The sequence below is a fragment of the Sceloporus occidentalis genome, unplaced genomic scaffold (genome assembly GCF_023333645.1).
Source record: "Sceloporus occidentalis isolate IW3139 unplaced genomic scaffold, rSceOcc1.0.p SCAF_2, whole genome shotgun sequence".
Taxonomy (NCBI): domain Eukaryota; kingdom Metazoa; phylum Chordata; class Lepidosauria; order Squamata; family Phrynosomatidae; genus Sceloporus; species Sceloporus occidentalis.
The window spans coordinates 159,398,519-159,465,941 of NW_028316982.1; the positions used below are offsets into that span (position 1 = coordinate 159,398,519).

The 67,423-nt window shown below is 41.1% G+C and overlaps 2 protein-coding genes across 4 annotated transcripts; one reads left to right on the forward strand and one right to left on the reverse strand.

Moving 5' to 3' along the window:
• The first annotated feature begins 11,706 nt into the window (after positions 1–11,706).
• TEX30 (testis expressed 30) lies at positions 11,707–18,477 on the forward strand. Its single transcript, XM_089511251.1, is given in 6 exon segments — positions 11,707–11,760; positions 12,936–13,166; positions 13,798–13,849; positions 15,594–15,796; positions 18,012–18,054; positions 18,057–18,477. Coding segments are annotated over 6 exon segments (663 nt in total). The 5' UTR covers positions 11,707–11,742; the 3' UTR covers positions 18,173–18,477.
• Positions 18,478–20,214: 1,737 nt separating this feature from the next.
• POGLUT2 (protein O-glucosyltransferase 2) lies at positions 20,215–41,647 on the reverse strand. 3 transcript variants are annotated; one of them, XM_089511248.1, is made up of 11 exons: positions 40,861–41,641; positions 40,399–40,760; positions 36,172–36,377; positions 33,376–33,581; positions 33,034–33,111; positions 30,609–30,781; positions 28,886–29,123; positions 28,518–28,727; positions 26,763–26,852; positions 22,755–22,859; positions 20,215–20,380 (listed from the first exon to the last, which is right to left on the reverse strand). In XM_089511248.1, exons 2-11 carry the CDS (start codon positions 40,584–40,586, stop codon positions 20,363–20,365), a joined length of 1,512 nt encoding a protein of 503 aa, XP_089367374.1. In that variant the 5' UTR covers positions 40,587–40,760; positions 40,861–41,641; the 3' UTR covers positions 20,215–20,362. The 3 variants fall into 3 exon arrangements, with proteins under 3 accessions (XP_089367374.1, XP_089367373.1, XP_089367375.1); XM_089511247.1 differs by having other exon boundaries at positions 40,399–41,641; XM_089511249.1 differs by lacking the exons at positions 20,215–20,380; positions 22,755–22,859 and adding an exon at positions 22,891–23,350 and having other exon boundaries at positions 40,399–41,647.
• Between the last annotated feature and the right edge of the window lie 25,776 nt (positions 41,648–67,423).

Genomic DNA, 67,423 nt, shown 5'->3' on the forward strand with positions numbered 1-67,423 from the left:
GTATTAAACTAACAACAGAATTATTAGCCTCACTTAAGATATTACTTTAAAACAAAGGTCTAATCTGCACTGCAGAAACAGCCCTCTACTATGTTTCCACCAAGCGTGCCTGTGAAAGCAGTGGGATAGAGAGAAGTGCTTTTCCTGAAAAGGCTTGAGTAGGCTCTTATGAGAAGAAATGGCCCTACAGATAGCCTGGACCACAGCCACATAGAGCTTTGTAGCTCATAGCCAGCACTTTGAATAGTGTCTGGAATCAGATTGACAACCAGTGGAGCTGTTAAAACAACCACCTACAGTTGACATTCTGGCTGCAGTGTTTTGGATCAGTTGAAGCTCAAAGACAGACCCACATAGAGCATGTCACAGCAATCCAGTCAGGATGTAACTAAGGTGTTTGTCACAGTTGTCAAGTGAGATGTCTTAAGGAATGGATGCAAATGGTGCACTCGCTTTAAAACTATACAAATGCACTCCTGGCCACTGCAGAAATGTAAGCATCCAGGGAGACCTTTTAAAAACAAGGACATTATAACTGTCTCTTTTAGGCATGTAGGAACTATGCTTTTCTGAAGAGAGACATTTCACAATCCCATTATCCACCCAGACAGTCCCCTTCTGGACTCTTTGTTAAGCCAGAAAGGGCAAGTGATACAAATATGGTGGCTCTCACTTCTTCAAGGATTCTGTCCATATCCTTGGAGTTTACAAGTTGAAAATCATCCATTAACACTGGACAAGTAGGAGTCAAGGTTACACCCACTTGATCTGTATTGATAGTCATGTTTGCTAGGGATGAGAGGTGTCTGAATCTGACAATATTTAGAGAAACATACAGGCTCTCCTTTTCTCTATATTCTCTAATGTTTCACAGATGAAAAGCAGGACATGCGTGGCTAAGCAATATCAAAGTGTGGTCAAGATGAGAAAAGTTATGAGTGAATAAGAACATATAAACTAGGACAGCCTGCAGCAGTTTGCTTTTGCCTGAGCCTATAGGGAAGGACAAGATTCCACCTCCTGCCTTCCTCTCCTCTCTGCAGAGTTAATGGAGTAATGCACACTACCTTCGCCCTTTGAATTCAGTTTGCAGCAACTGAAGTAAGTTGAAGACAAACGGTAAAAGTGGGAGGAGGGCTGCATCTACACTATAGAAATAATGCAGTTTGACACTGCTTTAACTGCCATGGCTCAATGTTATGAAATCCTGGGATTTGTAGTTGTAGCATCAGAGTTTTCTGACAGAGAAGGCTAAATATCTCATAAAACTAAAAATCCCAGAATTCCATAGCATTAAACTATGGCATTTGAAGTAGTACCAAAATACATTATTTCTGCACTGCAGGTGTAGTCTAGACAGAAACTGGGACATTTTAGAAGCAGCTGAAGAAGTAGGACAACACAGATTAATCAGGACTATCCTAGGAAAATCGGGACAGTTGGAGAGTATGCAACACTGACGATGGGAAATTGTTTGTAAATTTCCCTCATCTGAAGACAGACTGCTGGCTTGTGGGATACAAATGGGCCATATGACACAAATAGTTTTGCCCTTCAAAAAGATAGGAATAGCTGGAAGGTTCAGGCTGAACAGCCAGATTGCTATTCTCATCAGTGTTTCTGAACAACTGATACCTGGGGCTTCTGCCTCACTGGTAGGGACAGCTCCTGGACCAAAGGGCAAAAGCAACAACAATGCACTAGCTAAGGCAATTCTCCTTCACCTATTGCCTTTATTTGTGTATTTACATTTGCACTGTTTTGTACCTGACCAAGTGTAGCATCAGTCTTTTCATTCAGTCCTTATGTAGGTAGAATGAACAATGACTGCATGATTCTCCAGTCCCCACACTTTTTCTGTATGTATTTGGATTAATTAACTTAATGAAAATTCATAATGGGAGCCTGGGATTCTCTGGAGATTTTATAAGTTATCACAACTAAATATAACTGTGCAAACAGTCCACGCATGTATGATCAAAATAGATGGAGTGTGCATGCTGCTGAACTTCCTTGGAGGCAACTGTACTGAAAAATGATGCAAGAGGCAGGCAGGGAGCTTTGCCAGTATTTCTATTCCATCATTCTAAGGAGGCCTTGTATCTTATAAATTGAGAGCTGTCAGGCTAGCGATGGAGCATATACAGCAATAATAACTGAAGTTATGGGAGATGCAAAATAACTGCTCTTTTTTCATCACCTCACAGCTTTACATGTATATTTGATACCATGCATCCAATCAGAACTTGGGAAAGTCTCTTTCAGAGATAAAACTCTGATGCCTGTGGATTCTGGGAGATGTCATCCCAAACAGCAATTTGCCAAACTCTGATCAAGATAAAGAGTGTTTAACCACATTATTACATTATTTGTATACAAAGCTTAAATTGGTTTGTAAAGTCAAAACCTGTTCTGGATTGTACAATTTGAAAGCATTAATGTACACTGGGGTGGGCAAAATGCAGACCATGGCCCACATGGCAAGTGTGGTTCAGATGTGCTTTAAAGCCCCCAGTCCTCCTCATTTTTTTGGACTATGACTCTGGAAACCAGGGTTGAATTCCCAGCTTGGGCATGTCACATACTCTTAGCCTTAAGGAAAGGGAATGGCAAGCCTTCTCTAAACATATATTGCCAAGAACCTGCCATAATAGAGTCCCCTTAAGGTCTCCATAAGTCAGAAACTACACAAATGCACACAACAAACCAATTTTCTGATATTTTTTCACTAGAGAACTAGCAAAACATGAGTGTAAATGCAGCACTTCACTTCCTGCTCCGCTAAAGCTCCATCCTGTCCAAAATGCCCAAACTTTAGCCAGAATGGCAACCAGAATTGCTGTGATGTCTCTCCTGGCACACAGAAACGTGATATTGTGCCCTACCAAGGGTTGAAGGGAGAAAATTGCACCCCTCTCCTCACAGTTGCCCATTCTTGCTGTTTATTATTTCAAACTGCAGCATTTGCATCTGAAATTGGAGTCTCCACCCCAGCATTATGCCACAATTTTTAAAATCCATTTAAAAAGGTAATTGTGGAGAACACAGACATTTTAGACTGCTGAGAACAGCCACTGGGAGGGAAGCTAGAAAAGATGGGGACTGCTCCCAGGAGTGGGTATAAATAGAGAGGTGGAGCTGTGTGTGGAGAGTGTGTCATTGTACCCTGAGAGGATAGCAGCCAAGGAGTCTGAGGAAGACTGTTGTGAGGTGCAGTTAGAAGGGGTTTAGTTACCCAAATTAGGGATTAGGGGAGTCCAGAGTTAAAGTGTATGTGTTAATATCCTGAGTGGAGATTATTAAGTTATCTAGAGAACAGATGAAATAATTTTTTTAGAAAACTCCCAAAGGGAAAATGCCGTTTTCTTATTTAGGGCACTTCAGCTAGTGGTGAGGTACTTATCAAGCCGTCACATGTTGGTGCCAAGTGGTGGAATTTAAAAGACCCATTGCGCTGGCATCTGAGAAAAGTAGCAACGCAGGGTGGGCCTCATTACAGATTGGTGGCAATGGTGGGATCAGATAAGGAAGGAAACCGTAGGGTCCTGGTCCTGAGTAAGAGTCTTGCCACAGCCACTTCATAGACATAGTAATATTTAACACATTATCTGAAAAGGAAGGGATAGGCTTAACACACATAATTCCAGTTTTGCTATAGAACAATGTATCAAGGTCCCTATATTCAACCCAGTCCATGCAGATTTAGGCTTATAAGAATTGGAAGAACTGGAGGGTCGCACACCCTTTGATCCTGCAGTAGATGTATGCATGGCATTTGATCTCCTTGAGTGCTACAAATACTACAACTGTTCTGAGTTCTTGAACAGGATAGCAAATGCTTCAAAGGACTACCCACCTCCTTCACAATTCTTAGATCAATGTCATTACGCTCTATTGAATGTCAAATGATCTGAACACTTGCTCCTTATTTTGACCTGTCCTTATTTTGTCCTTTCCTGTCTCCTATTATATTTGTAGGTTCTATAAAGTCTGCAATTATATACATATCCAGAAGTAAGCATAATGATGTAAATTAGACTTACTTTGAAGTAGATCTGCATGAGATTGCAGTATAAGTATCTAAACATTTCTTTGTAAAAGTTGAAGTCAAAATAGTTATTAGTTCAGACTTCTTAATAACCAAAATGCTTTATTTTTCTAACAGTTATTATTCTGTTATGACAAGTCTTCATTATTTCCAGCACTGTTTTAGCAGCTCTCTTGAAGTTATCATACCTATCATAGCAGCCAAGTCAATCTCCTGGGGGAGCCTTTCACAAGTTTTGTAGATTTGACTCTCGGTCTTAACAATTCCACTAGTATGAAGTCAGTTGACATTAAGATCTTTGGACACGTTTATTTCCCATCAGGCATTAAATTGTGAGGTAAGCAGATATCTAACTGATGATCACATCCCTAAATAACTGAGCAGTCACCTGACCTATTGCCTTTAAATGTTGACAAAGAAAACTTCCTGAAGTTTCCAGCTGAATGTTGCACATTTAATTATATCTGCCAGAAATTCTTGGTGTGCATGCCCTTTTCTTGATATATAAATATCAAACACAGAAATGGTTACTTCTGTGCCTTCTGGCTGATCCCTCAAGTCCATAAAGTTCCTGAGGCAGGTGATGACATGCTAGCTGTTTTTTGGCAAACCCTCAGACAGCAGTTCTGAGAGATGCTACTTTAATTACTGCTTCCAAAAGTCATGTCAATATTTTCCTCTTGTGCGAGGAATACAATCTCTGAAGAGTGTGTAGGTGTGTGAAAGAGAGAAGCACACTTGAAGTCATACAGATGTCATGTCTAATTTCGGAATTTACTTCCCTCAAGATCACTGTCAAGACTCTTATTTGCTTGAATGGTTCTGGTTTATAAACCAGCTATATGATCTTATATTTGCTTATTTCAAGGTGCATTCACACAAACAAATGTCCATCACTACAGCAATATTGATTCGCTCAGTTTTAACCCCCTTTTCTCCAAACTTAAGACAACAATCCATGACTCTCTTTTCCCCCACTTCATAACAGCCCTGTGAGGTAGCTGAAGCCAACAGAGAATGAATGGCCCATGGTTACCCAATGAGTTTCATGATTCAGGGAGAATTTGCACTTGGTTCTTCCATATCCTAATTCATTCTAGTTGCTAAAGTGGCTCTCTGTTTACTTTGGCAATCTTCAGTAGTGCCCATGCTGCTGGGAATCAGCAACCCTTAAAACCTACTAGGTATATGTGTATGTGCCTTCAAGTCACCTGTCAGTGTATGATGACTGCTTGAAAACATAAGGGTTTTCTTAGGCAAAAAATACTCAGGCAAGGAATACGTAGGGATACTTAGGCAACGAATACTCAGAGGTAGTTTTGCTAGTTGTTCCTCTGGAAAAGATATACCCTACAGCACTTGGTATTTCTTGGTGGCTTTCCATCCAAGTACTAAGCAGAACTGAACATGCTTAGCTTCCAAGATCAAACTGGATCTGCCCTCTGGTGCCTTTATGGTATAGGCACAACACCCTAAATTGTAAGGAATATCTGAACTTTAAGCTAGGTCTTTGGATTTGCCAGTTTGAGGAACAGGTAAAATTCCCCAATAAAAACAGAAGAAAACATCAACATTAGTAAAGAGAGAGAGAGGGAATTATTTTGTCTCGATGACTTCTCTGTAGAGTCAAGTAGTCATAAAATACTCATTTCCAAAAAAAAGGAACTGAGATTAGGAATCAAGACCAGGAATTGTAATAACCTGATACTTGACAGTTTTATGTAAAAGTCCTCTTGCCATGTTGGCCATATAGCAAATCCAGTAACAACAAAAATCCACCAAATCGTTATACCTTTATTGCGACAACCAAAATGCACAACATACATGTTGCAAGCTCTCGAATCTACACTGGCTTCTTCATCAGGCAAGCTGTTAAAAACCATACAGGAGAAGAAGAAAAAGGAAGATGTTAATCATAGGCCTGACTGTTGCTGTCTTTGTTCTCAGTTCAGTTGGTATGGAGAGGTGTTTCTTGTATAAGTTTTATAAACTTGGTTTTTTTTATTCATTGTATTCAGAATATTCAGGAAATCTTCCATTAACCACTTTTTTCCATTTTTATGGTGGAAGCAGAAGGCTTTGGAGCAAAATAACCCAATCCCCCACCCCAATGTTTTCCCCCAGATCTTCACATCTCTAAATATAACTGATTTTCTCAGCAGAGTTATCAGTATTTCTAGTGCCTTTAGAAGTCAAAGGCTTCCACTTTGGAGACCTTATCTGAATTGTTCTGTGGATGGGTCTGAATTGGAGAGGGACAGTCACCGTGTAGAGAATACATTTTTGTTTCAGAAGGTTTAAGGTTCATCTGCTCCTTAGGCAAAAGAACCAAGAAACAAATTCCAACTCAGAAACTGGGGAGGGGGGGGGTTGTTGCAACATTGCAGTCACATACCCTCCAAAATACTTAGTGTTGCAATCACATACCCTCAAACAATTCACAATGAAAACTGTGGCCAAGCAACATAAGAATGTGGACAAGATGGCCAAAGTTATCAATGAGGAAGGATACCCAAGCTTGGAAATGCAGCAATTTTGCCTGAACCTATTGGGAAGGTTCAGCTTTTTTCTCTCCTCTCCTCTTTCCACTGCTGAGTTTATTGAGTGCATTCAGATTGCACTAAATGAAGTAAACTGTGCACAAAGGGAAGAAGTGGGATGCTGGAGGGTTAATCAGGATTGTCCCTGCCAAATCAAATTGAAGGGTATGCAGTCAGAACAGAAAACTCTGGACAAGATGGAGCAATTTTCTCCTATTACATATAATAGAATTACAGATATACAACTATTACAGTACCTCAAACAAACCCTCACCTAGCGTCCAAGGCCACTAAACATGTACATTCAGTAGCCTCATGTACGTATGTACTGCCACAGTTAAGAAGAGTGGGAAACATGTGGCTCTCTAAATGTATTGGATTGTAAATTCCTATCCAGCATAGACAATGGTGAGAAATGCTGGGAGCTGCAGTCCAACCACATCTGGAGGGCCTGCATGACTTCCACATCTGGTTTACATGCTCATCTTCAAACCCCAGCCAATTTGTGAGCACAATCCCCAAATTAGGCTAACCTGTTGTTCTTTCTTTATCTTTACCTCCAATAAGGATGATATACCTAAACATCGTAAATGTTTAAACTACCTGATTTTGAAACGTGCTAAACCTTTAATGAATTTATAATGCATAGACTGACTGGAACAGAAAAAATAAATCTCACATGGATCAGATGATACTTGTAGATGATTTCCTACATGTTAAAATGTTAAAAACAACAACTTTTAATACAATTTAACACACAACAACAATCACATTTATGTTACACTTTCATCTCTCATATACACACAGATACCATGAGTTGCATCTGACTTGATGACTGGAGTTGATACCCTACACAATTCCAGTGCATGGATATTTCAATAACCGGTGCAGTGCTGATTCGGTGGTTGTCCTAAGAGGGCAAGGGAGTGATCTAGGTAATAATTTTGAAGCACATTTGACACAAACATTGCCAGCCCACCCCCTTGCATTATTCAAATATTATTACATACGTAATTTCAACAGTATATTTGATGTGACAGAGTATAACATTATTGTTTTTATAACTCATAACTGCATTATGTTTTAAAACACTTGTATACTTTTTAAAAATTTAGTGGTGTTTTAATGTGATTTATGTAAATTCAATATGATTTTTAATGTGAATTGTGAGTCAACTTTTTATTATCACTTCCTCTTTTTTTAGTTTTATTTATTTTTAGCTGCCTTAGGTCTCATGCTAGGAGAAAGCTGGCATATAAACTGACAAAATGTATGTATATATTTATCAAATTATATATATTTATATACATACATGCACACACACACACATATATCCCCTTAAAAACAGCTGTCAAAAATGGTCCTGATCCCAGCTGCATTACAAGCACTTACATGGATCCTGATTCCTTTTCACTCCAGTCTCTCATAATTTCCCCTGAGGAACAGGGTTTATTTTTAATATTTTTCCCTACTGCAGAAGCCAAATGGCCAATACCAAGCAGATGTTTCTCCTTGATCTACCAGCACCATGGGTTATTTTGCATTACTATACAATGCATCACATAAACTAACAGAGACAGAATCACCAAGACTTTGGAGTTTATCACATGGGAGGAATTTCGAATGAAAAGAAAGTGGGGCCAGAACGCATTCACGTGAATTCGCTAGTTCAGCGAATTTATGTGAATTCAAATTGCGTTCAAACTGACTTCCCATTGCCTGAAAATAGCCTGCCATTGCCTGAAATTGTGTGTGGTAGTCTATCACGCAATAAAGTTAAACCCCATTATTGCGTTCGGATTGCCATTGGATTATACTTCCAATTTCCCTTGTCTGATAAACTCCAATAATGACTGAAGATGGATTAGCAAGGTCCCTGAGTTGTGTTGGCACACTGGACGAAACCAAAATTGACAAAAGTTGTAAATTGATCAAACTCATTAAACTTTTAAAAATCTAATGATGGAAAGCATTACTTTCTAGGTGTCAGTGAACCCTGCAACCGAGGTACTGCTTGTAGCAGCAATGCAGCTGGGTCCAAAGCAGCTAGGTATATCTCCACACATGTATCCTTCTTGTTCAGACAGAAGAGTCAATTCATTTCCCCCAATAATACACTAATAATATACAGTTATGATGACTGAAACCACAAATATAATCATTTCAATCATTTATATCTGTATCTTCTTCTCATCAACTTGTTTTTAGGAAATAATCTTATTTATTCATTCAAAACCCCTATTGTCAATTGCTCAAAAACCTATGTCATAATCTACATTTTTTCTTTCAATGTTGTGTTGTTGTTGTTGTTGTTGTGTGCCTTCTTGGCAAGATTTGTTCAGAGGCAGTTAGCATTTTGGCCTTTGCCTTCCTTGGAGGCTGAGAGAGTATGGCCTACCACCCAGTGGGTTTTTCCATGGCTGAACCCCGATCTCCAGAGTCATAGGGGTTTATCACAGTGGGGCTGATTTAAAGCATCCTTTAAAGTCTCAAAGTGGATTATTTCTGCAGTGTGTTTTGCCCTTAGTGGGCCTTTTCTTTAAAGACTCCTGCTCTACCCTCTTATAGTGCTGCCATTGCACTTCTACTGCTCTGGCTGCCTCCTGTTGCATTGTGGGGCTTGTAGTCCAGTGAGGCCTAAGAGCTCTCTGGCTGAGAATTCTAAATGCCCCCCTCCTTAAACTACAAATCCCAGAATGCAACAGGAGGCAGCCAGGGCAGTTTAAGTGGAATAGCAGCACTGTTATAAGAGTGTAGTGCAGTAGTCTCCCAAGGTATTATTATCCCTCGTCTCCTAATCCAGCAATGACCAAATTTAGGTCCTCTAGGCGTTTGTTTGTTTTTTTGGACTTCAACTCCCAGAAGTCCCAGCCACTTTGGTGAGCAGTCAGGAATTCTGGGAGCTGAAGTCCAAAAACCTGAAGGACCAAAGTTTGTGAGTGTAGGCCCAAAACACACTGAAGAAATAATCCAGTTTGAGACTGCTTTAACTGCCCTGGCTCAGTGCTAGGGAATCCTGGGAACTGTAGTTTCGTGAGATATTTAGCCTTCTCTGTCAGAGAGAGCTCTGGTGCCACAATGAACTACAGTTCCCAAGATTCCCTAGCACTGAGCCAAGGCAGTTAAAGCGGTCTCAAACTGGATCATTTCTGCAGTGTGTTTTGGAAAGGAAGGGATGCTCTCGGTTTTGCAAATGGCCGCCCACCCCCCCAACAGGCTTTGAAGAGGGAGGAGGGCTTGTTTTGCCGGTTTGGGCTTGACTTGAGGACGACTACAACTCCCAGCATGCCCTTCTTCCTGGCGCCTCGAGGGAAAAGGGAGGAAAGACGGCGAGTGAGTTGGTTTTTTGGAGGTCGGTTGCTGCAAAACTGAAGTGGAGCGGCCCCAGTTTCCTCAGGAGACCCTTCTCCTTTCGCTTCTAGTTCTTTTATACACTAATAATATACTCAGGCTGCATCCACACTGGAGGAATAACCCGGTTTGGCAGCGCTTTAACTCTTTGGCTCAAGGCTGTGGAATTCTGGGAGTTTGTTGTGGGGCCCAGAGCGGAGCCCCACATTATATATAGATAGAGAGAGAGAGAGAGAGAAAATAAGTGATGTATAATATATATGTGTGTGTGTGTGTTCCCTTCTCCCCTCATCCTTAAAAGATGCAGCACAGCTTTGAAACATATATTATAATATATATGTGTGTGTATGCATAGATAGATAGATAGATATGTTAAAGTGGTTCCCTTCACCCCTCACCCTTAAAAGAGGCGGCACACCTTTGAAATGTATATATTTTATACTATATTATATTATATTATATGTGTGCAAGTGTATATTTGTATATGTAAATGTTAAAATGGTTCCCTTCTCACCTCACCCTTAAAAGACACACCACACCTTTGAAATGTGTATATTATATTATGTAATAATATGGTATGTGTATATATATGTATGTATGTATGTTAGGGTAGTTCCCTTCTCCCCTCATCCTTAAAGTATGGTTTTGAATATATATATATATATATATAGTAATAATATGTGAGATACACACACACACACACACACACACACATACATTAGGGTGGTTTCCTTCTCCCCTCACCCTTAAAAGACAATGCACAGCTTTGAATATATACACACACACACACACACACACATGCACATATGCACATACATATATATATATATATATATATATGTATGTATAAAATAATATCAAAGCTGTGCTGTGTCTTTTAGGCTGAGGGACCCTAACATCCTCTCAGGGTAAGATGTAGGTTATCTATATATGTGTACACAGAGTCTGGACCCCCCACAAGTTCCAAATCTTGCATATATTCAAACCCCATTAAGGTAAATGGTGGTCACCCCTCAGTGGATTTCAAATCCGCAACTTGGAGTGGCGACTGTGTATGTATATCTTGTTGTTGTTGTTGTTGTTGTTGTTGTTAGTGTTTATATAGCACAGTAAGTTGCAGAGCACTTCACAGAACCATCAAAACAACAAAATCCTTCTGATGGTGTACAGTCTAAAATCACAAAATACAAAATTTAGTCAATAAGCAATTTATCCATTAAAATAACTATACAAAGATAGACAAACAATATACCCTTATCTGAATTCTGAAGATATCAAGATTATCAAAAATAACGCAACTGCAGCCTGAAATGAATATATCTACACAACTGATAATCTGCTGCTCTTTAATGTTACGTTCCCCAAATGTTTGTTATCAGAGAGGATAACTTCCCCGAGAAAATGAGGGCAGATGAACACAGTTGAACTATGAAGCATTTTTATTTAAAGGGGTGATCAGGTGTCCTTAATTGTTCATATGCGACAGCTGATCATTTTGCATTTTTAGTACATAATTTCTTCCAGTAATTTTAATAAAAGTCATTGAGGGTGAGTTTGTTTCGTCAAGGAATAGAGGTTGTTTACAAATGCTGATAAAGAGACAGTACTGATCTGTGATTTCCAGGGATACTGTAGTTTAATAGATAACAAATGCTGACGAATACAGAGGGAATTTTATTCTTCCCTAGTTTGCAAGGTTGTCTTGTTGCTATTTCAGTTATCAACAGCTGAAGTTTTATTTTAATTGTAGTGATTTGTGGTCAAACCTTCTGAGACATAAATTTGGAAGATTATGAAAAGAACATGGGCGACAGTACAGAGGTATGGTATAATCTTATATTGTACTGTGAATACTACAGTTGTATCTCCACTTAACTTGGAATAAGTACAATTGAATTTAATAATGCTAATGGCTCGATGTGACGTTTTCTGAGATTTTCCAGCAAGGCACAGTCATCTGCAACGTATATTTTAAATGTGTTACTTTGAAGCCGTCACGAGAATCTTTGATGGTTTTTATTTTGGAATAGATGTCTGTAGTATTGTACTGTACTGCAAAATGTTTCCTTTTCAACACAAAATGTGTTCCCAAAGTCACCTGCCCATGTTGAATGTCTGTAGGATTCTGTAGGATGGAGCCATGGCAGTTAAAGCAGTGTCGGACTGCATTGTTTCTGCAGAGCAAATGCAGCCACAATTACTAAAATTTGAATCCATCACCTTGACGTGGAAGACTATCCAGATGCACCTGCTTAGTCAACTTGTGACTGAATTTCTGTTCTGCTTAAAAATGTGGGGGGGGGGGGGGAGGCGAAGAAACCTGTTATATACAGCTTATCGACCTTGTATTTTACAAAATGTTAGTCTTGACGATGGGGACAGATGTCAGGTTTTCAGAGCTCCTCAAAACCTGGGTTGATGAATGTTAGGAAAGAGAAAAGTAGATTTTCTGAATATGCATGTTTCTTAACTGCAAGCACAGCTTTCACTTTAGTTTGGAGCACAGTCCCCATTGGCAAAGGGCCATCTGAGCTAATGCTAGGCCATCTGAAGTTACGCTGAATCCAAATCCCTTTTGGCCTAGGGATGTTGAAATTTATTTAGGAAAACCCTTTCCCTGTCTGAAATGTTTGTTGGCATTTTGGTTGTGTCCTTAGGCCTGATGAGATCTGGTTCTGGCCTAACATGGCTCCTTCCCTTCTTCACCCCATTTTTAAAAAACTCTTCTGCCAGCAGATCTTATCTAGCAGAGCAGATTGCTCTTTTGACAGTCAGCTAACAGAACAGCAAATAAGTACTGATAAGGAAAATTTCTCTTGACAGAAGAGTCATGTGCCTAATCCTAAACCCCCTACATCACTACATCTTGATTTAGGATTGTACTGCCTAAATGTAAATTTTTCTTTTCTATCAAAGCACAGGACAATGGTGCTATATTTTGTATATGCGGGCTGGAAATATATCTGATGATGTCAATACCGTATCTTTATTTCTAGATTAATGTGAAAATACCTTTTGGAAGCAAACATCTAGATGCTACTTTTTCTGTTCCTGACAAAATACTACCACATGCTGTGATTCTCACTCATGGAGCATCTGGTGATATGAATTTCTCTCACCTCATATCCTTGGCCAAGTACCTTGTATCTCATGGATTTCTGTGCCTGCGGTTCACATGCAAAAGCCTTAACATCATCCACAGGACTAAAGCATATAAGGCAGTTGTGGTATGAAAAACCTAGTTTACTTTTTAGTTCAAGAAAGATAAAGGAATTTCAGGTTCATTATCGTACCCTAAAATTGCTTAGAGTCTAATGTAGCCCATATGTTCAATTAACATCTAGATGTTTTGTGTCTGTTGAGGTGGATATGAACCCCTCCAAGTAGATCAACCCTTTCATTTTACAACATACAGTGGATCCTTGTTATACGCTGGGGTTTGGTTCCAAGATCCCCCGTGTATAACAAAATCCGTGTATGCTCAAGTCCCATTAAGTATAGTGACATAGCAAAATGGTGTCCCTTATAAAAATGGAACATCAAGGTAAATTTATACTTTTTTGGAACATTTTCAAACCGTGTATGCTTGAATCCGTGTATAAAAAATCCGTGTATAAGAAGGGCCGACTGTAGTTGTATAGGAATCATTTTATTTTCTGTGTAACTGATTCCTCATGTCTACTTGCTTGTTAATGTCTACTAGATAAACTACATTTTGGTGTGCAGATCTTTTAACAAGCCCAGTATTTACCTTATCTTAACAAGATAGGGTTTGCTTGTATTGTTTACAGATAATTCACAGAGTACTGTTTCAATCTGAAAATAAATTGTTTTTACAATTAAAACTTTTTTTTAAAGGAGTATTTAAGATCATCAAGTGACTACAAGCTTTCTGGCATTTTTCTTGGAGGTAAGAAAACCTGATGATGCTGTGTGAATAAATAAGGAAATATTTGACTATTGCCTGTTACACACTGGAAACTGATTCTGTATTTGCACTGCAGAAATAATCCAGGGTGATACCACTTTAATTGCCATGGCTCAGTGCTATAGAATTCTGGGAATTGTAGTTTGATGTGGCACCAGATCTCTCTGACAGAGAAGGCTAAATTGTAGAAACAGAATTCTATAGCTTTGAGCCATGGCATTTAAACTGTTCTCAACCTGGACTATTTCTGCAGTGTGGATGCAGCCCGAGAAACAGTTTCCATTCTGGGAAGAACATTTACATTCCAGAAACTTTGAACAGTGTGTCATTATAAATTGATATGTCCTACTTTATAGGGTTGTTGTGAAGATAAAACTTGGCAGATAGGGAGAGTCATGTATGCTACCTTGAATTCTTGGCAGAGAGCTCTCTCTCTCTCTATACACACACACACACACACACACACACACACAGACACACACACAGACACACACAGTATATTCAAAGTGGGCTGTTTTAAGTCAAAGACTTAGACTACTGTTATTTAGCACTACATATCATTTACTAGTTTACTTTAGAAGACCAAAATAAAATGTTCATTCATACCTTTAATTGCAGAACAGTAAGCTTTATTTCTCTAATCCAGAGTGGGCAACTACCCAATCGGAGGCGGCTGCATCTCTTCGCTGATCCAATTCCTTGGATATGTTTGTGAAGGGCAATTCCACCATGTTATTTCCCTGTTTCATGCCAAAAAATGTTATTGTTGTTTTAAACCAGGGAGTCAAGTTTCTGATTTGGATCTTAGTCAAGGGGCATGGTAACAGAAATGAGATGAAATTGCCCCAGTGCTTTCAAAAAAGTGGGTGGAAGTGTATGTGTGTATGTATGTATGTATGTATGTATATAAAATATAAACTAAAGCTAGGGTGGAGGCCCTTAGGTCCTCAGAAACAGACTGGGGATTGCATTTGACCTACAGGCAGCACTTTCTTCACCTTTTCTCTAATCAGTGTATTTGTTGAGACTGAGAGTTTTCCAAGGTAACAACCCTTTTTGGGGAGGAGGGAGTATGAAAGCTAAAAGTGTTTGGGATCAGCCTTTTTTAAAGCAGAGTAGCAGATAAGCATGTCTCAGTATCACATTTCCCTGAAGTGAAACTGGCTCAGAATAAACAAGACAGTCAGCTTCTAATCAGAAATCCAGAAAAAATTTACTAATGGTTTTTATATTTACATATGCATGCAGTGCCTACATCCTAACTAACTAATGAAAAGATGAGGTAAAAGAAAGAGCTTTAGTCATCATCTTGTGGGTAGAGAAAAAAAAGAGTACCAAAGCATGGTTGAAGAAGAAGAAGAGAGGAAGTGGAAGTAGCATATAGAGATGGATAAAAGGGAGTGTTTATATGACCAACACCTAGGAACTTTCTGAGGTCATATGGTCTAGTTGCTAGTATACATAAAAGGATTTATGGCCATACATTTCAGTAGCTCAGAAGAGCAAAATGGGGAGACTTTAAATGAGACAGCTGAAGGGTTTCACATGCAGGAAACTGTCCTATCTAAACCCTGATTAATAGCAAGAAAGTGGGGTGAGAGAGGAGGCTGGATTTTTCCAACAATATTTACTGTGTCCATTTAGTATGAGCACAAATATAACATGTTTTTTGAGAACAATAGATAAAAGGCCTGTCTTCTTCCTCATGATTCTGAATGGAATATAGGTCGTTCAATGGGTTCCCGGGCTGCTGCCTCTGTAACACGTCAAGCTGACCAAGACAATGATAGCTTCATTGAAGGCCTGATATGTTTGTCTTATCCACTTCATCGACCAAGGCTACAGACAAAACTTCGGGATGAAGATTTATTATTTATTAAGTCCCCTGTGCTCTTTGTATCTGGAACTGCAGATGAAATGTGTGAACAAGTGAGTTGCTAGGTACACTGAAAGTGGGGGTAATAATAGCCTTATTTAAAGATGTAGCAATTACGATTAAACCTGTTTTTTTTTTTTTAAATACAGAGGCCCCATTCATACTGACCTTTTTGCGCTGGAAGGAACTGGGAAGATTCACTTCCCCCCCTCACCCCAAATCCCTCCGGAAGCAAGTGCTCACTACCTCATCAGGGTATTTTAACCCTGAATGACCTCTCGAAGAAATCGGGTTAAAATGAAGGCGCCTGGCTGTCAATCAAATTTAGTTCCACCTTCGTCATAGGTGATGTTTCCTGCAGCCATTGGGCAGTTGGAAGTGTGCTCCCCTCCCCTCCTTTTTTTAAAAAAAATCAGGCGCCAGGATGCACAAATTTTGTCAAACCTCCTGTGTGTGTGTTGTGGGGATTTGGGTCACTGCAGGTTATGGATCTTCCCTTAGCCCCGTTTTCAACCCCAAAATGCAGTCTAATGCCATCTCTGAATCCTGCATCCTCCCTCCTTGCCACCCCAGAATGCCTAATAATAATAATAATAATAAGAAGAAGAAGAAGAAGAAGTTGATTAATTTCTCACCTCAGAATACCATATCTGCATCCTTTGCTTTCCCTCAGCCAGCCCAGTTCCTTACAGACAGTAGCAAAAGCATTCTGTATCAATTTGCCATCAAGTCGATCTCTATCCATGGCGACCCTGTGGTTGAAGTATCTCCAGGACCCCCTGTCCTCGACTACTCTGCTTAGTTCCCGTACAGTCATACCCGTGACCTTAATAGAGTCTATCCATCTAGCAGGAAACCTTCATCTCTTTCTACTTCCTTCCACCTTTTCTAGTATTATTGTATTTTCTTCTCATCATGTGTTTGTCATCTTGGTTTCCAGGGAGATTTCTAGCTTGATCTGCTCTAGGACCCATTTATTTGTCTTTTTGGCTGTCCATGGCATCCTCAGCACTCTTCTCAAGCACCACATCTCAAATGAACTGATTTTCTTCCTATCTTCTTTCTTAACTGTCCAGTTCTCACACCCATATATAGTAACAGGGAATACAATGGTTTTGTGCTTAGTTGTATATCTTGGCATTTTAGAATCTTTTCTAGTTCTTTCATAGCCACCCTCCCCATTCTTACTGTTTTTCTGATTTCCTGATTTCACTTATCTCTAGTATAGGACATATATACCTTAGTTTTAACCTTGCTATATTTTATTGGAATAGGATACATTTTTGTGTGTTTCTTACTTCTGGATATTCTGGCTAAAATTGAGTATATTTATTTATGTTATCTGACCTCTCCATCATGTTACAGGAGGGTAAATGTCTCTCTTTTTTCACCCTATTTTCACCCTTCTAACAATGCTGTGTGTTGTTAGGCTGAGAAGTTATTTTGCTGCTGTTAATAGATATGAAATTTTATTACCTATGTTTTACTTCCCTTTGTTCCCATGGCCTGGTAGGAGAATGGCCTTGATACCCTTCTAGACCTTCTGACAAGAGAAGTAACACCTGAGACAAAATGTAGCCCTCTAACATCCTTACACTTCTTCTCCTGTATGATTTTAACATCTTTACTTGATGATAAGCCCAATGAGGCTTTGAATGTTTTCATGATATATTTTGTGCTTTTACTTGATCCAATAAAGGTGTCATTGTTCTGTAGATTTTGGATTTTGTGTGTTAGGCTGAGAGTGAGAACTCCAGCACCATGTAGCGGAGTGGGTGTTTGAACCTGGGGTTTCTGAGCCCAACTTTGAACCCACCAAGATTTTCTTCTGGCTTAACTACCAGAGTTTATGTCTGACATGAACTATAGAAACATAGGGTCTTGCAGCTTTCTCTTGTGAGCTGTATTGTTGCTATCCTAAAGCTCTACAGATGTTGCTGAATTGAAATCTCAGTAATCTTTACCATTAGCTATGCTGGCTAGGGCAAATGGAGGAAGCAGTCCAAGCACATGTGGAGGACCACATCATTTTTACTCTTGTTCTAGAAGTATTGGCCTACAAACCCCATCAACACTATCCACCACAGACAGTGATAAGGGATTGCTAGAACTGTGACTGAAACCCTCTGGAGTGACAAAGGCTCCTCTTACACTATGCTATTCTCAGAGTTAACTGATTACTTGAATTAAGTAATATTAATTCCTGTTGGAACAGAGTTCTTAAATGGACCAGAAAGATATCTTTATTTTGTCCCTTTATTTTAATAGCGGCTCCTGGAAAATGTTGCAGTCAAAATGAAAGCACCTAAAAAATCCACTGGATTGAAAAGGCAAACCACAGCATGACAGTGAGAGGACGAACTACCGATGATATCCTTTTGGAAATAAACACACAAGTTTTGTCTTGGATCAGAGAAATCATTGGGTAGGAATTTACACTTTTGCTAACTAGTAACCAACATTTTCACTTCATATATGAGTGGTTAGTAACATCTCTTAATAAAATGTTTTCAGCATCACAGAAGTAATGTATCAACCCAAAAAAACCCACACCCTGATCCTGGGCATCTTCTGTAATTCCATTGTAGTAGAAGGTTTTGTTTTAGATGTTTCACTTTTGTTTTCTCCATGTTTTGAAAGAAATAAACTTTGATTTTCAGTAAAGCTTTTCCAATACTGTATTTTATACATTTACATTCTACATAACACCATCTTTTTTAAAAAAAATAAAGAATAAAGTGGAACTTACAAGTCTCATTTTCTTTTGTATGGCATTTCTTATATCACTGCTCCTTATGTGAAAGGACAAAAAAGCAGTGTCATGCCATTAAATTCATTAGGAAATGATTGAATCTCATGTTTAATGAGTGGCTTTATGATAACTTTACTATGTTAAAGGTGTTTAAAATTTATAAAGTGCTGTACAGAGCTCTATAAAATAAACACAATAATAATAATAAAATTAAACAGAGCTCCTGTTGTGAGCCATTGTTATCACTTTCTTATGGTTTCCTATCAATATATGCCCATGCCTCTTCTCTTTCCATCATCATTCACCTTTCAAAAATTAACAAGTATCAATAAAAATAACTTATGGCTGAAATGGAGTGAAAAAGACCTAAAGGGGCATTTCAGTGCTGCACTTAATCATATTGTGTTCCTAATTCACATGCACATAAAATCAAACTGTTTTTGAAAGGCAGTATAACTATGTTAAGTGCAAGTTATATAAACAGTAGAACTATGTATTCTGCTGGCAGCATGGGAGTTTAAATAATTCTTGTCCTAGGTCACCTAGACAGAATGGAGCATATGCACTATTCAGAGTAAGAGAGGCACACAAGGATTTAGTAGTGGGGACAAATAGGATTATAGCCAAAGTGTTTGATATACTGTAATAAATTAGGACCACAGCACACAAAACCTAGTATGATAGGAGGACCAGGGCATGCTACTCTTCATCACTGGAGAGGGAGTTAACATGTGGAAGCATCCAAACAAATACTTCTTCTTGGAAGAACTATACCACATTCTTTTCCAGGAGTGGGAGGACACTTGCTGTGATAGGTAGGGACTAACCAAACTTCTGGCCAGGTGCCTAGCAGGGGGGGACAATCCTACCAGAGCCAGCCAGTCTCATTCCTACATCTCTCTCCTGGGTTGCTTATCTTCTCATCTTCTATTTTATATTCACTGCCTGAAACAAAATCCTCCTTGCCTCTTCTTTCTCTTTTAGTTCCTTTATCTTTTCTTCTTTCCCTGATTCCTGCCACTCTGAGGATGAAAATTGTTCCATGCAGCTGTTATAGACAAGAAAATAATACTGCATTAAGCAAGCTTAGCATAAACCCTGTTAATCAGCTTGCTTGAGAATTGCTGGCACAGTTTAATCATACTGTAGCCAATTATTTTAACATTTGTTTATAAGGCTTCCAGCTGTATATTTTTTTTGTCTTGTTAAAAGCAATACTAGGTTACACACTGCTGTGCTGTTTTCATCTTACTTCACAGATGTAGTAAATTGTATAAAATTGGTTTGATCCAACAAAAGCAATGGGTACAGGTCTTTTGCAGTTTGAATGAAAAGTGCTCTTGAAAGAGATTCCATGACTGGCTTCCCCAAGCAATTGACTTTTAACCATGATCTGTTGTTTTGTTTTCTTTGGAGGAAGTGCACTGCTGTTCAACATTCTGCTCATACTACCTGACACATTTGGCTTTTCCAACACTAGTTGAAAATTTTGGATCTAATTCATGACGAAGAGACGAGCTGCAGAAAGACCACATGCTCAGAATTCTCCAGAAGACATAATGACTAAACTGCAGTGGTGCTGGAAACAGCCATTACAGGAAGACAGATACTGTTCAGTGAATTTTTAGACGTATATATTGAATTTAAGAGTTACTAGAAAAATAACAGTTTGTCTTTAAATAAAAATCCCCACAACTTATGGAAAGAATCTTTATTTATTTAAAAAAACATATAAAACCAGTGCAGTAATACTGCACAGTTGAAGGTACTAAGGCTATTTAAATACCTAGCCTTTTTATTGTCATCTGAAGACAATGAAAAATCAAAGACTAGCAAATGTTTCAAAGAACAATTTTCTTTCTTCCACTTAAAGTTCCTCTTTAACCTGCAAAAAAGAAGAAAACATATTGGTGATTTTCCTACTGAGATAATCCTAACCATTTTTACTTTAACTATGTTATGCTGGGCTATTCTGTTACACATGTATAGATAGATAAAACTGTGATCATTAAGATCTTCATGGTCTGAACCCAGAATGCATCATACCCACTTATTTGGATGGATACAGAAAGGATTCGTTTCCGATTTTATTTTCACTGGAGCAGGTAAGTGCATATTTGAAGCTTGCCTGGAAAAAAAATTGGGACTTCAGGAATGCTTCTGTTGATGCAGGATTACTGCTTTGGAAGTGCCAGTGCCTTCTCTTCTCAATCATTTGATTTTAAATAGATTTATCATTCCTCCATGGCCTTAATCTGCTCTCTTATTGTGTGTGGAAGTGACCTTGCTTCCTCCAGTGCTATGCCAGTAGAATGCAAGCTGATAAGGGTTCAAGCGTGGCCTAGTTAGTGAACTGCATGTTGGATGTCTGACAACAAGCCCACCTGAAGAAGAAGAGGCTTGTCACCAGACAGTAGGTCACCACATGATGAACTGGCCACAGCAACTAATAATATTGTGACAGTGTACAATGTCATCTGCATTTATGGAAAGAGTTCTGAGGTCCTGCATCATACTGGCAGAGCATATGTCTCCTATATCTCATTCCTGGATTAGTGGAGGAGAGAAGGAAGCAAAAATATAGTTTAAAGTTCATGAGCAACATTAGCTGAAATTTAAAAAGCCAAAATAAAATTTCCAGTAGTTGGATGGAACAGAACAAAAAAGCAAGAGCTAGTATTTCATGACTAGCAAAACTAGAATGAATTGTGCAGATTTGAAAGGATTACCGAATCAGACAAAATGTGTTGTTCAGATTTTGGCCCAGTAGTATGGTTTTTACAAGTGGCAGAATCAGATTCTAGACTATCTTTTTATAAAGCATAGACTGCACATAGGCTGCATCTGCACTGCAGAAATACTCCAGTTTGACACCACTTTAACTGCTATGGCTCAGAGCTATGGAATTCTGGGAATTGTAATTTGTTGTGGCACCAGAGCTCTCTCACAGAGAAGGCTGAATTCCATAGCACTGAGCGATGACAAAGTGGTATCAAAGTGGAATATTTCTGCAGTGTGGACAGACCTGGAACCAGGGGATCTGGAAACTGTGGTACAAGCCCTGGTAATCTCATGACTCGACTTCTACAATGTGCTCTACATGGGCCTAGTCTGGAAACTTCAGTTAGTTTAAAATATGGCAGACAGGTTGGTCACTGGAAAAACCAGAAGTGACCACATAACACCTATTTTAAAATCGCTCCACTGGCTATCTCAGTGATGGAGAACCTTTTACAGACCGAGTGCCCAAACTGCAATCCGGACACCACTTATTTATTGCAAAGTGCCACGTCCCTCTGGCTTTCTAGTAAGAAACTGGCAAATTCTATGCTAGGGCGACAACATGTGTGCCCACAGAGAGGGCTCTGAGTGCCACCTCTGGCACACGTGCCATAGGTTCGCCATCACTGGGCTATCTATTAGTTTCCAGGCGCAGTACAAGGTGTTGGTAATAACCTTTAAAGCCCTACGGCTTGGGTCCAATCTATCTGCAGGATCTCCTTCTTCCGTATAATCCTCCCCACATGCTCAGGTCCTTTGGGAAGAATCTAATGCAATCGATAAAGACCAGGTTGACTGCAACCACCCCAGAGGACCTTTTCTTCAACCACTCCTAGATTATGAAACAGCCTGCCGGAGGAGATCCATCATATTACCAGCATTTACAAATGCTGTCAAGACAGATCTCTTCTGGCAGACCTTTCCTGAATAGCAAACTCGGCCACCAAACTGAATTGAATCCACCATCTCACTGAGTACTCTGTAGCCCCAGTTGTCCATCTCTGATTATTTTAATGTATTGTTTTAATGGTTAATGTGTTTAATTGATGTTTTAGGGGAGGGAAGGAATAACTGGGATATTGGGTTGTGTATGCTTTCTTTTTAATAGTAAGCCGCCTCGATTGTCTTTTTGACAGAGAGGCGGAGTAAAAATAAAACTTTTATTTATTATTTATTTAATCCCAATTTCTGTGAACCTGCAACCTATGGCTTTTCCTGCTGACATACCACAATGATTTAGCAGGATTTAACCATTCCCAAACATTGCTACTAGCATTCTACTGCAGCACTCAACATTATGAAAATCTATTTCGATATATGGGAAAACAGCAATGGATTAGTTTGGTATCAGTAACAAAACCTGCATCCTAAATCTTAGACTCTGTATGTGTGGGTTATATAGTTTTCCTACTAGATTAAATGATTGATCAGGACTCTCAACAAACAGTTCCTAAAATGCTAACTTCTACATACGGTACCTTTTTTCTGTGGCAGCTACAGGGAAAGAGGTCATCGTCAGGCTGTTCCACTTTTTCCATACCATCTCTAACTTGGGGGTCACTCACTTGCAATTTGGAATACTCCTAATTAAAAACAAAACAATTTTTTAATCTTATTCTTTCAGGTTTGACCGCCTCACGTGGATAAATCTGTAGCCAACAAATTGACCAGTGCTCCAAGTAACCTCCTGGAGAACACGAGATTCAGTATCACAAGAGCTGTAAGCTGATACAGTCGGCATCTGGTGACTTGCTGAAATACCAGTATCTCCGTGTTAATGCAGAGACATTTTCAGCTGTGTTTTGGGAGGGGCTTTCTAAAGCTAGGTTCTTTGATGTCTGCTGATTGCTGCTTTGAGGAACATATCCTTCTAGGTCAGAATGGATTTGTGGAAATTGGAATGCATCTTTAGCAAAACTTCAACGGGATTTTTGTAGGTCATACCTTTCACACAATGCTTACTTGCAGGCCTTGATTATTAAAAAATCCCATCAGTAGTATGTTCTTAAAGACTACTCCTCAATCAGAGGCAAATTCTTTAGTAATACTTTGCTATCTTGTGCTATAGATCTATCTATAAAACAGGGAACAAAGAAAGAAAAAAGAAAAGAAAAAAGAAGACAGACAGAAATTAGAGTGTAAAGATACTTTTATAGTACAGGGTGATTAAAAAAATCATCCAGTATGAAGGGTCTGGGGAATCAAATGAATTTACTTACTACTTAATTCAGATGCTATCATGCCCATATTTTCAGAAAAAGGTAATAACCATAATTATGATAGATATATAGTCCCCTTGAGTTCCTGCAAGGAAATGGGAGGAAGTGTCCTCTCCAGACAGAATAACATGTTTCTTCCGTGTCAGGGAAATCTCTGCTAGTGAGAACCATGATTCTCAGTGTTAAACAATTAAAATAAAATATATAGAGATATTGACACTTTCCCCTTCACTAAATCTCAAAAATTCAGTTTCTTGAGTTTTTTTTATCATCAGAGCATTTTTTTAAAAAAAAGATAGCCATATCAGTTGTTACTACATAAAAGGAAAAGCTTTGGGAGAAGGGAAGGAATCTGGCAGTACCTATAAGACTAATTTGTTTCAGCATGAGCTTTTGTGGACTGTAATCCTCCAGATGCACAATATTAAATGTTATAGTTAATATTAAATAGTTAATATACGGAAGATCTCCGGGCAAGGAAGCGAGAGCTGCGACGGCTAGAGTACCGTTGGCGGAAACACCTTCGTTTAGACGACAAGACTCTCCTAGCCCAACGGTTAGAGGACTACGGAGAGGCGATACGAGCAGCAAAGAATTCGTTCTATGGTGCTCGTATCGCATCCGCGGAGTCGCGTCCAGCAGAGTTGTTCAGGGTAGTCAGGGAGCTCACTCAGCTCCCTCCTGCCCTGAACCACATCCTTGAACCTTCTAAGGCCTGCTGTGACTTATTCAACGACTTTTTCGTGGATAAAACTTCTCGGATAAGCGAAGGTCTTAACGCCGACATTCAGGCAGAACCTAGTGTAGAGGTGTCCAGGGCCTCTGTGGACTTAGTTAAGCTGGATCGGTTTGAGTTGGTTAGTACCGAGGATGTGGACAAGATCCTTGGAAGTGTTCGGAAGACAACCTGCTCTCTCGATCCCTGTCCCTCGTGGCTAGCAGCCCAGGGGGGACCGGCTGTAACTTCATTGTTACGCCGGATAATTAATACATCTCTGAGGGAAGGGCAATTTCCATCTGTTCTTAAATTGGCCCTAGTAAGACCTTTATTAAAAAAGCCCTCCCTCGACCCCCTGGTGTATAATAATTATCGGCCAGTTTCACTGCTGCCATTTTTGGGGAAGGTGATCGAGAGGGCGGTTGCAATCCAGCTTCAGGGGGTCTTGGATGAAACGGATTATCTGGACCCATTTCAAACTGGCTTTCGGGCAGGTTATGGGGTTGAGACGGCCATGGTCGCCTTGGTCGATGATCTCCGTCTGGGCATCGACAGGGGAAGCGTGTCCCTGTTGGTGCTCTTGGACATCTCAGCGGCTTTCGATACCATAGACCATGGTATCTTTCTGGGACGCCTGGCAGAGGTGGGAATCGGGGGCACTGCGCTCCAGTGGTTCCGGTCCTACCTCTCCGGGAGGTCCCAGATGGTGCAGCTGGGAGACGTGTGCTCCGATGAGAGGGCCCTTAAAACCGGGGTCCCTCAAGGAGCCATTCTGTCTCCCATGCTATTTAACATTTACATGAAACCGCTGGGAGAGATCATCCGGAGACATGGGGCGCGGGGTTATCAGTACGCTGATGACACCCAAATAATCTTCTCTATGTCTCCGACTGTTGCAGTGACTGAGGATGGCGTCTCTCCTCTCGTGGCCTGTCTGGAGTCAGTAATGGGCTGGATGAGGGAAAACCGACTCAAGCTGAATCCAGAGAAAATGGAGGTACTCGTGATAGGTTCCCCTGGTCCAGGAATGGCGGTGGTTCCACCTGTCCTGAACGGGGTCACACTCTCTGTGAAGGACTCCGTGTGCAGTCTGGGGGTGCTTCTTGACTCGTCCCTTCGCCTGACTGCTCAGGTGAATGCGACGGTCAAGAGCACCTGTCATCAGCTTCGGCTTATTCGCCAGCTGCGCCCATACCTGGCCCAGAGGGACCTTGAAACTGTGGTACATGCCCTGGTAACCTCGAGACTGGATTTCTGCAATGGACTCTACATGGGACAGCCCTTATACCAAACCCGGAAGCTTCAAATGGTGCAGAATATGGCTGCTAGGCTGGTCACTGGCACGTCCAGGGCCAGCCATATAACACCGGTTTTAAAAAACCTCCATTGGCTGCCCATTCGCTTCCGGGCGCAATACAAGGTGCTGGTAATGACCTATAAAGTCCTAAATGGCTTGGGCCCAGGATACCTGAAGGACCGCCTCTCCCCGTACATTCCGCCTCGCACCCTCAGAACATCTGGGCAGCAACTCCTTAGGGTCCCCGGGGCAAGGTTATCCTCCACCTCTAGGAGGTCTTTTTCCATCGCCGCCCCGGCCCTTTGGAATACGCTGCCCACAGAGCTCCGCTCAGTTACCTCCCTAGCCCAATTCAAACGGGAGTTGAAGACCTTCCTGTTTTTAATTGCATTCCCCGATTAAGTCCCTATAGGCCCCCCCGCCGCAAAGGCCGCACAGGCAATGGTTGGCTAACCCGGGGGCATTTGTTGTTGTTTTTATTTTTGTTTTGTTTTGCGTTGTAGTGTACTGATGTAATTTTTAATATGGTTTTTATTGGAATCTTTGTATATTTTTAAATGCTGTAAACCGCCCTGATCTTATGGAAGGGCGGTATACAAATAAAACGTTTATTATTATTATTATTATTATTATTATTATTATTATTATTAGCCACAGGTATGCTAGTATTTACAAGGTTGGAGACGGGGCCAGGGGATCAGAGTTTTGTGAGAGTATACATGCCTTCAGATCAACTGCAACTTATGGTGATCCTATCCTAGGGTTTTCTTGGCAAGACTTATTCATCAGAGGTTTGCCATTGTCTTCCTCTTCCTCTTGGCTGAGACAATGACTTACCAAAGGTCACCCAATGAGTTTCCATGGGTGATCAAGGATTCAAACTCTGGTCTCCCAGAGTCCTTATTTAATGCTCAAACAACTATATGCTCACAGGCATATATATGGGAATTTTAATCAACAAATGCAAATAAAAAATCTACCCTGCTGATGATGAAATAGAATAGATATCAATCAATGTAGGAATTTGGAAGTTTCCATTTCAATAGGGGCAAATCAGATCCCATATAACGTAGTAAGGTAATTTTTTTTAGAAAAGTAAAAAGGGAAGAGAGTGGGAGAAAAAACACAACTGTTCAGGGATATATAGAATATGAAATTCTGAAAAGGTTTTCAAAATGCTGTTAACATCAACAGCAACCATCATGAGTTCAGAATGATCCAATTTTATTCAAGTAATCAAGAAAAGACTAACCTGGAAAAGTTTGAAGTAATAACAGAATATATGGTCTCCCATGAGGTTATTTCTTGCAAATTCTTGTCCGGCTTTTGCAATATTCTTTGCCTACCATGGAGAAAATGGGAAGGTGGGAAAGAATTAGTATATCATAATATTTGAACTTTAAATATTTTCAGCCTGTTGTGAAATACTGTACTAAATTTTCATCTCCCCCGTGCTCCTACCTGACCCATATGAAATAATCAATTTTCAATTGTCACATTCTTCCAACTGAATCAAACCAAATGAATCAAATACAGAGAAGGACACTGTAAACGCATGTAGATGGCTGAAATGATGCTTATGGGCATAAATACACCCATACCTTTATTAAATGAATCCAAACAGAGGCTGTGAAACAATACTTTTATTTGGAGCAGCTAACAATTACAAAACAGCAACATGGGTTTTCAGATTCATGAAAGGTTCCTCGGGCTTGGGATTGTGAGTAAAAAAAAATAGAAATGGGATGGTTAGGAAAAAATCATAACAGTATCTTCAGTGGAGCAGATGGGAAAGTCACTTTTACAATTGTAAGGTGGCAATTCAACACTTTTTTGGAAAATTTATGGTGCCCACAGCCAAAAATCACAAGTTGCACAGAGGGACAAATCAGTCATTGCCACAATACCTTTGAACAGAAAAAAGACCAGAATATCTTGAATCTCTGAAACTGATGAACTCATGAATTTCATGTAAAACAAGGAAGATAGGTGGTGCACATAAAGATACAGTCCCCCTGTATCTCTTGTAGGGCAATTCATCACAAAGAAAATATGGTAAGACACAATTCAGTTTGTATGTTTTAATTTATATGTACCAAAGTAAATGTATAAATGTATAAATAAGTATTGTAACATGTTCCAGATAAGGATGCCTTTCAAAAGCGTTCAGAAACTTCATTGGGTTCAAAATGTTGTGGCATATGATGGTTGTGTAGACCGATGTGTTGATGTGTGTGCTGTATTTTTATTCTTACTGTTATTTTTAAAATACCTTTATACTGTTTTAAATTGTAGTGCTTTAATAGGATGACTTAAAAACACTTTTTTCACCATCAGTTTTCTAGTTGTACTTAATTTTAATCTATATTATAAATTTCTATAAATTGGAGAAAGATGGGCTATAAATTAAATACATAACAAGAACAAGATCTCATCCTCATACCCTGATTATCTCAAGGCAGGTCTGGGTAAGATTCCTGGATAAAATCCTGGAGACCCACTGAAGACAATTCCAAGCAAGAGGGCCCAATGCTCTGACAGGTTTCTCTGTTCCTATGACATTTTATGAACGCCATGTATCCTAAATATAACCACTCTCCTACTCAGTGAAGCACATGACAGTTTTTTCCTAAGATCCTCAAGTTGGGTCTTAAGGGACTCTACAGATATCCTGACCTGTAGACGCTCTTTCGACAAGCATGTAGCAGAGCATAGTCTTCCATCTCTTTCTCAAACTGTGGAATATACTTCCTTTGAAATTATAGTATGTCTTCACTTTCAGTGCTTTCAAAACATTATGTTTAAACCCACCTTTTTAATTTGGACTTTTAAACTATCCCAGTGCTATTAATTTTAATTTTAGCTGGTCTTAGTGTTTTAATGTTTTTATTTCTGCTGCACAGCACTTTGAGAGGGTTTTTTTTTTTTTAGAAACATTGTAAATAAATAGTGTAAAACATCTCAGTAGATTTTGTGAAACTGCACTTTCAAACAGTATATCTTTTACCTCTTCATCGTGGTCTTTTGCCCATTTGAGCTTCTCCAAGAGATCGCTCAGGTCATTTTTAAACGGAATGTAATGTTTCCAAGGCTGCAACTCATTATAAAAATGTTCGTAATAAATGGAATCCTGTTTTAACACGATGCTGTTTCCTGCTAGCAGATAAGGCAGTCTGTATGCAGCCACTGTGCCATCAATATTAATCTGGTATTTATACTGAAAGAAATAATAATACATAATTAATAAAATTATGGCCTATACCTCATTGTGGGGTCTCTTTACCCTCATGAGCACACCAAGCCACCATCTGGTTCAGTAGACTTGTAATTGCTTTTACATTTCAGTAGGAACGTAATTGCTTTTATCCATCATACCTTGAAAAAATCAAAAAAGGAGATGTGCTTCACAATGGGGCCATAGAGACTTTCATCATGCTTGAAAAAGAAGAAGTTTGTAAATGCTGCATCAATGATTTCTGGGTATTTTCTGCTCATTTGCACAAGTTCAAGCCTCTCTTTACGACTGTCTCTACCCCTCCATATTGCAGTGCTGTTCTTCTCCTCCCAGGGTGGCCCAGTGTTTGCTTGAACAGACATCATGTCCAGACTGACTCTATTGGAGAAAATGGGACAAATATGTAATAGTTTCTTGTGCTTCAGAGGCAGAAAGGACTTTCAGGAAGAAGAGCAGTGCGGTTCCCATGTTAACAGCCCTCCTCAACAGTCTAGTCCTCTGCTGCATTTGTTTGAAGGAAGATTGGCCACAAATGCTGGGTGATTTATCTCAGTGGGAGGCTTTTTTCTTCTTTAACAAATGGGGCCAGCCCCATTGGTAAAACTGAGCCAAACATTTTTACTATCTGCAAATGGGGGGCGGTGCTATTCCACCTGCAATACATGGCTGGAGTGAGCTCTGATCTTCAATACTGGTTATAGGACTGCATGCTTCATCTCAACTGATGGCAACAAGATAGCTTAGTGGGTTCAAGATATGTGGGATAAACAATTCTATAGTTAGCTCTCCATATCCATGGATTTGTTACCCACAGATTCAACCATTCATGGCTTGAAAATATTTTTAAAAAATAAATAAATTCCAAAAAGCAAACCTTGATTTTGCCATTTTATATAAGGGACACCATTTCGCTATGCCTTTCTATTTAATGGGACTTGAACATCCTTGGATTTTGGTATCTATGGGGAGTCCTGGAGCCAAACCCACTGTACTTTCTAACAGACAGAAGAGCCAAATGGCTGCCATGACTGCCACACCACCTCCATTGTCTCAGATGACCTCTTCACACAACCTATTGTTACTGACTCTTACAGACAAAGGCCTTCCTGACCATCTCCTTCCAGTGCTTTTACCTTTCAGTGAATAGAGGCTGCATCAGGGATGAAACAAAGATTGTTACCTCCTACCACTCAGTGAAGGAGACCCACGGTGACTTCTACAGTTAAGAAATCTCTTCTGAGATATTCTGTTCTATGGTTAAGCCATCTGTCCGTTGCTCTTTCTCACCAAGTCCCTGCCTATACTATATGCTGTAGCAAATCAATAAGATGAAAAGATAAGCAACCAATCCTACAGTATGAGTTCCATTATAGACATAACACTAAACCAATGGTAGCCAGTTTTTGTATGGCTCTGTGCTATAGCCATACAAATATTAAAAGATGTTAGGAGGCATCACAAAAGAAGAAAAGGCAGCTTCTAGAAATGTCATGGACACAGGAAAAAGATCAAGAGAAAGCATCAAGCTGAAGTAGTTTACCAGCAAATGAGCCTGTAATAAGCTTGTACTACAATATATACAGTATGTACAGTGAAGCATTTTGACTGGTTTTCATTTTGGAGAAAGTGACAACTCAGAAATTCAGTGATTTCTAATACATTAATTGAGTTTGCTATCTTGTTCTGCCCAGCCCCAAGCAACACATCATCCAGTCAGTCTTTCCACTTCTTTCTCTCTCTCCTCCTTTCCTGCTTCCCATACAGAGTTGGTGGCTTGTTGTAATAAATGCTGACTAGAAGCAGCATTATTTGAAGACTTATTATATTTTTCATGACTTCACAAAGTGTTATAGGAATTCTTACCGCCCCATTGTTTCTAGCACTGAGTCAGTCAGGTCATATGTTGGCATTACAATGTCTTTTGAATCGTTGGATCCGCACCATGAGAATATGGGATGGATGTCCTGCGAGGATTTCTTTTTCTCCAGAGGCCAATCTCCCAAATTGACAAAAAACTCTACATCTGGCATTTTCACCTACAACATACAAGCACACAAATTGTATTATAGTACTGTATTACCACACTTTTACCACCCCCTAAATTACTTCTTTTTTCATTTATGTGATTGCTAGAGTTAATACATAACCAACAAGGGGAAACATTCCTTAATGAAATGTATTCTGGCTCTTGAAGAATGTCTGGCAGGTACAGCTGGACCATTAATGGCAGCTTGATTCCTGACAGGAGTAGATTAGCAAATTTACATTGTATAAGTGCTCCAAGATATTCATTGCTTTTCTAGTTTTCTAGGTGCAATTTAAGACATCTTTATCTTCAAAACTCCCATGTTTAACAATTAATTAAATGTAGCACATTTGTTTACTATTCACTTAAATGCTCTACATACTTTACACTTGCAACAGCCCTGACAGGTAGTTATTTCCACTTTTTAGCATCCTAAACATTACTTCTCTAAAGCCACGAGAAAACTGGCTACTTGTAGTTCATTTTCTCAACTGTTACATTACCAAAAGATACTGCGACTCTCTGGGAAGCAGTTTGGGCCAGTTTCCAAAAGGCAAAGTTAAACTGATAGAGTGTGACTTTCGTGACTGTACTATATACTTTTTCTTTCTCTTCTTTTACTCTTTTTAAAAATAAAATAGGGGAGGGGGAGATTGAGTTTGTCTTTGTATGTTTATGTTTGTGGAAGTGTATAGTTCTGTGTACATGCTATTACTGAATACTGAATAAAAATCATTTTAATTATACTGTACCTTCTTCTGTCTCGGATATGTACTTGGAGTAGTAACAAGTCTGAAATCTTTTTAAGAGTGCAATGCCCTCTGCTGGTCTGTAATCTCAAGTATAAATTGGAAAACATACTTTTCTCAGCCACTACAGGAGCTTCAGGTTATAAGTATATATAAATTGTTTAGGCATTAAGATATCAAAAGATGGTCTTCCTCTAGATTAGTGGGGAAGCACTTCAAAGCTAAAGACCGTTCAAACTGGGAACCAGGGTCCTCAGAAAAGCTTACCATGCGTTCCTCAACTGGTAGTACAGAAATGGAAGATATATCCCTCAAAGAGAGTTCTGATATTGTTCTGGTCTACAATGTGCATCCAGAAAGCTATGTATTGAGTGTGTGTTCTATAAGCAATGTGCTCAATCCATAAGGAGCAACAATAAGGCCCCAAAGCTCTGCCCAGCATGACCTTAATGTGCACTATAGGACATTTTGGAACACTCAGGAGTTCAGTGGTAGAGATGCAAGAGATCAATGAAACAATTTGCTCAAGGCAGATGAGGGAAAAGCAGATATTTGCTACAGAACACATTCATTTTAAGGTTACTAAGAGCCCACCCACTCTCCTGAGGATAAGGCTCAGCATATTATTTGAGTTTTTTGAGGTAAAGAAGGGATAACTATTAAATAGTTCAAGCCATAGACCTCCTCCCCAGCCCCTTACAATCAGCTGTGGAGGGGAGGTCAGTGCCAGATTGGAACTGTGGGGTGGGGTATGGCTTGCTAAAAACTGCATTCACCCAGACTGCTATTCACATCTACTAGTACAATGTACAGTCCTGTATAACTATTTTACTCAAGACATTGGGGTGATTTTCATTGGGGTATGTACCTGAAACCCTGGATAATATTCCATATGCCTGTAAAAATTCCTGTTATAATAGATTTCTTATTCTTTAAGGTGCCACATTGATGTTGTTGTTGTCTTGCTTGATGAAATTTGTTAGACCGAAGCAGCATTTTCTGATCTAGATTACAAAATCTGTCTGGGACACTGGAGTTGATACTTAAGGACATAGCTTTTCAGTGTTTCTGCTCCTAGCAGGTATGGAGTGATGGACAGTAGCTGATAAGTTAAGTCTATAGGATTTAACCAGAAAGATGCTGCAGGTTCCATATTTTCTCCAGTAGTCAGGCAGATCAGTGTTACGAATCTGAAGCTCAGGTGGCTGCAATTTGCTGAATTTTCAGTAACTAAAATTCCTATAAATATTTCTCCCTGGTTAAATGGCAGTCAGAGCTGTTTCTTTTTATCACTTTGAAACTTCTGTCTAATTTTTTCCCCAAATTATTGATAAGTTTCTAGGTCTTCTAGGTCTTTTTTTAAGCATTTTATCTTACAGTTGATTGGTTTATTGCGTTTTGCAGTGCTTCAGGTACCATGTGCAGGGCAGAGGACGTCACATTTAAATTTAATTAAAGTAAGAACAGAACAAAAATTATTTATAACTAGAATGCATTTAAAACATGTACTCACCTTTCTTGTCAAAGAAAGCAGAATAGCATCCATGAAAATCCTAAAACCTACATGCTCACCATGAGTCTTTATATAAACCTAAAATGATGAATAGAATAGCTGAATTAGGTTCTTGCTCTTTCAAAGACATGGACCAACTAATGTAAATAAATTCTGGCTTCAGTTTGTGAGAGTGAAGAACTGTAGAACTCAGTGGCATAGGATTTACGAGTGCCAATAATCTTGCTACTACTACTAATATATTTTTCAACAAGCATACAGTTTATGACAACACTCCATCTTTCAATACCTAGAGATCATATGCTGGTGTGGCACAACAGTTACTTTTATCAATAATCATACCTTGTTGTCTTTTATAGTGTAATGGCACAAGCTCTGCCTCTGCCCAAACCGCTGTGGAATTTCTTTGGCAATTTTATCAGGATCCACGGTAGGAAAATGTGCCAGATCTCTCTGAATCTGAAGAATGGCTTGAGGGCAACTCATTTCTTCTAGCCAAACATTTCCATCCTCCTGAGGGCAATCACAGTTCTCATGGTAGACAGGCCCTGTGCACAATATATGTGGCAGAAAATGTGAATTGGAAGTTATACACTGTGTGTAATCTGAACCTAATTTAAGAATTAGTTCAAGTTAGTTTGAAGAACTTAATGTCATCTATACATACGAATATCAAATACACATTGTTATTTTTAGTTTGTTCCAGAAACCATGGTATACTTTCTCTGCACTTGAATGTTTCTTGAGTCAGTATATACTTTGTTAAGTGAGAAAGAAATTAATGTTGTATAAAGTGAAGAGGAGGGAAAAGAAAGCAACCTATCCTACTCCTGCAAAGCAGTGAAGCATGAGATGCTGAACAAGGATGAGTGGAATCCAGTACCAAGTTGCATATATCCAGTTAAAAATGGACAAGATCTAGCATTGAAGGCCCAGCCCCATATGATGATGGAGTTCAACAATTACTTCTAAATAAATAAATAAATAAATAAATAAATAAATATCAGCACTCATTATATTGGAAATACAGTTCTGCTCCACCGGGCAGGTTTAAGTCTCTACAGTTACAGCATTTTCCCATCCCCAGTTAGTATTTGCTCAAAAGGGGAATATATACTGAATATGTAATGAGGAATAGATTTCAGTTTCTTATTTGAAAAGTATCCTAGCCTCAGATTAATAGTTAGCTGCTGAATTATTTTCCTTTGCGTTCCTTGGGTCAGTTTTAACTTGTATGGTTTTAATTCTCTATTAGATTTAATACCTTTTTAAGGGGGGGAGGGTACTAGGGATTTGATATGTTTTGCATTTTTAACTTGTTAGCCACCCTGATTGTTCTCAGAGGGGCAGGATAAAAATTGTTGTTGTTATTGTTATTATTATTATTATTATTATTATTATTATTATTTACTGAGTGCCTTTCTTCAGACTTAGCTCAGTCCTGGCCTATGATTACTCTTGCATCAGGATCATGTCAGGAATCTGACATTTGGGACATATTAACAAAAATGAAGCACAGTTCAACCAAGATTAACCATGTGCTTAAATCTTTCACTTTGAATTTAGTGAAACTTAAACATACTTCAGTTTTCCCAGATCATAACATTTGTTATTGTTTTCTATATCCTGACTTTGCAACAAGACTGATTCTCAAAGAGACTTACAAATTACAATAGAAACAATATAATTAAAACATACAAAAAGACAACATTAAAATGGAATAGAATCATTAACAGTATTGAAACAATTTAAAGCATACACTTTAAAAAGAATAAAGGCAGTTAAAACAATTTAAGACAATTCAGCAAGTTCTCAAATGGGTGTAGCACTTTTCAAACTTTTGTTACTTTTTTCTTCTGGATTAAAACTCCAGAGAACTGTCATTGTTACACACGAAAATGATACATTTCTATTTTCTCTTTTAACTCCCAGAATAATGGGGAGGCATTTTCCTTACAGCTTGAAACAGTCCAATTTTAAAGGAATGCCACTCATAGTCTCACTATTCTGTTTGTACATCCAGTGAAGGGAAGAGATGGGCAAACCTAGTTGATGCCAGACAATCAGTTCAGAGAATACTGTGAAGACAACCCTATGGGGGAAGAAGGTACACAAAACTGAGGCTTGTCTCTGAGAGATGGTACGTGTGTGTGTGTGTGTGTGTGTGTGTGTGTGTGTGTGTATCACTGTGAGGCTCAGGTACCTGATGCAGGAGGGGATCTTGAGGGGAAAGGTGAGCGGCAGGCACCTGAAGCCCTGGAACTGCAGGACCAGCCTAGCATGGGGATCTGTCACAGGCTCAAAGTTGCATACATCCTTTGGGGGCCATAGGTGATGTTTCTGGGACTCCCCATACTTGTCAGCTGCAGGCTATATCAGGTAACACAGATACATTCTCCTACAAGATTATATATTATTAGCTCACAGTTGTAAAGCGCTTAGGGAGTGCTTAAGTGCAGTGATGAGTAGTATAAAAATGTACTTGCTATTGCTATTAATGTTTATACATTGACAGATGAAATCCAGCATGGCATAGTGGTTTGAGTGCCAGGCTACGAGTCTAGAGACCAGGGTTTGATTCCCTGCTTCACCATGAAACCCACTGGGTGGCCTTGGGCAAGTCACATGCTCTCAGCCTCAAAGGAAGGCAATGGGAAATTTCCTCTCAACAAATCTTGCTAAGAAAACCCCATGATAGGGTTGCTTTAGGATTGCCATAAGCTGGAAATGACTCAAAGCTAAACAACAACAATAAATATTGACAGACAAAAAGAGAACATGTTTTATGTTGCACAGAACCTTTGCATTGGAAGGGGTGCAGAGCATAGAATTCATCCAACATACTGGTCTATTAAGGCAAAGGTCTGCTCTGACTGCAGCCCAGTAGTGGGCTGCCCAGCATTGCCAAGCTTTGTTGTTGTGTGCTTTCAAGTTGTTTCCGTCTTATGGTGAGCTTAAAGCAAACCTATCATAAAATTTTCTAGGGCTGAGAGTGTGTTACCCACTGAAGGCTATGGCCAAAGAGGGAGTTGAACCCTGATCGCCAGAGTGCTCCATGCTCAAACCTCACTAGCCAACTGTTATTATAAACTTTACCCAGGGTCAAATTAATACAATAATACAACACCATTTTAATACCTTTTAATATATATGGAGATTTGGCAACATGCTTGTCTTTTGTTTGAACCTCAATCTTCAGACTTTTGTAGCTTGCATACATTCTGTACCTCACAATGAAGGAGCCATCTTTCCTGTCTAATATTTGCACACCCACTCGTGTAAATTGCTCCTCAGGAGCGGTGATCTTCACTTGGAATGCATTTTCACCTGGAGAGACGGTAAACCTATGCAAGAAACAAACAATTACAATATGAAAACAAATTAATTTTCTTAAGGCTGTAATTCTAGGCTTGCGATGGAAAGTTTAAGAACAAACGTGGAGATTTTGTAAGTGTGGAGGTGAATGAATCTAACCCACAGTTAGACTACCTCATACCATCTCAGAAATATGTGTCAGTAGTTTTGAAACATTCAGGAAAGCCTCCCATTGTACACTTGTTTCTTGAGGAATCTCTCCATTTTACAGACTTTGAGATCTTACATCTTAAGGTCTGCCCCAGGATTTCAGATTTCTATGTAAGGTTATGAAAGCTGGACAGTAAAGTAAGCTGGCAGAAAGAAAATAAAATCATCTGAAATGTGGTGGCAGAGAAACCATCTACAGATATCATGGACACCTTAAAAGACAAATGAGTGGGTTCTAAGGCAGATCAAGCCTGAACTCTCACTGGAGGCCAAGATGACTAACAAAAGCTATCATACTTTGGATGTATCATGAGATAACGTTACTCACTGGAAAACATGGTAATGGCGGGATACACACCGCCAGAAAGAGGCACTGGGAAGGCGCCTCTACTTGCTCCGTAACAGCACTGCAGCAACCAAATTGCGTGACGCTGCTGAGCAGCAAGAAAGAAGCACTCAGAAGCGGCTTCTTTTTTGCAGCAGGTCAGCGGTGCAGCTCCGTATGGATGCTGCGCTGCTCACACGGCATCACTGCACACACCATCTAAATGGTGCCACGCAGTTGTGGCACACTCATGACATGCTAGGGTTGTGGGGCATGTGCATGCCCCGCCCCCGAGCAACCCTAGCACGTCATGGGCGTGCCGCAAAGGGCCCATCTGTGCAGGGCCAATGTTTAGTAAAGTGGAAGGGAGTAGGAAAAGCTGAAGACTACATCACAGATACATCATTTATAGACCTGAGTTTGCAAGATCTGAGTAGGGAGGTTGATGGCCAGTGATCTTTGAGGTCTCCCATTCATAGATAGGATCACTGTAAGTTGAAGTTGATAATAACAAGTAACAAGAAGAAAGATGTCTGCTAAATGGGGAAAAAATACATCAGTATTCAAATACAAAGTTGGGACACACTTGAGAAGGGGTAGGCATGGCAAGGTAAAACTCACTAATATCAGATTCATTGCAAACTTAGGCGGGATACTGACTGCCCATTTGGGGTGGCCTACAGTCACTCCTTTGCACCACGTATTGAGGCCAAAGCAACCACAGCGGCAGCCCAAAGGCCCCAATCCGGCACTTTTTGGGACCAGGGAGAAGCGGCAAAAGGGTCCCGAAAAGAGGTGTCCTTGGGGCTCCCCAGGGAGCTGCTGCCACTTGGTCCCTTTCTCCCAGCTTCGTTCCCGCTTTCGTTTCGGAGCTCCTTTAAGCACTGCTGTTAGGCCGCCACAAGTGGCCTGACACGGTGCAAGCACGTCATGCCTGTGACGCTTCAACGCAGCATGGCCGTCACGTCAAAATGGCAGCGCCCATCTGTACAGGGCGCCGCCATTTTGATGTACAGAATATTTGCTAGGGTTGTGGGGTGTCTGTAAAGGATGCCCTGAGGCAACCCTAGCACGTATCCAGGCCAGTGCAATGCATCAGTCTGTATCCCGCCTTTCATACTTAAAATATAAAACCCTGATGCTTCAGAAAACTAAGCAGCTGAAGTTAATTTAAGCTGTCTGACTGTGCTTAGGACTATAGCCAAAAAGGACAAGAGTTGCAAATATTTTTCCCCAAAGGGCCCCAGGCTGAGGCTGTCTAAGGCATTATGGAATCTACAGATAGCTCTGCAGGGTCCCAAAACATCAACAAAAGTTTCAGAATTAGATTGTTGTTGTTTTTTTTAAAAAGCAACTAACAAGATACAGTAATAGAATTCTGCCAATGTAATTTAAACACATATATCTATAAAAAGTATGTACTGTAAAGTCTGTGGAAACTGCAGCATTGCACATAGAGAAATAAACGTCTATCCTGGGTTTTGTTTATTTAGAGGGGGAAACCTGAATTTCCTCTCTGAAGGGATAAAGTAGGAAAAATGGGTGCATTACCTCATTTCCATCTCTGTAGAGCAAGAGTAGGCAACTCCCCCCCCCCCATGTTGTTGGACTTCATTCCCATAAACCTGGATTATTTGCTATGCTGGGCTAGGGCTGATGAGATTTGTAGTCCAAAAACAATTGGAAGGACAGAGCTGCAGTGTGGTGTAGTGGTTTGAATGCTGGCCCATGACTCTGGAGACTAGGTTTCGATTTCCAGCTTGGCCATGAAACTCACTGGAAGATTTTGGACTAGTCACATGCTCTCAGCCTCAGGGGGAGGCAATGGCAAACCTCCTCTGAACAAATCTTGCCAAGGCGGGGTACAGACCGCCGCTTTGCGGTACAGTAGGTCCGCGGGGGAGCCGGAGCCTTCAGACGGCCCGACTCCCGCGCGGACCGAAAAAGAAGCTCCAAAAGCGCGCTCGCTACGTCACAAGCGGCGCGACGCGTACGGACGCTCAGCGTCCGATACGCAAAGATGGCGGCGCCCATGTGGAAGGGGCGCCGCCATCTTGTACGTATAGGATACGTACTAGGGTTAGGGGGGTGCGGAAGCACCGCCCCTTCCTAACCCTAGTACATATTCTATACGTAATAAATGGCGGTATGTATCCCGCCCAAGAAACCCCATAATAGTTTCAGTCTAAAGTCACCATAAGTTGGGAATGACTTGAAGGCACATAGCCCCATGCTCAAACCACTACATAGTGTCAAACCCACATGTGTAGTTTCCTAAAATGTGACATTTCTTTCAGTCTCCCCATGAATTAACCCACCTGTTTTGGACTATATAAGGTGGAGTGGAAGAGACAGGCCACACAACTGCTTATTATAGCTTCCACAACTTTAGGGCATCTTTCAACTTTATGGAGGCGTTGTTGTTGCTGTTGTTGTGTGCCTTCAAGTCGTTTCCAATTTATAGTGACCCAAAGGCAAATCTATCATGGGATTCATGGCAAGATTTGTTTGGAGGATGTTCACCTTTGCCTTCTCCTTAAGAGCCCTGGTGGCGCAGTGGGTAAATGCTGGCATGCATCCTCTCACAGCCACAAGATTGTGAGTTCAATCCTGCAGGGCTCCAGGGTCAACTCAGCCTTGCATCCTTCTGTAGGTCACTAAAATGAGTACCCAGCTTGTTGGGGGCAATTGGTTCTACACATTGTAAACTGCTTAGGGAGTGCTTAAGTGCACTGATAAGCAGTATAGAAATGTACTTGCTGTTGCTATTCCCCAGAGGCTGAGGGAGCATGACTTGCCCAAGGTCACCCAGTGGGTTTCGTGGCTGATCTTGGAATTTAATCCGGATCCCCAGAATCATAGTCCAACGCTCAAATCATTTTACCACACTGGATCTCTATGGAGGCTACTGCAAAGAAAATCAGCATTCGTGTCTGCAACACCCAGCCACCTAACAGGTTTACTCTTCTTTCAGTCTTTTAAGTCACAGGGCACATCCACACTGTAGAAATAATGCAGAAATAGCACAGTTTGACACCACCACCCCTTTCTATGGAACCCTGGGATTTGTAGTTTTACAAGGTCTCTAACCTTCTCTTCAGGGTGACCACACAGATGTCCACCTTTTCCAGGGCCTGTCCTTCATTTCAGCCTCCTATCAAAATGACCTTCATTTGGAACAGGGCTAAGAAGCTTACACTTATAGGAGTGTTTTTTACCTTTTACTTGGCAACGTCCTACATTTTACAGTGCCTTGCCCTCCTTTGCAGTTATGACATTTGGCCACCCTGCCTCCTCTGCCAACCCTACACATTTTAATCTTAAAGTGACACATTTAAAAGCATGGAAAGGCTAGTTTGCAGTGCCTCACTAAACTAAAAATCCCATTTCTGCAGGATGGAGCTATGGCAGTTTAAAAGTGGTGTCAAGCTGCATTATTTCTACTGTGCAGATGCACCAAAGTGTCTTTTTTAAAAAGAAAAGCTGTTATTAACCTGAGAAGCCTCTGTGCTTACCTCTTCCGTTCGGTGTCCACAGCCTGGACATAAAAATATCGAGCTGGAAGGACCACCTCTGACCTCAGGCCTGGTCCCCAGATGAAACTGTGCTCTGGACTTAGCTGGCTTCTTCCAGCAGCAGATTCCCAGAAGGCCAGAAGAAGGGTCCCCAAAGGCAAGCAGCAAGGCAGCCATAGGCTAAACATTTACAGAGTTTCTTCTTGGGAAACAAAAAGACAGGACAAAGATGGGAGGAGGCCAAAGCTTGGCTCCTTCTCAGAAGTACAACAAAAAGTTGAGTCTTTCCAAGGCAGTAGAAACAAGATCAGTGAGACATCCTTCTGTTTTCTTGGGTGCAAACTCCAATCATTGCAGCCCTCCTAGATAAAAATGCAAAGGAAAAACAGCTTTGCTCTGGATAAGTCATCAGGGAAGGGAAGGCATATAGATATAGAGATATATATTTAAGTGACCTCAAACCAGCAGCGTCTTCTTGCTTCTTTTGTCTTGCACTCCTAGCCTTCCTTCTGCCTTCAGTCTTTCCAATCGCAGAGGGGTGGAGAAAAGGCAAAGGGGTGGCAGCATCATTGGTCCAGCAAAACTTCTTCCGAAGGCTCAGGAGACATGCTGGGAAATGTAGTTCAGCAAGACCTTGGACTCCGGAAGCGGAGGCTTGAAAGTAAAGCTGACCAAATGGCAGAGAGCAGGGAAAGCAACCTGTGAAAGCTGTCCAGTGCCTTGGAGTTTATGGGAAGCCTCCTTCTGCTTCCACAACTTTAGGGCTTCTTCCAACTTTATGGAGGCGTTGTTGTTGTTGTGTGCTTTTTTATTGCTGTTGTCATCATGAAGGTTTTTTTTGGGGGGGAGTTTCTCTTCTGTATGCTTTCTCTGAGTCTGAGAGAGTGTGACTTTCAGAGTGTCACCCAGGGGGTTTCAGGTCCAAGCTGAGGATCAATCCCTGGTCTCCAGAGTTGCAGCCCAACCCTCAAACCAGTGCAGGGGGATAAGGCACCAGTACTCAGCCATGGAAACCCACTGAGTTTTATTAGACAAGGGAGTCACATTCTCTCAGCCTCAGAGGAAGACACAAGGATACCCTCCCTCCTTTGAAAAATTGTTGCCTTAGGAGTGGCATGTCAGAAACAACTTGAAGGCGCACAGCAACAACAACGGTCCGTATTTAGGAGTAGTTGTGTTGGCGATGCAACCAAATCCAAATGCAACAAAATCTAAAAGCCATCAGGCAGACCCAGCAACATCTTGGACTGCCTGAAGGAAGAGGCCCCTCCCTCCTCAACTGTCATCTCGGCCTCAGAGGGAGCCATCAGGCAGACCAGCAACATCTTGGACTGCCTGAAGGAAGAGGCCCCTCCCTCCTCAACTGTCATCTCGGCCTCAGAGGGAGCCATCAGGCAGACCCAGCAACATCTTGGACTGCCTGAAGGAAGAGGCCCCTCCCTCTTCAACTGTCATCTCGGCCTCAGAGGGAGCCATCAGGCAGACCCAGCAACATCTTGGACTGCCTGAAGGAAGAGGCCCCTCCCTCTTCAACTGTCATCTCGGCCTCAGAGGGAGCCATCAGGCAGACCAGCAACATCTTGGACTGCCTGAAGGAAGAGGCCCCGCCCTCTTCAACTGTCATCTCGGCCTCAGAGGGAGCCATCAGGCAGACCAGCAACATCTTGGACTGCCTGAAGGAAGAGGCCCCTCCCTCCTCAACTGTCATCTCGGCCTCAGAGGGAGCCATCAGGCAGACCAGCAACATCTTGGACTGCCTGAAGGAAGAGGCCCCTCCCTCCTCAACTGTCATCTCGGCCTCAGAGGGAGCCATCAGGCAGACCAGCAACATCTTGGACTGCCTGAAGGAAGAGGCCCCTCCCTCCTCAACTGTCATCTCGGCCTCAGAGGGAGCCATCAGGCAGACCCAGCAACATCTTGGACTGCCTGAAGGAAGAGGCCCCTCCCTCTTCAACTGTCATCTCGGCCTCAGAGGGAGCCATCAGGCAGACCCAGCAACATCTTGGACTGCCTGAAGGAAGAGGCCCCTCCCTCTTCAACTGTCATCTCGGCCTCAGAGGGAGCCATCAGGCAGACCAGCAACATCTTGGACTGCCTGAAGGAAGAGGCCCCGCCCTCTTCAACTGTCATCTCGGCCTCAGAGGGAGCCATCAGGCAGACCAGCAACATCTTGGACTGCCTGAAGGAAGAGGCCCCTCCCTCCTCAACTGTCATCTCGGCCTCAGAGGGAGCCATCAGGCAGACCAGCAACATCAAGGACTGCCTGAAGGAAGAGGCCCCTCCCTCTTCAACTGTCATCTCGGCCTCAGAGGGAGCCATCAGGCAGACCCAGCAACATCTTGGACTGCCTGAAGGAAGAGGCCCCTCCCTCTTCAACTGTCATCTCGGCCTCAGAGGGAGCCATCAGGCAGACCCAGCAACATCTTGGACTGCCTGAAGGAAGAGGCCCCTCCCTCCTCAACTGTCATCTCGGCCTCAGAGGGAGCCATCAGGCAGACCCAGCAACATCTTGGACTGCCTGAAGGAAGAGGCCCCTCCCTCCTCAACTGTCATCTTGGCCTCAAAGGGAGTCATCAGGCAGACCCAGCAACATCTTGGACTGCCTGAAGGAAGAGGCCCCTCCCTCTTCAACTGTCATCTCGGCCTCAGAGGGAGCCATCAGGCAGACCCAGCAACATCAGGGACTGCCTGAAGGAAGAGGCCCCTCCCTCTTCAACTGTCATCTCGGCCTCAGAGGGAGCCATCAGGCAGACCCAGCAACATCAGGGACTGCCTGAAGGAAGAGGCCCCTCCCTCTTCAACTGTCATCTCGGCCTCAGAGGGAGCCATCAGGCAGACCCAGCAACATCAGGGACTGTCTGAAGGAAGAGGCCCCTCCCTCCTCAACTGTCATCTCGGCCTCAGAGGGAGCCATCAGGCAGACCCAGCAACATCTTGGACTGCCTGAAGGAAGAGGCCCCTCCCTCTTCAACTGTCATCTCGGCCTCAGAGGGAGCCATCAGGCAGACCCAGCAACATCGGGGACTGCCTGAAGGAAGAGGCCCCTCCCTCTTCAACTGTCATCTCGGCCTCAGAGGGAGCCATCAGGCAGACCCAGCAACATCAGGGACTGTCTGAAGGAAGAGGCCCCTCCCTCCTCAACTGTCATCTCGGCCTCAGAGGGAGCCATCAGGCAGACCCAGCAACATCGAGGACTGCCTGAAGGAAGAGGCCCCTCCCTCTTCAACTGTCATCTCGGCCTCAGAGGGAGCCATCAGGCAGACCCAGCAACATCTTGGACTGCCTGAAGGAAGAGGCCCCTCCCTCCTCAACTGTCATCTCGGCCTCAGAGGGAGCCATCAGGCAGACCCAGCAACATCGAGGACTGCCTGAAGGAAGAGGCCCCTCCCTCCTCAACTGTCATCTCGGCCTCAGAGGGAGCCGTCAGGCAGACCCAGCAACATCTTGGACTGCCTGAAGGAAGAGGCCCCTCCCTCCTCAACTGTCATCTCGGCCTCAGAGGGAGCCGTCAGGCAGACCCAGCAACATCGAGGACTGCCTGAAGGAAGAGGCCCCTCCCTCCTCAACTGTCATCTGGGCCTCAGAGGGAGCCGTCAGGCAGACCCAGCAACATCGAGGACTGCCTGAAGGAAGAGGCCCCTCCCTCTTCAACTGTCATCTCGGCCTCAGAGGGAGCCATCAGGCAGACCCAGCAACATCTTGGACTGCCTGAAGGAAGAGGCCCCTCCCTCTTCAACTGTCATCTCGGCCTCAGAGGGAGCCATCAGGCAGACCCAGCAACATCGGGGACTGCCTGAAGGAAGAGGCCCCTCCCTCTTCAACTGTCATCTCGGCCTCAGAGGGAGCCATCAGGCAGACCCAGCAACATCAGGGACTGTCTGAAGGAAGAGGCCCCTCCCTCCTCAACTGTCATCTCGGCCTCAGAGGGAGCCATCAGGCAGACCCAGCAACATCGAGGACTGCCTGAAGGAAGAGGCCCCTCCCTCTTCAACTGTCATCTCGGCCTCAGAGGGAGCCATCAGGCAGACCCAGCAACATCGAGGACTGCCTGAAGGAAGAGGCCCCTCCCTCCTCAACTGTCATCTCGGCCTCAGAGGGAGCCATCAGGCAGACCCAGCAACATCTTGGACTGCCTGAAGGAAGAGGCCCCTCCCTCCTCAACTGTCATCTCGGCCTCAGAGGGAGCCATCAGGCAGACCCAGCAACATCTTGGACTGCCTGAAGGAAGAGGCCCCTCCCTCCTCAACTGTCATCTCGGCCTCAGAGGGAGCCATCAGGCAGACCCAGCAACATCAGGGACTGCCTGAAGGAAGAGGCCCCTCCCTCTTCAACTGTCATCTCGGCCTCAGAGGGAGCCATCAGGCAGACCCAGCAACATCTTGGACTGCCTGAAGGAAGAGGCCCCTCCCTCCTCAACTGTCATCTCGGCCTCAGAGGGAGCCATCAGGCAGACCCAGCAACATCGAGGACTGCCTGAAGGAAGAGGCCCCTCCCTCCTCAACTGTCATCTCGGCCTCAGAGGGAGCCATCAGGCAGACCCAGAAACATCAGGGACTGCCTGAAGGAAGAGGCCCCTCCCTCCTCAACTGTCATCTCGGCCTCAGAGGGAGCCATCAGGCAGACCAGCAACATCTTGGACTGCCTGAAGGAAGAGGCCCCGCCCTCTTCAACTGTCATCTCGGCCTCAGAGGGAGCCATCAGGCAGACCAGCAACATCTTGGACTGCCTGAAGGAAGAGGCCCCGCCCTCTTCAACTGTCATCTCGGCCTCAGAGGGAGCCATCAGGCAGACCAGCAACATCTTGGACTGCCTGAAGGAAGAGGCCCCTCCCTCTTCAACTGTCATCTCGGCCTCAGAGGGAGCCATCAGGCAGACCAGCAACATCTTGGACTGCCTGAAGGAAGAGGCCCCGCCCTCTTCAACTGTCATCTCGGCCTCAGAGGGAGCCATCAGGCAGACCAGCAACATCTTGGACTGCCTGAAGGAAGAGGCCCCTCCCTCTTCAACTGTCATCTCGGCCTCAGAGGGAGCCATCAGGCAGACCAGCAACATCAAGGACTGCCTGAAGGAAGAGGCCCCTCCCTCCTCAACTGTCATCTCGGCCTCAGAGGGAGCCATCAGGCAGACCCAGCAACATTGGGGACTGCCTGAAGGAAGAGGCCCCTCCCTCTTCAACTGTCATCTCGGCCTCAGAGGGAGCCATCAGGCAGACCCAGCAACATCGGGGACTGCCTGAGAGCTGGTGGAGGACTACTTCTGCCGCTGCCCCCCCCATGTCACCTGGGAAGAAGCTCCCCAGAACTGCGGAGGACTATCTTGCCGCTGTGGTGGCTTTTTACCAGGGGGGAGGGGTCAGTGAGAGAGGGGTGTTTTTATGTATTCTTAATTGTTTTACTGATATTTGCTGTGAACCGCCCTGATCTATGGAAGGGCGGTATAAAAATAAAAAAATTATTATTATTTATTATTATTTAAAACCCACAAAACAAGGATGCCTTTATTGGAACAACTAAAATGCAGAAAATACACCATGCATGCTTTCAAAACTTTGTGGCTTCTTCATCAGGCTAAGATGTTAAAAAAACAAACCAAACCAACATAGAGGAGGAAAAAAGTGGCAATATTAAAGTCACAGACTCCCAGGCCTTCCTTTTGTCTCCTTCTTTCTGTTGTCAGTTAAAATGATCTCAGAGATATCAGTACAGGAGGCACAAGTTGCCTTGGCCATGTGAGGATGGGGACAAGGGGCAATGAAAGGCAGGGAATAAAAGTTCATCTCTGTTAAACATGCAGGGGTAGCTATTTAGTAAATTCAAACAAAACCCCACCAAACATTTATACCTTTTTTGGCCAACTGAAACACGCAATATACTTGTTGCAAGCTTTCGAAGCTCCACTGGCTTCTTCATCAGGCAAGATGTTAAATACCAAACAGGAGAAAAATGAGAGATGTTAGCGAGAGGCCTGCATTTTGTTGTTTCTGTCCTTAGCTAAGAGGGTATGGGGAGGGTATCATTAACAGGCTAGCCCTTCCTCTTCTGCATGGCTCTGTCCGCTAGTGCTGTGCTTTGAGTGTTGGGCTGTGACTCTGGAGGCCAGGGTTCGAATCCCGACACAGCCATGTCACACTCTCTCAGCCTCCTCAGCGGAAGGCTTCACCCCTCACCCTTAAAAGATGCAGCACAGCTTTGAAACATATATTATAATATATATGTGTGTGTATGCAGATAGATAGATAGATAGATAGATAGATATGTTAAAGTGGTTCCCTTCTCCCCTCACCCTTAAAAGATGCAGCACAGCTTTGAAACATATATTATAATATATGTGTGTGTGTGTATGCATAGATAGATAGATAGATAGATATGTTAAAGTGGTTCCCTTCACCCCTCACCCTTAAAAGATGCAGCACAGCTTTGAAACATATATTATAATACATGTCCTCCTATATACTCCTTAATTTTACCGACTTTGTACAGTGCTGTGTATAATTACAGCGCTCTAGAAATAAAGTTTAATAATAATAATAATAATAATAATCTGTACAACTAATAATAAAAATAAAGTTAAACGAAACAATTATTTATTTTTCCAGAAAAATTGTAATTACAGTTAGAAATATATGCATGTTTCTTTTCACATATATACTTAATGATATCTTGCATAAAAAAATGTAAAAGCAGTCACAATTCCATAGATGATCCATCCAGAGCAGTTAATCGATGTCATTACAGTATTGATGATGTTAGTCTTTTTCAATGTGGTAGTTAATTCATCAAAGTCTAATTGGGGGGGAAAAAGAGGAACGTTGCAACAATCAATCAAAGTGGCTAAAATCAAATAATTCCAGTATACAATCCATTGTATATATAATATCACAATATAAAATATATCCAAACAGTAAATACAAAAACAGAGTTAAAAAAAACAAACATAAAAATCACAAAAAAACAACATGATAAACATGTAGAGTGCATTGCAGAAACCGAGCTATGAGCTTATCTCTGTACCAGTTTCCAGGTCTTTTCATAACAGTGAGAAACCCCCCCCCACACACACACACAATACAATGATTTCTGTCAAATACCCAGATATTATTATTATTATTATTATTATTATTATTATTATTACCTTTTATAATTTCTTTTATATCCTTGGCATTTTCTTCCATATTTTCTGTAAAATATAAGGCAGTATATCTCATAAAAGAAATTGGTAACATTTCAAAATACCTGTCAGAAACATAAACTGTTTATATTGACATATTGTCATATTGTTATTGTTATGTGAAATGTTGGAAACCGCCTTGGTCTTAGAAAGGCGGCATACAAATAAAATTTTACTTACTTACTATTCAGTTAGAATGACAGATTAATCTTTTCTGAAAACTTACTGAAGAAGTGTGATAACTCACTTCCAGGTATGTTCACATGGCTATTAATATATTAAAATATATTAATATATTAATATATATTTACCTATAATTAGCTTCAATGTTAGTTTCTCCACCGTTTCAGCACTTTTTTCCATAACTGTTAAAGAAAACAATTTGTCAGTCTTTCAGACATCAAGACATAAAAATGTCAATAATAAAAATTAATAAAATAAAATAAGTATTTTGTATTTTGTATTTTGTATTTTTAAAAATAATTTAAAAACCCCCCAAAAAACCAAGGCAGACCTAATGGCCACTGACTCAGCTTCCCTCCTCCTTCTCCTCCTTCTCTACATACTGATTCTACAGACTAACATGGCTATATCTTTGAATTTTACTTATTTGCAGTATATGTATTGGAGCAGAAGACTGATTGAAATTCATAACAGAGATGTGTTCAGTTTGACATCTAGTAGTGACATGCTTTATTAAAATACACTTGTAATGATTGGGTTAATACATTTGGTTTTTTTTGTTTTTTTTAAATTCAGACTGGATTTACCAGTGTGCTTCTTATTTCAAATTAGATAATATTTCACCCTGTTAGTTTCTAAATGGAGCAAAAATGTCAAATGTTGGAAAAAATGGTCTGTTCTCTTGTTTTCTTTTCTCTCTGATATTTTATTAAACGCCTTTCATTCTTCATGACCACAAACTTAATAGAAACAAATACCATGTTCATTGATTTATTAAACATACATCCCACTTTTCCACTAAAAATACTTTTTCTTGGCTCTTTTCTCCCATTTCCCTTTCCTTTATTTTGTGCTTTGATTTCTTAGATTTTGATCATTGGTTGGAATGGTTGCATCATTTTTAATAGGTATGCAGTACCTGTTAATTTTTTAAAATCTTAGCATGCTTGCTACCTAGAACACTCTGGCCCTCAAGAGAAATGGTCTTCTGTGTATTTTTAAAAAATAGAAGGTGAAGACTCCTTTGATGAAAATATGAAAATATTTTTGCACTTAGAGCTACAGGTTTTAGACTCCTGGTTCCTATACTTCAGAACCTGTATTTGCCTCCTCCAGTACCATATTTTTTAAAAGCATCGTAGACTTTCCCTCAGGATGGAGCTTGAAAAGTATAATGGTAGGCTTCCTACATGTCACATTGCTTTTACCTCCACAATTCTATGATATTTTTATTATTATAAAGCACTCTATTTGCTTGCCAGACATCAAAGATATGTCTGTTTGTCCAAAAACTGATTTGATGCAACATCGCTCTACATTGAAGTGCAGGAGAATAATGAGGAGGCATGAGACTGGTATAATACTTGGTATATCAAGCAGTCAGGACTCACGTTTTAGTAGGCCAAAGTATCCTTTTCATGATTTTTTAAAAAGTATTATTTTAGATTTGTAAAGAATATCATCTTTGACCTCTCAGTTTTCTAATGCAAAAGGACATTTTCCAGGCTGTGTTGATAGAATTTAAACTGAAGCACCAAAAGCACTTGCTAAAAGGCACTGGCTAGAGAGATACAGCTTTTGGTTATATATACATTTTAAAATATTGGTTTACTGAGATCTTTCAAGCATGACTCTAACATTAGGTTTAAACCAGGATAGGCAACTCTTCAGGGAGGGCGGTATATTGATGGTACGCTAGAAGTGACATAACCTATGGTTCCTGTTATGGTTGATTTGTTAATGATTTTAAATGTTGGGAAGGCAGGTAGTGAAAAGGAATCAAGACACCATGTTTGTGGATGGCTTTGGTCTATGAGGGAAGTGTTGGGTCTTTGGAGGACTCACCCATGGTTCAAACAGTATTTTTCAGTTAAATAGGTAGTATTGGTCTCCTATCATTGTTGCACTCTTCCTCCAATAGAATAATTGTCAGCAGTATGTAAGTGCTTTTTCCATCTTGCCCCAAAACAGCCAGTTTTGCTACTGTAGTTGTAGTGGTGGCGAGGACAGTACTACTGATTTCACCACTAATAACTGATTTGTGGGGAACACTTCCTTGGGTCCTTGGACATGCAATAGTTAGAGTGCTATGATTCCATTTTAACTACCATGGGAATGTCCCATGGAATCCCAGAGCTTGCAGTTTAGGGAAGAGCTTTAAGAAGCCAGAGGAGATTAGTGCCTCACCAAATTACATATTTTGAGATTTCATAGAAGGTGGATGTGGCACTTAAAGTGGAATCGTAGTATTATTATTATGTATTGTGAAAGGGCACTTTGTTGTGGACTAGTGGAGGTTGAGTTTCCATTACTAATTATCGTTTATTCCATTTCTGCTGCCATATTTAAAATATAAGTTCTATTTTCTATTTCTTTTCACATCCAGTAACGGGGTTACATGTGGCATAAAACAGTCCATGAATTCAGATAATCAAACCAAAGTACAGTTATGAATACATACATAACTGTGTTTTAGTAAAAGTTGTTTTCAGCAAGTTTCAAAAAGGTTTCTTTTTTAGGATTCTTTAGTAATAGTATGAATGTTACCAGAGATTTAAAAAGCTGGCAATGTTAAGTGGTTCCTGTCATTAACCAGCCTTTAGCAAATCACTCTGTCTCTCAAGTACTTAGTTTACTATTTTCTTTTTGGTTCTGGATCTGGTCTGGCCTCAGATTTGCTATATCCTTCAAGTCCTAGCCATTGCTTGAGTTTGAGCCATTAGCTGGCATTTCTTCTGGCAGACCCCACTGCTTTCTGACAGTCCCAAATCACTTTGCCAATATGGAGCCTGATCTTTAACGCTGTCCAATCAAATCTCTCCAGCCAGACAGGGCATTAGTGGTTAGAATTCCATCCATCCCCGGGTTCAAGAAAGGACCAGTAGAAAAGTCTCAATACAGTCTATTATAATTTACTACCACCTAATTCTAGCCATCTAGATAAAAGTAGAAATCTCCCCTCTCAAATAGCCAGGTTTATCACTGTTTTAGCTGTTTATATGTTTGGTCTGTTTTCAGCAGTCTGCTACCTTGACTTTTCACGTGTAATCTTCCTTGATAAAAGATCCCATTTTGTCTCATTTTACTCCCTTGCCTTTTTCAAAACAATAGCAATAGCAGCTTCATTTATATACTGCTTCATACCACCTAAGCAGTCTTTAAGAAATTTACAAATGTAAGCTAATTGCCCCCAAGACGCTGGGTACCCATTTTAGCAACCTTGGAAGGATGCAAGCCTGAGTCGATCCTGAGCCCCTTGCTAGGATTGAACTCACAACTTGTAGTTTGTGAGTGAATGCTACAGTACAGGCATTTAACCACTGTGCCACCAGGGCTCCAAAGCACATCAACACATTTATAGCTCTGTCTTCAGTTAATATTGGCGTGGTACATACTGTTCTTTTACACCATGCTGGCGCCGATTTTAGGGTTAGGGACGGCGTGGCAACCGCACGGTCCCTAAGTCTAATATGGCATGGTGGCCTTACATATAGTCCTTAATTGTTTCTTTGTTTTAAATTGAGCTCTGGTTAAGTCAAAGGCTTGTGTAGGGAGAAGCGTTCTGGCAAGTAACTCAGGCCCAAGCCATGTTGGGCTTTAAAGGTGATGACCAATGCCTTGTATTGCACCCGGAAGCTAATTGGCAACCAATGAAGAAATTTTAGCACTGGTGTTATATGGTCAAACCTAGATGTGCCGGTGACCAGTCTGGCTGCCGCATTTTGAACCAATTGAGGCTTCTGATAGTGTGGCTGGTGCCCAGGGATGATGGAAAATGGCACCCATATCTTCTGAGGCAATCTACCCCTTGCATTGAATTGTGAACAAAGGTTGCAACTCCATTGAATTTATTTAGGAAGTTGCGGCTTTCTCAAGCTTGTGTCCACTCCCTGTTTCATACCGCAGAGATAGACTACCCTCAGCAAAATAGAGTGGATTTCCAACATACCTCCCTTACTCTGTGTGCTGATAAGCTTTGTACATCACCTAGTTTAAGATTTGGGTTCCATGACCGGTAAGAATGGCCAGTAACTGTGACTCAACAGAATCATTGTTAATTCCTGTATTGCAGCTGCCTTTTGTGAAATATGTAAATTACAACGTATACGATTTATTTATATGGTAATACATTTATTTATATTTAAAGGTGTCTCCTGGTGACACTGGTTGGGATGTTTTCAGCTTAGACTATCATGTTGATGGGCCAGTTGCAATGGTAAGGACATTTATTTCAGTTTATCAATTTCCTCCCCCCTCCCAACCACTTAGTTCACTAAATACTTTGCTATTAAAATGGCATTTGTGCTTTTATAAGTGCATGATTAGAGACTGCTTCATATCTTGGATGTACCCATTGTATTTAGAGTGCAGCCAAAATCTCAGTTTTCCTAAATTATTAATGAGTGTTAAAATGCTACATTTTAAGATTTTCATTATTTGAGATAAATAATTCATTTGCACTGTCGGAGATTTTAGAAAGTACTTAATAAATGGATTTTCATTTTCATCCATTATTCTGAAACTGTAGCAACTAATTTGGGATAATTTGCAAGAACTGTAAAATATATTTTAGGAGAACCTATTTGTACTCCTTAAATCTGATGTGTAGTATTCATTAAAACATGAGAAAATAGCAGCATCATTGTTCACAATGCTTTTACTATTTAAGGAGTAGAATTGCTTTTTGAACAAGTTGTTAGGAATGAGAATTTGACCCAAGGGTATTGCCATGTATGATTTAATGAAAGGAGGGTAATATCATTGCTTTATAATTCATTAATCCACTTCCTGTGCTTCCTACCCCTTCTAGTAAGTTGTAAGTGAGTTCAGAGCTATATAGCAGGTTTCTTTAATCTCTGTTGCATATTCCTCTCCATTTGATGCTGGCTTTTTTTAAATTAAGAAAAGTGTGGTAGATGCAAAGATTCTAAAAAATATGCCAGGTAAGAGAACACTCCCAATGCATGTTTCGGAGGCTTTTATAGACAATTGCCCCCCTTGCCCGCCGCTTGCCCCCCCCTTGCCCGCCTCCTCCTGATAGGCCAAAGGCCCCACACCCTCACGTGGGAGGCCAAAGGCTCTGGCGGCAATCGGCGGCAGGACTGGGCTCGGGCCAGTCCCAAAGCCTTGCCAGGCTGCATCCGGCCCGCGGGCCGCAGGTTGCCTACCCCTGCACTAGACACTTAAAAACATACTTCTTCTTGTTATCGTTAACTGCCTTCGCATCGATATCGACCCATGGCGACCCTATGGAGGAGACATCTCCAGGCTCCCCTGTTCAAAAAAGTATAAATTTCAAATATCAAACCTTGATTTTCCATTTTTTAGAAGTGACACCATTTTGCTATGTCATTATATTTAATGAGACTTGAGCATCCCCAGATTTTGTTATCCATGGGGGATCTTGGAACCAAACCCTAGCATATAACAAGGGTCCACTATACTTCCCTCCACCTTTCCTAACATTATTGTCTTTGCCAATGATTCATACCTTCTCATCATGTGTCCAAAGTATGACAGTCTAAGTCTTGTCATCTTGGCTTCTAAGGATATTTCTGGCTTGATCTGCTCTAGGACCCATTTGTTTGTCCTTTTGGCTGTCCATGGGATCCTCAGCACTCTTCTCCAGCACCACATCTCAAATGAGTTGATTTTCCTCTTATCTTCTTTCTTGACTGTCCAGCTCTCACATCCATACATGGTAATAGGGAATACAAAAGATTCTGACTTTTGTGCGGAGTTGTATTTTAGGATCTTTCATAGCCGCCCTCCCCATTCTCAATCTTCTTCTGATTTCTTGGCTGCAGTTCCTGTTCCGATCAGTGTTTGATCGCAGATATGAGAGCTCTTTTATTATTTCTATTTCCTCATTGTCTAGTTTGAATGCGTGTAAGTTCTCTGTGGTCCTTATTTTTGTTTTCTTTATGTTCAACAGTAAGCCTGTCTTTGCACTTTCTTCTTTGATCTTCCTTAGTAGTTGTTTCAGGTCTGGTTCTCTGCTAGTTTTAAGGTGTCGTCAGCATATCTCAGGTTATTGATATTTCTTCCTCCTATTTTCACTCCTCCCTCTACCATGTCCAACCCTGCTTTCCTTACAATATGATCTGCATGTAAGTTAAATAGTTAATGTGATAGGATGCAGCCTTGTCTGACCCCTTTGCCAATTGGTAACCATTATGTTTCTCCATGTTCTGTCCTGTCAGTAGGCTCTTCTCCTGAGTACAGATTCCTCATTAGGTCTATCAGATGTGTTGGCAATCACATGTCTTTAAGGGTGTTTCATAGCCTTTCATGATTTATGTATTCAGGCTTTGCTATAGTCTATAAAGCGCATGCTGATTTTCTAATCTAACTCCTGCTACGCTCCATTAGCCATCATATGTTTGCAATGTGATCCCTGGTGCCTCTTCCTTTCCTGAACCCTGCTTGGACCTCTGGGATTTCTCTCTCCATCTATGCTTGGAGCCTATGTTGCAGAATTTTGAGTATGATTTTGCTTGCATGGGAGTTTAGTGCTATGGTTCTGTAGTTGCTGCAGTCCTTTGTGTCTCCTTTTTTGTAGATGGGGATATATATTGATCGCTTCCAATCTGTTGGCCATCATTTTGTTTTCCATATCCGTTGCTATACGTTGGTTAGCACTAGAGTTGACTCTATCAATGTGAATTGCAACAGTTCTAATGGAATATCATCTGTTCCTGGAGTCTTGTTTTTGTCATTTTCTTTATTGCAGGTTCTACCTCAGTTTTTAGAATTTGGGGGTTCATTTTCATATGTCACTTCGTTCCATGTGTTCTACATGTTACCATCATCTTTTTATTCCTTCCTTGTCTTGAATTATTTTTATTGTTGTAGAGTGTCCCATCCTTGGCTTGAACTTTCCCTTGATTTCCCGAATCTTGTGGAAGAGGTCTCTCGTTCTTCCCTTTTTGCTGTTGTCTTCTATTTTTCTACATTTGTCATTGTACTAATTTTCCTTATCTTTGCACACTGTACTGTTGCATTCATGGTTCTTAGTTTATTTCTATCTCCTTTTTGTTTTGTTTCTCTTCTTTCCCTTATTGCTTGTAGCGTTTTGTCTGTCATCCCTGGTTTCTTCACTTTCCTTTTGACTGTTGAAGTACCTTTATGCATTCTCCTTTTATTATGGGGCTGTGCAGACAGCCCTTAAGGGGTGACCTCCAGCCGCCCCTTTCACGGTCAGATCGGGGCCATGGCAACTGCACGCCACGGCCCCAATCTGGCCTTTACAGGGCACAAAAAGGAGCTGTAAAAAGCAGCTCCTTTTTGCGCCCTGCAAAAGGGCACAATAGCTGCGGTGCTGCAGCTTCCTGGCGCTCCTTCATTGCTGCTACCGTTTGGTGCTTTGCGTGGCATCGCACCAGCTGTGGGCAGAACCGGGGCATGCGTCATATGGATGCCACGCCCCGACTCTGCCCCCAACCCAGCTTTTCCTGCCAATCTGCACAGCCTCTATGTCCCTGGCTTCAGACCAGAGCTCTCCTATTTCACGATCTATTATACTTAGTACTGCAAATCTTAAATTGCCATTCAATTCTATGGAAACAGAACCCTAAATATGGCAGCTCTGTCACTATTCTCACTGATGCTCATACTTTCTCTGCTGGTTCAGTTATAAAGATCCATGCATAGGTGAGTAGCAGCAAGATCAGAATCTGAGAAATGTTTTATGCAGTGATCACTTCCTTCTCCCCCACTACTTTAATAAAAAAATTCCAGTTAGGAGTTTTTTTTTTCAGTGTAGAGGAGTTATATAAATGGCATAAAAAGAACCTGTGACAATTTTGAAACAGCCTTGAGGGGTCAATAGAGCATTACATTTGCTATTGGCCAATGCATTTTCTAAATGCTGCAGCTCAAGAAGCTAGTTTGGATGGGTAAAGCTAGTTTTGTTAGTCGTTTTGGCAAAATATACTATGCATCACTGCTGTGCAAGACAGAACATCAAATTTATTTTTAAATCATTAGGTTGTAGTCCTGTTCTGGATAAAATTATTCACACTTTCTTGCTTGTGGGAATGGGATTGTAGTTAGTAATTTATTTTATTGATATTGCTAACCACATTAGATTTTTAGAAGGTGTGGTCAGTATTTTAAGGTATTTATAATCAAAGCATAAAAGGTGGAAGAACTGCTTATAATACATATGTTACATCTGGAAGGCATGGAAGTCCAAATGGAAGGCATAGAAGGCCAGGTATTCTTGATCTACCTCAAGTCTTATTTCCACTTATTGGAGTGAAAGATCCACTAAATTCAGTCTGCCTGACTTCTAAGCAGACATAAAGGGTGATTCGAAAAGAATAGTGCTGAACTGTATAAGAACAGTTTTACTTTTGCATGATTCTTTCTTCTTCTTCTTCTTCTTCTTCTTCTTCTTCTTCTTTTTGAAACTGCATATTCAGTTTTGTTTTACATAATTTTACATCATTATTGTACAATTAACAGTACATAATTAACAGTACAATTTCTTCATCAAAATTATCAGGTCTCTCTAACCTTAATACTCATATTGATACATGCAATGATCTCAACCAGAGTAATATTCTTGACTTTGTAATTACTCGGTAATTATTCTAATATGAACACAATATTGTTGATAAATCACTAAAGTTAGTAACACATAAAAAGAATCCTCAGTTCAGAACCACCTGCGCAATTAATTTAATCATATACCATGCATCATTAAATAAAATCCAGTTGCTAACTTTTCCTGTCTCAGGCTATTTACAACTTTAACTGTCTCTCTGTCCATTTTTGCACTGTTCTTTTTTAATCACCCAGAATTTATTATTGCTCTGTAAAACCATGAAGAACTAGGTAAACAGATAACATATAATAACACTAAGGGGACCCAGTTTGGTATAGTGGTTTGAGTGTTGGACTGTGACTCTGGGAGACCAAGGTTCAAATCCCCACTCTACCATGGAGGCCCATTGGGTCACCTTGGGCAAGCAACACTGTCTCAGCTTCAGAGGAAGACAGTGGCACCCCTCCAGCAATTTATGCCACGAAGGCCCTGTGATAGGTTCACCTAAGGGTTGCCATAAATCAAAAATTACTTTGAAGGCATACAATAACTAAGTTATACTAAAGAACTGTTAATTAAAACAAAATAAGAGCAAGAGGTTCCTGGATTACAACTGCTTCTTCGTGGTCTCTGTGAATGCACACAAATTAGGTTTATCCTGCGCCAGTGCAAAAACTATCGGAACCTTCTAGAATCGCTAGGGAAGACTTTTGGCAGTAGCTCCTCCCACCCGATGTATATCCGACATTCCCACTCTTTCCTTCAGCTCTTTTTTCCCCACTGCAGCATCTAAGGAACTTTGTTAGAATCGCATTATCTCTCAATATTGATTTAATGGACTTTGGACTGATTTTCGATTTCAGCTTGTTCAGTGGTTTGGATTTGTCATTTTGTGAATTTTCTGGCTTGATTTGGCTTCTTTTAACTACCCTCCTGCCTGTGAATCGTGCTGTGAATCCCTCCAGCAGAAGTCTTTACCGTCTCCTCCACGCTCTCTCAGAGAAGAGTCTCCAGGTTCCAATTCATCATTGGGTCGGTTCTGTGTGCTCTCCCTTTCCAGTGTTTTATTGGTCTGTGAGTCTGCTTCCCCTACTGATGACGTTTACTCTTTCTCAGGAACAGGAGAAGGAATTGGAGGTCACCCATCAAGATGCGAAACCACTGGATGCCATTCATCCACCTATTTCGATCTCCACTCTGGCGTAAAATCTCAAACTGGCACATGTTCAATGGTTATACTGCTATGCGGCATCAAATTGGAACTGAGGGAAAGCGTGAGAATGCCAGGGATATATATTGGGTGGGCGGAGGTACCACCAAAAGTCTTCCCCAGTGATTCTAGAAGGTTCCGATAGTCTCTGCATAGACACAGGATTAAACCCATTTGTGTGAATTAACAAAGGACCATTTGAAGAACTACGGTTACAGGTAAGCAACCTGTCCTTAATTAAAGATTCTGTAAAATACAGATGCCATTGACTCAGAGAGGTCTATTGCTCAGACATTTAGAGAAGTCAGAATTTGAATTCCTATGTCGCTTGGCATAATAGGTGTTCTAAAGGCTTCATCTTGCCAAGGAAACCCCATAATGGGTTTGCTTGGGGTCACCATAAGTTGGAAACAATGTGAAGGCACACAACAACAACAAATTAAGAGGGGAAAGAGGATACAAACAAAAAATATAAAACCTCCTTTACACCTGCTATTTAACTGTGGATAACATCTACTTCTTCCTATCTCTAAATGTAACCTGTCTGGATCTGAAAATCTGAACAAAGGCAGAATTTCCTGTGTTTTCTAGGTCCCCAACCAAGCAGCCATATCCCATATAGAATACGTATATTAGACACTAGAGACTTTTACAAGTGAACTCATGGCACTCTCTGTGTGGAAGCACTGGGGCTCTTTTTATTTAGCAGAGTTGCAGAATATGCTGTTTTTCATCACTCCTTCCTTTTTCTTATTTTTTAATATATCCTTTATTGATTATAAAAATACAGACATAAAAAGGAACAAAACAAATCCTTACGAGCAATGATGAACATACATTTAAAAACAAGACTCACATTAAAGACTAAAACAACAAAATTACTTCCTACCAGGACACTGAACTTTGTTTTATCAAGTATTATTTTATCCTCTGTTAAAATTATTGATTACCACTTTACCTTGTGAATATAGTAATATGAACTTAAATAGAATAAAGATTTTTGGTTGTATATTACCTCAAAAAACGTAACAATTTGAAAAAATATTTCATATATCAGGCCTAATATCCAATTTTCTCCCATTATCTTTATACCTTGGTTCATCTTCTTTGCTCTGCATGAGAGGGATAATAGTTGTGGATGTATCTGATTTGTCATTGTGATATTTGCATTAAAGTTGTGGCCAACCTATTCAACCAACCCCTTTTGTCTTCGCGCAACTTCTCTGTGGTTTTCATGACTGCAAGGTGGCTTTTAAAACGTCTTCTTTTGTGTACTGTCTGTGAGGAAGATGAATGTGCCCCCAGTGTGCGCCTTGGAAAAGTTAAAGCAATTCCTCATTCAGAATCAGGATACAAATTCATTCTCAGTCTTCTGTGGTAATTGATGGAAGTAAACCTCTAGCCTTTACAACTGCATCTAGTCTTCGTGTTCTAATCCTAACTCTGAATGCTGACCTATTGCCTGTATTCGTAAGTCTTCATCCACTTAGCTCAATCTTTTTAAGCAAAGAAGAATATAGTTTTGATGCAGCACTATCCTGAAAGATCAGTGGCCTGGCTCTTTATCCAGGAGAGTTGCATCCTTTTCCATTCTCTGCATGGATGCCACATGTCAATTTGGGTATTAGGGTGGCCACTTATTTAAGTGTATAAAGTGCATAAATTAGGCATAATAGGTGTTCTAAAGGCTTCATCTCCCGACTGGAAGAGATGTTACACGAGTGTAGCAACAAAGGATTGCAGGGAAATGGATATACATGATATATGCTCCCAATCTGTATTCACTCATTGTGTAAGCAGGTTGAATCAACATGAGAAGAATGGCACATGTTTTGACACATGTTAGGCCTGGTCCCTCTTCTACTTCCACCATTGTCTTCCTGTAGTCTGAACCAAGTATGGGATTTTTGGATTCATAGTTTGTTAGGGCACAAGAGCTCTCTGCCAGGGAAGGTTATATATCTCACAAAATTACATTCCAGAAATCCATAGCATTGAGACATGGCTGTTAAAGTGGTGTCAAACTGCTTTATTTCTGTAGCATCGCAGCAGCCATAGATAAGGTTCTGTATTTATTTGGAGCTGAGCATATTGAAATTTACTATTTAGTCCTATTTGTACATTGCTTCCCACTCTTTCAGTGCATTTTACTCCCTATGTAATTCCACGTATACTAGATTTTGTGACACTTTCTTTCATATTTTATATATGTTTATCTGAGGATACAGGAATATAACCAGTTATTAAATTTTTGACCTGATTTTTTATGAAAAAATTGTTTCTGTCACAGGACAAACAGGTGGGTTTTGTAGCATTCTATGCTAACAGAGAAGCTTTGGCATGGTCTTATCTCCTCCTGAAGCTTGTTCCGCACTTGAGTACCCTTGACTAGCGATGTCTTATCTCCTTTCCTCATAAAGTTTGACCTGAGTATTTTACCAGAGCTCTCCCAAAAGAGCGTTGTAATCTCTGCAGATCATGCACTGGAAAGTCAGGCTCTGCCTTCCAATGCTGAACATAAGTAGCCACGGAAAGCCACTAGGCAGGGCACCAATTATGATAGTCACATATCTGGAGGGATTCAGGAATTTGAATGGTGGCCTCAAAGTCTCCTGAATATCTCTATATGAGCATGTGCTTATTTATTAGGTTCCTTGTGGAAGAATAAAGAGATATAAAATTGATATTTTGAAAACATAAAGGATAAAAAGGAAAGTCCTGAAATATATAAAGGCAGCCCTAAGGATGTATCTTTATTCGTGCAAGGTGGGAATTGTGTGGCTCTCCAGATGTTGTTGGACTGTGTGTCACATCAGCCCTAACCAGCATAGCCACTGGTAAGGTATACTGGGAGTTGCAGTTCGGCATCCTCTGGAAGGCCAAGTGAATCCAGCCTTGCTCTAGTTCAAGGCCATTTGTGCCAGTGGTTATGTATTTTCATAGTATTCCAGGTCTAGTTTTTCTCTAAGACAGGACTACTAATTTTATTCTGTGTTAATATATTGTATAACAAACAAAACCTAATTTGAAAACATAGTGTAAGGGTAGAGGTTTTTATTTAGATTTGTTGTACATAATCCGTAATTATTAGGAAATTGCTAGGATAAATGTTCGGAAATTGTTTTTATTCCACTTCATTTAATCTCCCGCCCCAGCCACACCCCTTTCCTCCTCAGCAGCTTCTGCCTCACCTCTGCCTTTGCCTTGAGTCCCGGTGTTGTTGGGAAGCTTGCTCTGGCTGTGGCGTCTGAGCTGGAGTGGTGTTGGAGTATCCCTTATCCAGACATCAGAAATACTCCAACATCCAAAATTGTCCACATGAATGGCTCAGATAGTGACCCCTATGCTTTCTAATGGTTTAGTGTACACAAACTTTGTTTCATGTACAAAATTATTGAAAATACTGTGTTTAATTACCTTCAGTCTATGTGTATGAGTTGTATATGAAACATAAAAGAATTCACTGTTTAGATATGACTCCCATCTCCATGATATCTCATTATGTATATGCAGATTTTCCAAAATCTGGGGAAAAAAATTGGTCCCAAGAATTTCAGATAAGGGAGAATCAACCCGTATGAAACATAAGTGTTCTGAGGGTGCATTTCTTCCCTATTACTGACTCTAATGCTTCTACATTTTTGCATATTTATCCCTTTGCATTCAATTGGTAGTACTGTATTTGAATTCCTGTGAATTTATGAATTTATGCAGCAATTCTTGGTGTTACTGACCACCAGTTCTGATGAAAGCCTCCGGTTTCTTAGCTTCAGATTGGATTTCAATGAACATTATAAAGCCCGGGAACCCAGGCTAAGGGTCTCTTTGGGCACTAGAGGGCGACGCAGTTCCCATATATAAACCTGTCTGCAATGAATGTAAGCAGGATCACTGAAGTGTAAACATTGTTGGATGTGGCAGTCATGGTTGGCATATGAAAACCAAATGGCATGCAATAGATGCTCCTCATTATTGCAAGCAACCTGTTATCAGTCATGTGAGCGTGCAACACTAGTGCAGAAAGCAACAAGGCTTACTTTCTATATTTAATGATTGGTATTGCTAAATGGTTTTGTTTCCAGTTAGTTTTGTTAATTCATTAGCCAATCACACTTTTATTTGGGGCTTTTGAAGCACATTCCACAGTAATTTTATATTTGTCCCAGAAAATTTAACCGCTTCCAGACAGTACAATTCTCTTCAGTACTAAGCAGGGCTGTAATTTTCTGTTTTAGTTTGGAAACTACTTTTGTTTAAAAACTTGCCAGTCATGGGTCTGGCCAGAAAATCTGTATTTGAATTCTTTTTCCAGTGTTGTGATATACCTGACTCTATGTGTGTGTGTTGCGGGGGGGGGGGGGGGGGGGGGGGAGTCAATTAAAACTATACCCACATTAGTGTTTTCAGCATTTTCAAAACAATTATTTATTTTTCCAGAAAATTGTAATTACTACACAGAAACACATATTAAAGACATAGCAGGAGTAACATACAGCAGATATGCTAAAAATAAAGTTTAAACCTCAGTGCACTCAAGTTATGAAATTTGTAAATACTGAATACTGATGGAAATTAAGTATTTTGTGTTCAAATCTGATATATTAGAAATTAATTTGGATAATGAAGATTATTTATTCTCTTAACTTGACTGTTTTTCCATATGTACGTCCAGATAGTAGGGGGAAGCATGTTTGCAAAGAAGTCACTTATCCCACATGTAATAATGTATAGTGGGCCCTCAAGATCTGTTCTAGCTCTGCAGATATCAAAATCCATGGAGGTTCAAGTCTAATTTTTTCTAATGGCAGCATGTCCATGTGGCCATGCCACCATTAAGAATAATGAGACTAAAGTCTCACCTGATTCCCTCCTTCCCTTCTGTCTTTCCTTCCCTGTCCCCCTTTGATATGTCTGCCTCAGCTTGAAATGGAATCTGAAGCCACATTTGCTGGAGAGAGATGGAGTCAGGACACGCGACCCCATCCATCTCCTACAATTAGGCCCAGCTCCCAGGAGAGAGTCTTGCCTCTGGAATAAGCAACCAGGCAGGGAAGACGAAAGAAGATCAAATGCTTCCTTCCCAAGCCTCTCTCCAACCCAGTTGCCTTCAGAAGGGACAACCAGACTGACAAGACGGAGGAGGAGGGAGCATTCATTCCCCAAGCCTCTTCCCAACCCAATTGCCTCCAGAGGGGGTAACCGGGTTGGAAAAGCGTAGGAAGAGTGAACGCGCCCTTCCCAAGCCTCCTCCCAGCCTGGTTGCCGCTGGAGGGGGCAGGCAGGCTGGGAATTAGTGGAAATTTGTGGACAAGTCTTTTGTTCTGGCGGTGTTCCTAAGAGCCAGAGGCCTTACTACACCCAAAGTCCGTAGCATCACTCTTGGGACAAAACAAGGCCATTTGCCTACAAAAAGCTGTGTACACATCCACCTACCCACCCACCCACGGTTTCTGTCTAGATTTATAATTACCTTTTATTATAGCTTCAGTATCATTCTTATTCAGCTTGTAATGCCCTGTAAATATACAAGGAGTGGCTCTTAAAAGAAAATAAATGGGTAAAATTTCAAAATACATGCTTTTTTCCTTCAATCAATCAATCAGTCAATCAATCACCCAGGACTCTTTCTGCTTGGCTCAAGAGAGAGAAAAATTGCTCTCCCCACCGTATGGGGAAATCTGAAAGATCTGCTATCATATTACCATATTGATCCATAAATAAGTTAACCTGGGGTCAATTTTGGGGCATAATTTTTTTGACTTATAGATGAGTATATATGTAAATTGATTTACATCAAGTCTAAGTTCTGCATATCTTAAATTCCATTTACAGATGGTTTTTATAAAATAAAAGGAACAAAAATATACATACTATTTTCTTCCTTCAGAGTCTCTAATATATTCAATGTTCTATCAGTGTAGAATGCAAGGGCTCTAATGACATTGAGTGAATGCAGAGTCATTTTGAATTCAGTGATTGGGTTCTGCATGCAAGCTGGCAGAACCATGTTCTGGTTCAGATGGATTGAAAACATAACCTTTGGCAGAAATGAGATGTTGGGGGCGAAGAACAAATTTGTCAAGGTGGAAACACAAGTATGGTTGGTCTACGCACAGCATAACAGAGTTACTTGTAAGTAAGTGATGCAAATCACAAGATGCCATAGGTCTGAAAAGTTTCCTGGAAAGTTGGACCAATATGAATGCAGGAGTGGGGCCCAATACCTGAGGGTAAAATGTCTGGTACCCCTTCAGGAACTTTTTCACAAGAGGATCTTAAAGGTTGGCTACTGAGCTGGAAACAAGAAGAGACAGCTGTCAGGTAGCACTTCAGTGATGGTCTGAAAAGAAAGACCTGAATCTGAGATATACATGAGGAACTCAAGGACATGTCAAACTTAAGTAGGGAAGGAGAGGAAAGGCCATACAAAATCTGAGCCATACATAAAGAATTCAAATTCAAGTTTGGGATGAAGAGAGCTCTTTGGATGATAGAAATAACACAAACTTATTCCACTTAAGTTTTTTGTGGGTTTTTTCAGGCTATGTGGCCATGTTCTAGAAGAGTTTCTTCCTGAGTCCATCCATCTAGCATATGGCCTTTCTCTCTTCCCACTTCCCTCCACCTTTCCCAGCATTATTGTCTTTTCCAATGAACCTTTCCTTCATATGATGTATCTGAAGTACAACAGCCTCATAGTTTTTTGTGGGTTTTTCGGGCTATGTGGCCATGTTCTAGAAGAGTTAGCCCGAAAAACCCACAAAAAGCTATGGATGCCGGACATGAAAGCCTTCAACTTCACATTACAACAGCTTCAGTTGGGTCATCTTGGCTTCCAGGGAGGTTTCTGGTTTGATCTGCTCTAGGACCCATCTGTTTGTCCTTTTGGCTGTCCATGGGATCCTCAGCACTCTTCTCCAGCACCACATCTCAAATGAATGGAGTTTCTTCCTATCTTCTTTAACTGTCCACCTCTCACATCCATACATGGTAATAGGGAATGCAATGGCTGGTATGATTCTAATTTTTGTGTATATCTTTGCATTTTAGAATCTTTTCCAGTTCTTTCATAGCCACCCTCCCCATTCTTAATCTTCTTTTGATTTCCTGACTGCAATCCCCATTTCTATCAATGTTTGATCCCAGCGTATGGGAATTCTTTTACTATTTCTATTTCTTCATTGTTCATAATGAACTAAGACTGTAGGGGCTGGAACCAAAGTTGAGCTTTTGGGATGACCAAGGTTGTTGACCCCATATGGCCCAAAAGGACCTGGACAGACCTGTCAGACACTGCGAGAACATCAGCACCAAAGAATGCTGTACACCAAGGTCTGGGGCCTCTCCTCTGGAAGATATGAATCAGAGATTCAAGGAGGTTGAGCATGTATGAAATGTCCTGAAGTAACCTTCCTTTCAACGTCACAGCAAGGACCCATTCATCTATGTACGGAAAGACCAGTATGCCCTTCTGACTTAGTCAAGCAGCAACCACAGCCATACATTTTGTAAACACTGCATGCACCATAGACAAACTGAAAGGGAGGACGCAGAATTGGAAGGCTCTTCTTTTCACAGTGAATAACAGGAAACATCTGTGTGGTACACTAATTCCAGTAAGCATCCTTGAAATCAAGTGTAGCAATCCAGCCTTCTCTCTGGATCAGGGGAAGGATGGAGGGTAAGGAGACCATCCTGAATTGCTTCAGTGGAATGTAGGTATTAACACATCTGAGATCCAGTATTGGATGAAGACCCCTGTCTTTCTTGTTGACAATGAAATATCAGAAGAATCCCTGGTGGATTGATGTTACTGGGACAGGTTCAATGACACTTTTCTCAACCAAGGTAGTGGCTTCATTGAAGAGAGTATTCAAAGAGGGAATGATGAGGATTACCCCTGTTGGGTGATATTTTTATTATACATCAAAACAGTCATGGACAGAATAGGGAAACAAACTCAAAACGATCTACACACCAACCCAAAAAACTGCAGCATTCAAACCCAGATCAAGAACATGAGAGACACTGCAGACTAAGGCAGCCAGAAAAATCGGCAGTAGGAGAACGTGTCATAAACCACCCTGGGCATAAAATTATTTTTGTAAACATTGAAATTCTGGACTATACCAGCAATTACAAGGCCAGAATGCATAGGGAGGCTATTGAAATCTACAAACACCTGGACAGCTTCAACAGGAAAGAAGAAACACTGAAAGTTGTCTATCAGTCCTGAAGAACACCAAAATTAGGACTCAATACATGCAAAAAACCCCACCCAGGGTCAGGGAGTTTCCCTGCAGACAACAGATTGCTAATTAAATAGACACACAGGCGAAACATCAGGAATAAACCCTTCTGGAACACGGCCATTTAGCCCAGGAAACCCCCATAAAACTAAATTAAATGACATTTAGGAGAACTTTTTTTTTCATGTAACAATAAATCCTCAGATCCATGCTTAAGTGAATGAACTATTCTAGAATTCTGCCCTGGCTCAGTGCTAGGGAATCGTGGGAATGACATCCCTTCAAGTATTTAAACAGGGCTATCATATCACCTCTTAACCTTCTCTTCTCCAGGTTAAACATCCCCAGTTCCCTAAGTTGTTCCACATAGGACATGGTTTCCAGACCTTTCTCCATTTTAGTCACCCTCCTTTGGACACACGTTCCAGTTTCTCAACATCTTTTTTAAATTGTGGTGCCCAGGACTGGACACAATATTCTAGGTGGGGCCTGACTAAAGCAGAATAGAGTGGCACTATTACTTCCCTTGATTTAGACACTATACTTCTATTGACGCAGCCTAAAATCGCATTGGCCTTTTTAGCTGCTGCGTCGCACTGTTGACTCATGTTCAACGTGGTCTACTTGGACTCCCAGATCCCTTTCACATGTAGTCTTGCTCAGCCAGGTGTCCTCCGTCCTATATCTGTGCATTTCATTTTTCTGCCCTAAGTGGATAAATGTGCGACTGGGAAGGCATGCCGTATTTCATGTCAACCCCATCTTTTGTGTGAACTCCAGCTTCTCTCATCTGTGCCCTTATTGAAGAGACCTGACTGTTAGTTAGAATTGGCATCTGTGACACAGTGGAGGTTGTCAATTTTTTAAGAAGTTGATGGGATCATTAATGGAGTTGCCCAGCATCCTATCACAATCTTCAATTATCATTTATATTCCAGTATTGTTTCTAACCTTCGGGTTCTGGAAGCTGATCCTGTTCTGTAGCTGTTGTCATCTGTCTATCTTCCTGTGTTATAATACCTGTAAATACAGAAAAAAGAATACAGTAAGTTTCTTAAAACCAAGTGGGTAACTTTTGTGTAGAGCACGGTGCTGAAGGCATTTTTGTCCTTTTCTCCTGTTGGGTGGAGCAGGAGAGAAAGAATGAAGTTTTGATAGCCTGCAAGTCCTTTTTCACAAATGTGGAGAAAAATCCTTCACTGTAAACAGTATCAGGGGTATATTCCAATAGAAAAATGTATATAATGTACATCAGCCTTATAAATTGTTTTCTTAGCAGCTTGTGTTTTTAAATATATATTTAGTATAGTTTAAATGTTTTTTAAAGTTGTTGTACACTACCTTGGTGGCTCCCACAGAAAGGTAGTATTACAATACTGCAGAATAAAAAAACAACAGCCACACTTACAGTTACACTACCCTGCTTTTTCCTGTTTCTCTAATTCCCAGCCTGCCTGCCCCCTCCAGCGGCAACCGGGCTGGGAGGAGGCTTGGGAAGGGCGCGTTCACTCTTCCTACGCTTTTCCAACCCGGTTACCCCCTCTGGAGGCAATTGGGTTGGGAAGAGGCTTGGGGAATGAATGCTCCCTCCTCCTCCGTCTTGTCAGTCTGGTTGTCCCTTCTGAAGGCAACTGGGTTGGAGAGAGGCTTGGGAAGGAAGCATTT

What these genes read in the sequence shown, in the direction of transcription:
- POGLUT2 (XM_089511248.1), bottom strand. Translation starts at nt 40,586, where the DNA reads ATGTTTAGCCTATGGCTGCCTTGCTGCTTGCCTTTGGGGACCCTTCTT. An exon ending in CAAAAGACCACGATGAAGAG is followed by an intron (nt 26,853 to 28,517) that starts GTAAAAGATATA and finishes TCTCCATGGTAG; the next exon opens with GCAAAGAATATTGCAAAAGC. An exon ending in ATTACTTCAAACTTTTCCAG is followed by an intron (nt 22,860 to 26,762) that starts GTTAGTCTTTTC and finishes GTTTTTAATTAG; the next exon opens with GAGTATTCCAAATTGCAAGT.